This window comes from Lutra lutra, chromosome 8 (assembly GCF_902655055.1).
Source record: "Lutra lutra chromosome 8, mLutLut1.2, whole genome shotgun sequence".
NCBI lineage: Eukaryota > Metazoa > Chordata > Mammalia > Carnivora > Mustelidae > Lutra > Lutra lutra.
The window spans coordinates 3,492,184-3,564,272 of record NC_062285.1 but is presented as its reverse complement, the minus strand read 5'-3'; the positions used below and the strand labels follow the sequence as shown (position 1 = coordinate 3,564,272).

The 72,089-nt window shown below is 44.1% G+C and overlaps 1 long non-coding RNA gene across 1 annotated transcript; it reads right to left on the bottom strand.

The window, feature by feature from the left end:
• Positions 1–49,969: 49,969 nt before the first annotated feature.
• On the bottom strand, positions 49,970–54,979 carry LOC125107954 (uncharacterized). The gene is made up of 3 exons (XR_007129712.1): positions 54,924–54,979; positions 54,763–54,829; positions 49,970–51,160 (listed from the first exon to the last, which is right to left on the bottom strand). It is a non-coding gene; the product is annotated as an uncharacterized LOC125107954 (long non-coding RNA).
• Positions 54,980–72,089: the final 17,110 nt, after the last annotated feature.

Here is a 72,089-nt window from a genome sequence, read left to right as displayed (position 1 = left end):
AATGTGTATAGGAAAGCAGGAGGCCCAGCGAACCGCCAGGTTAGGGAGGCCATCGCACCTGCTGGCCCGGTGACATAGCCATGCGGTTTTTCCAGCTAAGTTTCCTTCTCAGCCACCATCATTGTTACAAGTGAGATCTGGGACACCTGGGTGGCTCAGTGGGTTAAAGGCTCTGCCTTCAGCTCAGGTCTTGATCTCAGGGTCCTGGGATCAAGTCCTGCATCGGGCTCTCTGCTCAGTAGGGAGCCTGCTTCTCCCTCAGCCTCTACCTCTCCCTGCTGTTTGTTCTCTCTTTCACTCTCTCAAATAAATAAATGGAATCTTTAAAATAAAATAAAAGTGAGTTCTGGGGGCTCCCCTGAGTGGCTTAGTCAGTTAGGCATGATCTCAGGATCCTGGGATCGAGCCCCGCATCGGGCTCCCTGCTCAGTGGGGAGTCTGCTTGTCCCTCTCCCTCTGCCCCTCCCCTCTACTTGTGCTCTCTCTCTCTCTCTCTCAAATAATAAATAAATATTTAAAAAAATAAAAATAAAAAGTGAACTCTGGGAAACACATAAGGAGAAATGTTGTTGATGTGTTTGGGGGTGTTTAATGAGGAATTCATCGTGTGAATCACCTGCTCACTGGACGTCGTATCAAGGCTCCCTGGGATTCCCATAAGCCTTGAAGAACCTGGAGAGTCTTCTTCTGTGCTCAATCCCCAAAACATGTCCTATGACATCACGTCCTTCCTCAAAATGAAGGTCCATATGTGGGAATAATTTAAGATGATGCACTGGGAGGATGTTGGGAGTTCGGCTGCTTGGGTAATATGATATTTCTTAGAAAAAAATAAGATGATACTTGAAGCAACTATGGGGACATCTGACAACTGCAGTTTGCTAATGGCTCTTCTGCTGTTGTGTGAGTGGAGCCCACCGGGATTGTACCTTCTAGAAAACCTTCCTGTTTCTCTGTGTGAGCTCCACACCACTCCACACCCAGATATTTATAACTCCTTTTGCTACAGAGTTTTCTGTGACCCTGTTTATGCTGGGTACCTCGAGGGGGCCAGATAGATTTCCCTACCAGCCCCTGAAGCTGAGGGTCCTTCACATGCATCACACAAAGGCTCTGACACGGCCTGCACCAGTGAAAGGCGAGTTCACCAGAGGGAAGGAGTCCCAGAGAGGAGGCTTTGCTCCATCTGAGGTAACATCGAATGAAACATATCACATCCTTGTACGTAGTCTTTAAATCACACCCCAGAAGAAATACCGTTTATTCACAACAATATTCACAACAATATTCAACACGGTGGATGATAATTCAATCACAAACAGTGGCCTAGGGACCTACACACCATTTATAACTTTGGAATGTGGGAAGCAGCTTTTTCCACAGGAACATAAATGTGTTTCTAAATAAACCTCTAGCGCACCAGTGATTTGTGCACTGGGAATTGTCCCTACATCATTGCTGCACTCTGACCCACTAGTCAGAAGGGACAGTGCTACCTCCCAAAGGCAGGCTGCTGGGTGACAAGTTTGGCCCAGTCAGAGGAGCTGAGCTGCCGCTTCTGCAGAAAGCCAGCCAGTGTCGCTGGTGTGGGAGACAAGCGTGCGCCTTAAATCCCATCTGCTCTTACCGCTCCCCACGTTCGTCCTGCCAGCCTTTGCCATGTCTGACTCGTGTTCTGGTAGTGGCTCGGTCCAAGATCTAGACAGAACTCAGTCATCTCTCTCTGCTTGTCAGCCTCACGAGGAGGAGGAACAATGACACTGGATCATTAAGAGAAAGGATGTGACTAGAGGCAGGTGACAGAAGATTTTGAATCTTTGGCCGGAAGAGACCAAGATGCCTATATGGGGCAAAGGCTCTTCCCTTCCCTTCCTTATGGGACTTCCTGATGTCAGGTTTTTACACCCAGGGACTGAGAATGGAATACGGGTCTCGGGGAATGTGCCAAGGAGTCTACTCTTTACCTTCCACTTGAGTCCCAGGGGAGCACGTCAAGAGCGCTTCCATCCAAAGCTGCAACCAGCAGTAAAAAGAGCTCATTTCTGGAGGGTCCTCTTTCCTTATATCCCTCAGGAACCTACCCGATGATTGAGAAGTTGTGTATTCTGGGCCCTGGCCAATTCAATCAGTTTCTCTCTTTCTGCTTTAGGTAAGACCAGAAGATCTTAAGGCAGCAGCACTCACCATAAAATCCTTAGTAGACATAAACACAGCAAGGTCACAGGCCAGGGTCTGTCGCTGCCGTGCACACTGTACATACTGTACTGAGTCTGCCCTGTCCATGCTATGACATGTTTGACAGCGTCAAACTTTCTCATAGATAAAGAAGAGTACTAAAATGGACACCAAGTACCATGATTCCAAAGTGCCAGGCAAGTGCGGTACAGCTGGCAACCCTATGTGCTCCTCGGTCCTAACTGCCTCATCAGCAAAAGCAAGGGCCAGCGTGTGTGCTACGGCTTCTCCCCTGTTTGCTGCAATCCAAAGAGGGACAACTTTCCTTAGTCATAAGGATAAGCCTGTGATCCAGGCTGGACATTCAAATCACACTCATTCGTCCCCAAATCAACATCCAACCCTCACTGGGACAACATGAGCTCTAAGACGGGGTGGGTGGTGGGGATCAGTTAGGAAGCAGAAAGCAGCTTTTTCTGAGATCCCGAAATCCTAGGGAGAACTTCCCTTCCACCCAATGGAGAAAACCTGTCTCAAACGAGGCCAGTATTATATGAAGCAGAAATGCAAGAAACAAAGTTCCAGTAATATTATTGAGCTCCTGGGTCTGACTGTGCCTAAAACCAGTGAAACCCAGAGCTTCCAGTGCCCTGGGCCCACATTTTTCCCCTTTGTTTCATCTATCCTGAACTGCATTCCTGTCATGTGCAACTTGAAAATTCCTGACGAGTCCCCTATGATTTTTTCGAACAATATCTTGTAGAAATCACATGAAAACAAGAAGCATGGGCTACTTTCACGGTCATTATCAACCATGCAAATGGCTTACTACCCGTTTATCACCTCTTCAATTCATCATGTAGAAAATTAATGCCCTATTTTTGGAATAACTTTGAGTTTTTGTAGGGGTCTTCTAATTAAATCATTATTCAGTTTAATTGAAGCGCCAGAAGCACACTGATTTGTCAAGAAGCCAATGTGCATTATTATAGCATTGATATTTTTGAAGATTTATTTATTTATTTATTTATTTTAGAGAAGGGGGAGGAACAGGGGGAGGGAGAGAGAGAATTTTAAGCAGACTCCTCTCTGAGCACAGACCCCAACGTGGAGATGGATCTCCTGTCCCCGAGATCATGACCTGAGCAAAACCAAGAGTCAGACTCTCAACCAACTGTGCCACCCAGGTGTCCCTATAGTATTAATTTTTTAACCACACTGATAATCTTAGCAGTTTGCTCTTGGACAGCAGAATAGCAGAGGAGATCCCTGCATTTCTAGAGTGAAGCTACTACATTGACTTAACTGCAGGTGCCATCAATGTACCTGGACCCCAGCTTCCAGAACTCCAGGTGCCTAGTCCCAGCGGTAACCTCATCTGAACATGGCGATGGCTGGGTTTGCTCCACAGAGATGGGGACCTTTTCTACCTAGCCCCAGTGTATCCCGTCTAGAGCAATACCAGAAGATGCTACCAATTGGGAGCCTGCTAGGAAACCTCCTTTGGGCAGGAGCAAGTTGTAGACAAAGGCAGAAGGGCTCTCAGAAGGCAGCAAAAGTGGGCTCCAAAGCAGAGTATTATGTTTGTAGAGAAAAGGCAGATCCTTCGTGAAAAAGGAAAGACAGAAGGAAGAAATCTCTGGTAATGTTGGTTGAAAAATAAAATTTAAAGGATTAGAGGTAGATTTCCTCTTTGGTACTTCCTTGAATATCAAGGCACCGGCAGCCCAACAAATAATTCACACGCATTGCTACAGATGTGACCCAGATGCCAAGGGGTGGGGAGGTGGTGAGTTGCAGGAGGAGGATGTGTTCTTGTTCAAAATCCAGCTGAGTGGGCTGTTTCATAGAGGGAATAGGGAAGGGGATGCATAATGATCTCATTATTTTTGTTGTGTACATAGTCTCAGATAACACTTTTGAAAACGTTTTAGTAATTTAGCTATTAAGATAAGGAAAAACACTGCTCAATGCAATCCCATTTCAAGGGGAGTCAGTTTCATTTTATAAACACAGTTTATTAGACCAAAGCCCACACTCGGAAATTCTTTGAGATGAGAACCCATCGATCGGTGCGAGTTGCTTGCAGCTAACCGGGAGCTGAATTTCTCTCTCCTGGTAATGCCAGTTAGCCTCCTGTGATGCAGTATTTCTTTTTAACTTCGCGTGGAACAGCTACACTCTTACAGACATAGGCCTTAAAAGTCGGAGAGCCACATGACTCAGACTCGGTGTTTTAAAAGAGAAACTTAGTTGTACTTGTGGTTAATAAATGTTTCCGTATTCCTAACACGTTAGCAGTGGAAGGATTGGGTTATGGATCAATCCACAGACCTTTTTTTCCCATTTCTTTACACCCATGCAGGGAACCACAGCTACTTAGAACAGCCCCGCTTGCATGGACAGAGAGCGGCTAGAACAGCCACTGGAAATGCTCTTTGCAACCCTAAAAATAGCCCAGTCCGGAAGCTTAGGTATATTCTTGGAGTGACCCAATTCACTCAATCACCCTCAGACACAACGCCAGGCTATGGAAGGGTCCGGGACCCTGGTGGATTGGAAGGCTTTGTCCTTGTCTCAGGAGGTCTTTGTTCCGGGAACAATAGGTGACATCCCACACAAAGCCGTGTCATTTGTAGGACCGCCTGCCGAAGCTTCATGTTCAGAGTGAAGCAGAGCGATTTCTGAAAAGCCTGCATCAGTTGGTGAGAAAAGGGGCCAAACAATGCTGGATTTCTAGGATTTTCTCCTGTTGAAGATGAAACCCAATGTGTGCAGGTTGAGGGGAATGAGAGCATTCCAAGGGGCCGCCAACGGGGCCTGGACTGCGTTCGCGTGTCCATGAACTCTCCCCAGAACGTCTCAGAAGAGAGACCTCCAAACCTGCCCCCGAGGCCGGGGTGGCTCCTGTAGCTGCTGGGACACCTGCTTGCTTCCTGGAGGCCTGAAGGATGACCTCCAACCCGCGCGTTCCTGAAGACTGACGTTGATAAAAAGGTTTCCTCGAATTCTCCAGACTGTCTCTGTGTAGTTAAAGCCACCACAGGTATTCGAGACCTGCCAAGTAAAGAAGAGAAAGCAACACATCTTCTCAACAAAGTGTCACTAAAGAAGAACGCACATTCCTGGAGGCTGCCAGCCAGGTTGACAGAGACCTAACCTCTATGCACGCAGATCCCGCCTGCCACCTACAAGCGTGTGGCCAAGAGGGGGGCATTGCAGAAGGACTCTGGGCTGTGAGCCTGGGTTGGGAGTTGTCTCAAGTCCAGCCCTTCCGTGGCCTGGTCGTGGGTCGTCCTAAGTGTGTTCACCTCACTGAGAGGTGAACTGCTCACTGGGGAACAGTGTCCTGCATTGTGGCTGCCCAAGGGACCCTCTGTGCACAGCACATCATGGTCCGTCCCACTGGACCTGGATGCAAGAGACATTTCTCCACACTTGGAGCTGGTTCTCGTTAGACTCTTGGACAAGGATTACACGACAGACCTGTTAGCATCGGATTATTTCCAGCCTAGCTTTCCAGAGGAGCTTTCAGATGGATCTAAATCCTTCGGAATGGTGGTCTGGATGCTCTGGCCGTATTTGCCTCTGAGGCGGGTCTTAATCTTAAGGCTCGGAAGCCAATGGGCCTTACGGCGGTTTGTTGATGTAACACAACGTAGTGAAAATGCATTTGGCAACTTTTCTCTAAGAATGTAATACAGTTAGACGAGAGCCCAAGAACACACTAACGGTACAGAATGCACTTGCTTATTGGCCACGGGTAATAACAGCTGACATGTATCGAGCAGAGAGTATGAGAGAGGCGCGGCTCTTCACTCGACAGGCCCATCAGTCTCGGAGGGAGACGCCATCGCAGTTGCAACGTAACAAATGAGAAAACTGAATGAAACGAGCTACCAGACACTGGATCTCCGACAAGGCAGAAGTCTAGAGCCTGCTACCAGCAGACGTGCTGATGAAATATTTTGATTGTAAAATAATACTATCTAATACTTACTCTTCTGGTTCAACCAGGAAGGAGCGGGTCACGGCCTACATTTAGCTGCCACCCTTAGGCAGACGGGTCAGTGCACAGCCGGCCGCACCGAGTGATTCACGTCCAGCTTCGTTTCCTTCTCTGCTCTGTGTCTTTGCGCTTGGTTTCAGAGCCCCATACCATTCCTACAATAACCTACCGGTAGCGCCACCTTAGACGGGTGATTTGATCTTGCTGTTCCTCAAGGAGCCCATCTCTAAAATGGGGTTAATAACAAGAGCTGACCCCGGAGTGGAGTGGGTGTCACGAGGGCTGGATTAACCAAGCGGATGCCAGGCACAGAACAGATACTCAATAAATGTTAGTTAGCACAGAGACTATTAATTACCACTCTTCCATCTATTCTGGATGGAGCTCTTATCTAGGACACCCAAGCACAGAACTCATGTGCATGAGTGAACTGGGAATTACAGTCCGGTGCAAGCTTCCACCCTTCAGGAACTCACTGGCTGATGTCCTGGGCACACACCACTCCCTACGAGATTCTTCCTTATGTCCCACTCCTGCCTTATGTTCTTCCCTTTCCTCCCACTTAGCTCCCGGGTGCAGGAGGGAGGAGTGAACAAGTGTCCCTCCGCGGCCTCTGGCTGCCTGGCCCTCCTCACTCTCTGGGCCTCCTTTTCAGTTGTGTTTTGTTGTTTTCTCTAGAAAAATGGGTGTCTCTTCTCTTCTCTTCCAGTATTTGCACCTAACAAATTCCTTCTTTCCTTGGATTTTGATGGTTTGCCTTTTATTCAGAGTAGATTTGTGTTTATTCTACAGTAAAAATTATGTTTTATCATGTACCAATTCTTTTTTCCTCCGAGAATGTGTGTCCTCTAACTACTTAGTGGCAGGCAGGGTGCTAGGGCTGGTGATGCAAAGGTAAATAATGCAAATTCATTAAGTTGGCAGTTGTGCCTGTCTGGTAGGGGACACGGACGTTTTCACAGATGATGGAAATGAAGTCAGTCCTGTGAGTGCAGAAAAATGTCCAGGAAGTATGGAGAGGGAAGGCAGCGGTGACCCCACAAGATGCCCCCTTACCTTGCTGGGGCTGCTGCTGGTATGGGTGAATAGAGAGACACATCCTTTCTCCCCACCATCTTGAGAACTCTGTGCTATAGGCTGGTAAGCTGGGCTTTGGTTTAGGAGGAGGAGGAGGAGAGAATGAACCAGTGATCTCGTTTTCCTGTCCCAAAAGAACTCAAATGATAATCTGCCTGGGGATGAGACCAGTGGCAGGGGGTAAGAGCACCTACCTTCCTGCAGCTGATAGCAGCTTGACACAAGTTCCAGTGGCAGTTTTGAGTCAGGGAAATAAGGAGGAAGCATGGAAAACTGCTGACTGAGAGGAACCCACCGTCAGGTCCTCTGTGTCCATCATCCACCACATCATACCCCCTACTTCTGAAAATCCCACTCCACATCTCATCTCTAGCTAATTGGAAGCCGTACAGAGTCCATAGGGAGAACAGAGACAGTAACAGAGGTCCCTGCCTCTGTTTGTCCTCTCCCTCAAGGAAAGAAGGATGTGCCTTCTCAGGGACTAGGACAGGTAACGACTTGTTGTATCTTGTCTCCTAAAATTGCAGATTGTTCTCATAGTTGTCCAAGAGACAGGAGGCACCAAGAAGCCTTTATATCATCTATAAAACCTGCCCCTCCTCCCTTCAGCATCCCTCCCTGTAGTTCCACCAGATAAACAGAGGAGAAGACAGGAAGGAGCTATGATCTGGAGGTGTTGGGGTCAGTGAGGAACGCCTGTTCCCCGAATGACAAAAGCTTAGACCTTCAAAGTCGAGAGCTCATTTCGAACATCAGTATACAGGTATAAGCCCATAACCCACAAAAAAAATATTAAGTCCTGATTTTGAAACTGAGCCAGGAGGGATGTGTGGTGGATGCCCCCAAGGTCTTTCGAGCCAAGTCAGTATGAACTTCCATTGCCGGAGGTTTGAAACAACTTGTTTTGGATCCCAAAAGACACACAGGCTCCTTATCAATTAAGTGTGCCCTCCCTTCCTGAGCAGATAAAGAGCCTGCCTTGGACCGTATGTGTGAGATTCCATCAGCAACTGGAGGGTGTGTGGTATACAGTGGGTCCACAAGGGAAGAATCATCTTTCACCAGCCATCTGCGAGTACTACTGAAAAATGTTCTTCTGTGATCAAATTATTAATGCTTGCACATCGAACAAAAATGTCTTGTCTAGGCCCTGGGTGAATATCAGATGCCATTTTTTCTCTGCTCGGCATTTTGATGTAACTACACACTAATGGCCAAAATAATTCCGTGTCTACGCATGCCAGGTGACAAGTTGTGTATGTGGAATTATGGCATTTAGTAAGGGATATTAGCAGTATCTAAGACATAATGAAAACTGTATATTGAAGCATAATTTTTCTTCTACAGTTTTATATACAGTTGACCAAAAGCACGCAGGAAAAAATTATCCCAATAGTGAAACTACCCCCCATGCATTCTCCTACAACCATTTTCCTACATTTGATGAAGTCAATGATGAAAGAAGAAATCACTGCAGAATTCTCTAAGAGAAAGCATAATTACACAACTATTGTAGTTAATGCTGTGGAAATTAGTTCTCTGAGTGTGAAAAATTAATATTAACACTTCTATATGAAGACTACAATCTTAAGTCAAGCTGGTCTTTCAAAGACAAACTAAATAACATTTTGAACAAAAAGATAGAATATGGCAAACAGCCTTAGTGTGTGTTTAGCCTTGTTTAAGGAGGCAAAATGGACTTGAGCAGCATTTAATTGACTCTACTCAGCGCAGCTCATTTAGACCTAAAGGAATGATTTCCTAAATAGCAGGTTACCAGACTTAAAATTATCTAGATAATTGCCTCAGATCTCCAATTTTTTTTTTTACTGTTAATATTCAGCTAAAGAAATGTATCTAATTAACAACAATATTAAAAAATGCAGACTTGGTTGATTCATTCTCTTCCTCAACAAGCTTAATTTAAGTATTTATTGAGTATCTATCTTACGCTGGCCACCAGAGAAGCCTCCTAGATAATGAGGCTTTCTGGATAAAAACTAAGATTTTTGAAGAGGAATGCCAAGCGTTCTGCAGCCTGAATCCGTGTTGATCTCCAGTTACCTCTTTTGCCCAGTAAAACCCAGACAAAGCCCTCTTGCCCTTACTCGGCTCATTATAGCTTGGACTGCCATTTCTGCTCTATACAGAGCAACATGTAATAAAATCCTTCCAGTCTCAGAAGAAGTGCCACCCCCTTCATGAGGTCCTCTCTGGTAAGGCTCATCTATGCTTAATGTCTTAGAGCCATTTATAAGAATGAGGTATATTCACATGTTCTGATGAGGAAAACCATCCAAGACAGATTTCAAGGAAGTCACTAGAAACATGTGAAGGTTCTTTTCTACACGTGGCTGCCTAGATCCATCCTCTGTCCAGCCTGCTCTCATAGCCCTGGACGGTGCCAGCTGGTTTGGTCTGGCCACAGGGGAGCACCAGTGATGGCTGAGCATCAGCAGGGATGCCCCAAGTGTCTCTCCCCTCCTTTGACATGATGCCCATGACAACAGCGAGGCTCTTCCTGCATTCACTGATTCCAGTGGCCTTTTCTCCATGGTTTTGCCTTTCACTGGGCTCCTTCTCTACACCGAGCTCTTTCCTTGGCCCCTTCTGTCACAGGGTGGAAATGAGAAGCGAGACACTTCTGGTCTCAGGTCTCACCCTGCCTCATCCACATTCAGTACCAGCCATCATTGGATCCAGCGTTAGCTTTTGAGGTTTTAAAAGGGTTTAATTGGTATTTCATGACTTTTATCCTCTCTTAGAGGTCTTCCAAAAACCAAAGATAAACTACACTTATTTTTAAAAATAGAATAAGATATTTAATCTTATAATTACCATACAGGTCCATTGGATTCTCCCATAAGTTCATCACCGTAAGGCACATTATGAGTCTCAGTGATCTTATTTTTCCTGTATCTTGAAATGTTTTGCTACTTATAATCCCAGAAATTATATTATCATCTCTCATCCTCACTCATCAATCATTCCTAGCAATGCTATAAAAGGCCAGATAATGAGACCCAGAGGAATGATGGAAGAGCCTGGAAGATTGAAGCAGTTTTGCAACACTTCCTCAGCCTTCTGTGTTCTTCTTGCCTGGCCTGAAGGACTACACAATCTTCAACAAAGGTTTAGAGACTGGGGGATGACCATGAGAGTTCAGAACTTTTCACTCCGTGTCCCTAATGGTACAGAAAAGAACTGGCAGAGGAAAACCTTTCACACTCATTAATTAAAAGTCAAATGAAAGAGATGTAGACCAGCATCTACACTATAATCATGATAGAAAAATTAATGCATCAGCATTATCTTAGATTATAAATCTAAATCAATATCCTTAAACTCAACAATCATTGAGTGATAGTTATCGGGGCCTTGGGAAAGGGGCAGGGGGAAACTTTAGGGGATCATGGATGTCTTAAAAGTTGATGGTACATATAAGTAGACCCCCAAGAGGCACCTGGGTAGCTCAGTCAGTGAAGCATCTGACTCTTGATTTTGGCTCAGGTTGTGATCCCAGGGTCATGAGATTGATCCCCAAATCGGGCTCCATGCTCAGCATAGAGTCTGCTTAAGATTTTCTCTCTCCTTCTCCCTCCTCCCCTCCCCTCTAAAATAAATAAATAAATAAATCTTTTTTTTTTTTAAGGTATGCTCCGATAAACCTGAAATTATTAGTGATATATTGCTGCATAATAAATTATACCAAGACTTAGTGGCTTGGGACAGCACACATTTATTATCTCGCAGCTTCTTTGGGTCAGGGGTCCAGGTGCAGCTTACCTGGACCCTCTAGAATGGAGTCTCATCAGGCTGCAGCCCAGAGGAGGCCAGGCTATGGTTACCAGGAAGCCCAGCCAGGGAAAGGACCACGACCCAGTGGTTGTTGGTATAGCTCTATTCCTTGAAGTCTGGCAATGGGAGGCTGTCCTCGTGTCCTTCCCAAGTGGATGTCTCCATCACAGGGGCTTACTTCATCAAGGCATCAATGCAAGAAGGCAAGGGTTATAACAGCGAGACAGAAGCCACATCTTTTGTGACCTAATCATGTAAATGAGACCTCAACACCTTCACTGTGTCCTATTGGTTGGAAGCCATTCACTAAATGCGGCCCACTGAACAGGGGAAAGGATTACAGAGGGGTATTTGTTTTTGTGGCTGTTTAGAAATCTGCCTCCCGTGATTATATTCTTTCTTCCCCCAGCTTTATTGAGATATTATTTACCTATAACACATGTAAGTTTAAGAAATACAACGTGAGTTGTTTCTTCACTAAGATCTCTTCATCTGAATCATCTAGGTTGAGTTCTGTGTCCTTTCTGAACCACGATTGATATAAGAATACCTGGTTTGGACACATTTGTGTTACACACACACACACATGCCAGCCTTCCTTTTCGGGAGATACTGAGAGACTCAAGCCTTGGAGTGGATTGTGTGACCAGAGCAGTCACCCCAGGACGCCTGAAACAGATGAGGTTCAGAGAACAGACACCTGCTGCAGGCTCACTGTACCTGGGAGTCCACACCCTAAGAGAATCACTTAGGAGCTTTACAAGTACATCCCTTATAACTTTGTTTTTCTTGCTAACCACTCAGTTCTTTCCTAGGAAAAATCAGGTGAACTGAATTCACATTCTGGTGATGAAAGCTGTGATCCACACTCTCCCTGGAAATGGGCGGTGCTGGGTTCGCTTGTTGTCTTGCGCTGTCCCCTCAGCTACGACGGGAGGAGTTTTTCCTTACGTGAAATCCTGCCTTCACCCAGTACCTCCTGAAGGTGCTCTTCTGGGGCCCACACTTGCTCATGCTGCATGTGGGGCCAGACCTTTCCACTCTGTCTCTCTTGGACTTGGTCTGAACACCATTGCAGGGCATGACTCATACATTCCTTAGGAACTTGTTTTTCATGATGACACAGATTCTAGGCAGGTAGAGAGAAAGGCAGCTGGACGTGGAAGAATAATTGACCTTTAGCTCCAGTACTCATGAGTCACTGTGGAACTCCCAGTAAGGACATCCTGGTAGATCTCTGAATATTTAGGTAAATGACATCTTTCTTCAAATATGGAAGAAATTGCTAAATTAAGACCACATTCCATACAGTGACCCAAGGGACTGTTTTCACCTGTGCCTCTCCCAGGCTGACTTGCAGAACTGCCTGGTTGATTCCCATGGTGCCTAAGATGACGTTCTGCTTAGGGCAGGAAACGAATGCACATTCCTCAACAATCCTTTAATCTGATGGTGCTGAACAGATCTCTTCTAACTTCAGTTTTGGGTCTGAGGGCCAGTCCATTTGCCATATGCATCTTATTTTCACCCAACACTCACCATGTTTTTTTTTTTAAAGATTTTATTTATTTATTTGGCAGACAGAGATCACAAGTAGGCAGAGAGGCAGGCAGAGAGAGAGAGGAGGAAGCAGGCTCCCCGCTGAGCAGAGAGCCTGATGTGGGGCTTGATCCCAGGACACTGGGATCATGACCTGAGCTGAAGGCAGAGGCTTTAACCCACTGAGCCACCCAGACACCCCTCACCAGGTTTTATTTACTTGTCATCTTTGCTCAGGGATCTGATGGGGAGTTAAAAGATCCTGGGTCTGTAACCTGAACTTTCCATACCTGCAAAACAGTGCCACTTCTCAATCTTCTCATCTCGGCAAGTAACACACCTGCACCTACCTGTTCAAGGCAGAAAAACAGTCAGTTTGATAGCGGCCACGTCTCAGACTCCACACTCATTGGTGAGAACCATCAAGACAGTCTTCTACATGTTTGTGGATTGGAAACGTCTCTCACTGCCTGGGGCCACCATTCAGGGACAAGCCCATACCATCTCTTACCTAACTTCTGCAGGGGTGGCCCTGAGCTAGAATTCCTGCTTCCTTCTGGGCCCGCAAATCCCTACACCCCCTGGCAGCCATAGAGCCCCATAAAATACAAACAGAGAGGTTGCCCCTCAGAGATTCCCCCTACCTCTCCTCAGGCTTGCTCACCTCCCTCCCTCCACACCGTATTATTTACTGGTCGGGCCGTGTGGGTTTCAATGACACTCGTTTTGTATGTTTTGTATGAAGGCAGGGACTTCATCTGACTTGACGGCCACCACACCCCCAGGAGCTGCCACATGGCCACCACTTAACAAATATTTATTGAATTAATAAATGATGTCACTCCTTCTAAACTGGGTTCATCTTCGTGACCCACCAGTCTCGGCCCCACAGCGGTCACACAAATCCTGCCGCGTGGACCACCGTGCTGTCTGCACATGGCAGCCGCTGGAGCTATTCGGTGGCTCTGCACAAATGTGTACTTCCGGATAATGGTTTTCTCTTCTCTCTAGAAATCCATCTCCTCTGCCCTCCATCCAGACCTGAGTCTAATTCCGCTTCTATGAGAAAATCTGTCCCCAATCACACTGGGCCACGAAGACTCTGTCCTTCTCTGACATCTTCCCCTCTATTAAAATCCCCTATTTCTGCTCATGAGTCACATGATATCTTAATTCAGTGTTCTTTAAAAACTTATTTCCTACTAAGCTTGAATCATCAGTAAAAGCTGAATCAGAGGCTGGAGCCATTCATCCACTGCTAAGAAATCCAGGAGAAAAGTATTTACCGTGAAGAGTTATTAATTATTTTGAACTAGCAGAAATCCATCCCTGTCTTTTAAATACTCAAAAGTTAACTGGAGACCAGGGAGCTGTCATTATAAAGGTCTCTGAAGCAGCATGATATTGCTGTCATTTAAGAATTTCTTTTTATTTCTGTTTTGCTATGAGCTACAGAGAAGGATCAGGGGAAATAATAAGAGAAGGGACTTTCCACGGAGAGGGTTTTTAGAAAAGGATCAGGCCCTCCCTCTTCTTACCCAGTGACCCATAATGGCCTCTGCCCTTCGCCAACATTGACTGGAAAGGGCATTTCCACTTCAGAAAGTCACTGAAGGCACTCATGGCTTTTACATAGATCTTACTCATGGATTTTACAATATACAGATTCCTAAACCCAGAGAAGGGCTCCACTATTCTCGAGATATGCTTGGAGTATCTGAATAAATTCGTAAATTAAAAAAAGAAGAAGAAGAAACAGCACAGCAAAACAGCAATGAAAATAAAGCTACTACGCATTGCTGTAAATTAATTCCAAAGCAGTTTGACCATCTGTTCAAGGTTTTGATGTCCATCCAACTCAAGAGTACCCAATAAGCCATGATAGTCCAGGACATCCAACCAGCAGGATGCGGGATGGTAAAATAAAATCCAGAGTTTGGTTTTGACACATGAAGTTGAAGATCCCCAAGTAGTGGAAAGGCCAGGTAGGTAGCTGGATATACCAAGGTGGAGTACAGGGCACACTTGGGCACTGACAAAAAATGGAGGGATTGTAAGTCTTACATGGTATTTAAGACCGTAGGGAGTAAGTCAGGGTAGGTGGGAAAGGCTTGATAAACACAAGACAGGGGAAGAAAGCAATTCCGGAGGAGGGAAAAACGATCTGATTCCATGTTGCAGGAGGTGAAGGAAAGTTGGAGGTGAAGGAGAAGACATTGTGCAAGAATCTAGCTCAACTGACTTTCTGAACGTAAGTGATGTTTACATTCACTAATGTGAGTAAGCCATTTTTTCTCCAGAAGATGCTTGAGCAAATGGTTTAACACAGGTCCCATCTTTCAAGACAAACAAGTTTCAGTGTTAAAACACTGTTGACCATACAGACACCCGTTGGTTGGTTTCCTTCCAAAATGGGAACCGGGTTCACCAGCAACAACCACCACGTTCTTCAGGAATTTGTACCTTGACCCAACGAAGAGATGAGTGCCTACAAAATCACTTCAAATATCACCACTTTTTCCTACCAAAGTTAAAACCCCTTTCCTGAGGAAAACTGTTCTTTACAAAAATCTTCAAGGCTCCCCAAATACAGGACTCATTTCTTCAAGTGTACCAAGCTGCTGACTGTTAAGCAGGCTGACAGGGAAAACAGTAGCACATTCTGTAGCTTGAATTTTTTTGTTAACCTATTGGCCATCTAGTTAAGTCAATATTCAAGTTACCATTGTATTTGCATCCTTCTAAATACATTGCAACCCAATTTCCATATGTTACATTTTCTTCTTTTCTTCCTCAATCACTGCTATCTTCCAAAGGAAATTTACTCAACACTCATAAAAATGGAAATCTCCTTTGGTAAGGAGATGAAAGGTTTTTCACAGGGGTTTAAATTAAAATTAACAATCAATTAACTACAGACTCTGTAGTGATGTGAAGTCTTTCAAGTTTGTAGATATGGGACAATGCACAAAAACTGCAGAACTCAGAAGGGTAAAATAGGGCATACAGGTACAATAGTTAGATGGGGACATGTGTGGGGTTTGTGGACCCTGATGTCCATACAGTTTAGGAATCCATCTTACGGACAAGAACACAAAATATGGATATCAAAGTCAGGGTGTTCTAGGAAAAAGAAAATGAAATAAATGATAGATGTTATAACACTGACAAATACCATGGTCATCACAATTCCAGGAGAACCCACAATTTTGGATTAATTAGCTGCCCAACACACGGAACACACTTTCATACATTTTCCCTTCCCTACTCTTTGACTGCTTCATCACTGGCGATGGCTTTGTGACATCATCTTCCAGAAGTAGAAGGATAATTGAGTCTTCCCTTCAGCAAAACAAAACCAATTCGTTGTTGTTGTTGTTTGTTTTTTTTTTAGTTTTTTTATCCCTTCCAGCTTTACAACTTTTTGTTGATGTTATCGTAAATGTTTTAGATTTCTTGTCAAACTTGAGAAATCTCTATTGACTTCTTTCATCTATAAACTCTAAACCTGGCATCTTGTGTTTTCCTGTAGAGTAACTAATTATAAATCACTACCTGATACTTCTGTTAGAAACTTATTTCCTCCTTTTAGTACATTTCTGTTTCAATGTGATGAAAAAATGTTATACAACCTACTTCTCAGCATGAGAATCATCTCCACTGATGTCACTGCTCATATTTACTGTTTTTGTTTCATGTTCTATAGGTTTTTATCTCAATCCCCCTCCTCAGCCCTTTTGACTCAATGACTAGAAAAGGTATCTTTTAGGTTCATGAAACCAGAAGTCGGGAATTTCTTGTTTCATTGAAACATTCTAAAATGGCTTTCCAAATTGCTATAAAAATGGCATATCCAAACTTAACTTCCTCTTAGCCCAGTCTCAAATATTCCTGTAGCTTCCCACCACCAGCGGACACCACAAGGCTACAGCAGGAGACACTGGAGGTAGAAGACACAGTGGTCTTCACCAGTATGATTACTTCCCTTTAGAAAAATATTCATAAGACATGACAACATGGTCATTGAGGAGGTCTGGAGTTTCTCTAGCTGCTTGGAAAATGCACAAATTCCCTTTCACAAAACACAGAAAATTTATATTACCAAATTTCTTCTACCTAGAGACAAGGAAGGCTCAAAAGATGTCACAGAACTTCATTGAAATTCTGGATCCTTTCCACTTCTTTTTTAGACCTACAGTAAATCAAGCCAACTGCCACATTACTCGTCAGAAAAGGATCATTTACATGACACACAGTTTTAGAAGCACCTTTCTTCCAACACTTTCCAAATTTTCATTATTTGTGGTTTAAAGCAAATGCATAATTCACTCATATACTGATTCATCCATTTTTTCCCCTTCTCTATGATTTATTTGCACTAGATTCTGGCAGATGGATGCAAAGACAAGACATGCTTTCTCCCCGATGGTCAGACTTTAGCCAGGGTGACAGGAGCATCAACCATGGATAACACATCAGAATAAGTGCATAGAAGATTCAGCACAGCACAAGCCACGTACAAGCGAGGTCTCTGTTGTGGCGGGGTCCACCCTAGGCCTGTTGCCCAAAGTAAGATGTCCAAGCCATGCACTAGCAGACAAATAAGACAACGAATGTCCAAGAATAGGATGTAAGGGCCGGGGGGATGGGGTGGATAATTGCTGAAAACATTATAGGAGAAGCAGTATTAATAGTGGGTGTTTATCATATAACAGATTTATGGGGTAATTTGCCCATAATCACATGCTAGTAAACCACACAGCCGGGACAAAAAGCCAGACAGGCTGGCTGGAGAGACATTTCACTGCTCCCTGGAAGTAATGGTAATGCTAATAATAACAGTAGTAATGACGGAAGAGCTGTAGGTAAACAGCATTGTAAACAGGGTGTTCACGTAGAATGCTTCTTCCTGTCTCACATACCCACAGACCTGTTTTCATTCAGTTTTCTTCTGGAATCATCTACCTAAATACTTCTGTCTCACTCCGTTCTTTCTTCTGTAGACATTTAGAATACCACCATATTCAACATGGACAGAGCTAGACGGTGTTATGCTAATCAAAATAAGTCAGTCAGAGAAAGAAAAATACCATATGATTTCAGTCATATATGGAATTTAAGAAGCAAAACAAATGAACATCGGGCAGGGGGGAAGGAAAAGAAAAAAGAGAGAGGGAAACAAAGTGTAAGAGACTCTTAAACATAGAGAACAAACTGAAACTTGATGGAGGAAGTGAGTGGGGGATGCACTAGATGTTGACGGCCATGATGGAGGGAACTTTTTGTGATGAGCACTGGGTGCAACTTGTAAGTGATGAATCACTAAATTCTATACCTGAAACCAATTTTCCCATAGACGTTAACTAGAATTTAAATAAAAAACTCAAATGAAAAAAAGTGCTAAATAATAATAATAATAATAATACCTTTGTGTTACCTAACCATTTTTACTTTTCTCAAAGGTACTTTATCTCCTTTGAAGTAAATGATAACAATCTTATAAGAAGATATCACAAAAAATTTTCTTGATCTGCTTCTAGACAAGAAATAAAACTCTTGGCAAGAACAGTATCCCACACCAAGTGGTATCAGAAAAACCACACCCAGGTCCCCAGGCTTCTCAGCCATTCATCAAACCCATTTTTCTGGATATCCATTTCAGTGTAGCATGTTACCCCAATACTTAGGGGCTGAAAGTGAGCATTTCACCTTGCTCACTTATTTTTCAGGTCAAAAATTTGGAAAAGTCTTGGTTGGGCATTTCCAGCTCAAGGTCTCTCCTGTAGCAGCAGTCAGAATGAGGATGGAGCGGGAAGAGCTGGTGGGATATGAGGGCTGGCCGGACCCCGCACTTGTCTGTCTCTGCCTCTGTATCTGCCCCTTTCCTCCACTCTTCTTGTAGATCAAGGTCTTCCCATGTCGTCTCTCAATGCAAATATTCCAGAGATCAGGTGGAATCTTCCTTCCCTTACTCTGCTAGCCCCGGTTGCCATCACTTCGGCATCTTCTGTTGGTCACAAGTGAGACGTCAACCCTTTCAGATTCAACGGGAGGGGATGTGGTGCCACCTGCCTACTTCCTCACCCCAGTCCAACCCTTTTTCTGGATTCCAGCTGGGGTGGTTTCCTCAATCCTAAGGGTTTAAAGAGAAGAAGGGAATGATAAGAAGATAAGAAATGAGATAAAACACAAGGAGAAAGCAGGAATGGAGAGATGGGCCAACTGTCCAAAGGAAGTGAAAGAAGGTGAAACAGCTGTTGATGGACAATCCCAGTGGACACCATCTGCAGGCAACTTGATTTCATTTTCACTTGTCTTTATGATGTCAGATTGTAGCAGCAAAGTATGTAATTTTTATTTCTCTTGTAGAAATTTCTGTTCAGGGGATGCCTGTGTGGCTCAGTCAGTTGAGCATCTGCCTTTGGCTTAGATCATGATCTCAGGGTCCTGGGATTGGGCCTTGCATCATGCTCCCTGCTTGGTGGGAAGTCTGCTTCTTCCTCTCTATGCTCATACTCTCTTCCTTTCTGTCTCTCTCAAATAAATTAGTAAAATCTCAAAAAACAACAAACAAACAAAAATTTCTGTTCCTAAATGTCATTCCAATAGTGAACAAAAGTCAACAAACTTTTTTTTTTTTACAAATTTGTCTACTATTCTCTTTTTCTAATTAATACAATTGTAGAAAGCTCCTGAAAGCAAAACTAGAACCAATAATCCTAAAATTTGTATGGAACTGCAAAAGACCTTAAATAAACAAAGCAATGAAAAAAGAATAGAAAATCTCAAATCATCACAGTTCTAGACTTCAAGTTATATTACATAGCTGTAGTGATCAAAACAGTATTGGACTGTTTGGAGATAAAAATGGACACATAGATCAATACAACAGAATAGAAAACCCAGAAATAAACCCACAATTACATGTCCAATTAATCTTCAACAAAGCAGGAAAGAATATGCAATGGGAAAAAGATTGTCTCTTCAACAGTGTGGGGAACACTTGACAACCACAGGAAAAGGAATGACACTGGATTGTTCTCACCATACACAAAAATGAATCCAAAATGGATTGAACACTTAAATGTGAGACCTGGAACCATCAAAATCTTCAAAAAGAACACAGGCAGTAAGTCCTCTGACCTTGGCCCCATCAACTTCTGCCCTGAGGCAGGGGAAGCAAAAGCAAAAATAACTATTGGGCCAATGCAAGAATAAAAAGCTTCTGTACAGTGAAGGAAACAGTCAACAAAACTAAAAGACAAATTTCCATATGGGAGAAGATACTTGCAAATGACATATCTGATAAAGGTTAGTATCCAAAACAAAAAAGAATTTACACAACTCAACACCCAAACAATGAATAATGTCATTAATGAATGGGCAGAAGACATGAACAGACATTTCTCTAAAGAGGATATACAGATGGGCACCAGATATAGGAAAAGATGCTCAATATCATTCACCATCAGGGAAATGCAAATCAAAACCACAATGAGATACCACCTCGCACCTGTCAGAATAGCTAAAACCAACAACACAAGAAACAAGACATGTTGGAGAAGATCTGGAGAAAGGGGAACCCTTTGCACCATGGGTGAGAATGCAAACTGGGCAACCATTCTGGAAAACAGTATGGAGGTTCCTCAAGAAGTTAAAAATAGAGCTACCTTATGATCCAGCAATCACACTACTGGGTACTTGCATAAAGAAAATGAAAACACTAGTTAGGAGGGATATGTTCACCCCTATGTTTATAACAGCATTACCAACAATGCCCAAATTATGGAAGCAGCCCCAGTGTCCATCAACTGCTGAATGGATAACGATATGCTCTATGTACAATGGAATATGACTCAGCCACAGAAAAGAATAAGCGCTTGCCGTTTGCAATGATATGGATGGAGCCAGAGAGTAATACACTAAGTGAAATAAGTCAGTCAGAGAAAGGCACATACCACGTGATTTCACTCTAAATACTGTATGTGGAATTTAAGAAACAAAACAAATGAACAAAGGAAACAAAAACAGAGAGAGACACACACCAAGAAACAGACTTTTAACTATAGAGAACTCACTGATGGTCACTAGAGGTGAGGTGTATGGGGGATGGAGGAGATAGCTGATGGGGATTAAAGAGCATGCCTAGGATGAGGAATGAATGAATGAATGAATGAATGAATGAATGAATACATACATAGTTTTTTTGAAGACCCTTTAAGTGAGTCACTTCACCTTCAGCCCAGATTTGAAATTCAGTGACTGTGACTTACTTACAACCAACTCTTCCCCGTATTTTCACAGTAATTCCTTGCAAATTTTTAATTTTAGGTTCAGCAGTATCTCAACAGAAAGCCAGCTGGTGGGGGCTGCACAATGGGCTTCGCCCGTGCAAAGGAGTGGGACAAGCAACCCCAACATGCTGATTTCTGAGGTAGAAATGCTCGATGACCAGAATGCACCCTTAGATTGGGTGAGTCCGTGTTTCAGGCAAGAAAGGAGTCTCACAAAAATGTCATTTCTCTTTGAAATACTAAGATAGGAATCAAAAATGCAGCTCAAATAGATGACTTGTTCTCTTCTGTAGGATAATAGGTTGGCATCAATTCAGTTCGCAGGAAGGAATATGCAAGCATTAATTAAGCTACCCCATTTTGATGATTCTACCCAAAACCATCATCCAAAAATGAATCAGCTCACAAATTAGGAAGGGAATCACATGAATCACATTTCCCCCCACCCTTGTTATAAATGAATTTTGCAAACTATTTATTTTAAATATTTGAAACTCATCAATACATGTATGTATCCTATTCTACAGAAATACTTTTGAAGCCCTGAAAGCATCGCTGTTCTTATTTACATTATATTACAGACAGCAGTCTACATGTGAGGAGGGAAAGCCCTCCAATGGGTAAGTGATCATCTCTGGAGAAAGCAGGAACTGAAAAGGAGCACACCTTGTGCAAATTGCTTTAGCAAAAATGACAATGTCAGTTAACATATCAAATGGTATTTCTGAAATGTCAGAAGAAAGGGGAAATGTCTTTGTAGATGCAGTTGAGAAATAACATAGCAGATCCAAGGGTCTTGGCAGGAAAGATCCATGAGAAAGCCCCTGAGCCATCCTGAAGACACAAGGGCCTAGACGTTGCTGGAAGATTTTAGCGGTTCATACCTGCTCCATACCTGCTCGAGTCCCCTCGAGGGAGGTGGTGCTGGAAGGCAGTTCTGAGAGTTCCCTTGGGGTCCCTGATGGAGCCCTGGAGCACAGGGAGAGACAGGCGGTCAAAAGCCCATGAAGAGGACACACCTCCCAAAACACTTATGCAGATGTAGAGGCAGGAGGCAACCAAACAGGCGTCAAGTATATCCATGTGGGGACTCAGCACTCCAGCAACTAACACCTCATTGGTACTTCATGTGACCTGAAGAAAGCAGTGACATTGGAATCAGCTTGTTTTCACCACCTGTTAGCAACGGAGTCTAGAGCTTACCAGAAAAAGATGCTTAAATGACAACATCTATTTCTCATTCCAAACCTGAAAACCGGCAAATAACCTTTATCTCACACCATCAAAGAATGATTTGCCTGTCAAAATACATGGGACAACACATGGAAGATGGTGGAACAAATATGGTAGAGGTTATATAAAAATCCAGTCAGTCCTTTGAAAATTAGAAACGTCTCCAAACCCAGAAACCACTCACTAGTGATTTCTCTCCCTGCCTTGTCTTTAAATATTCAGTCTTTGTCTTCAAAGACATGTCAGCTGGAAAATTCCAGTGGGCAGGACAGATCTGTCCATATGTTTATTGGAATCGATAGTAATGGAAGAGATTTCGATATGTTTAGCCCAGAACTCATCAAGAAGGGAGATTGGAAGCCTGGAGTCCTGGACTGCATTTGGGCTGTATCAGTTACTAACCATGTGGTCTTGGGGCAAGTTACCCCATTGAGTTTCCCATCTATAAACTAGAGATGATAAATCCCCCTTTCAGAGTTGCCCTGAGATTTCACTAAGTTCACACCGGGGGGGGGGGGGGGGCGGGGAGGGTCCATTGTAAAATGCAAAGTCCCATGTAAATATCCTCTCCTTGGCATGGACATAATGACTTTCAGCAAAAGAGTTTCTCTGTCACGTGTGAAAGGCAATGCCAACAATCCCAGCTTACTGCTAGGAGAAGACAGGGGAAGGAATCACATTTAACTGTGACAGGGTTAAGGGAAATCAATGTTATTAATAAAATACTATTTGCCATTTAATTGGATTATGTCTACCCAAACTCCCACAGCTAAGATTTGATGAATAAAATGCTATGCAGAGTAGAAGTTGCAAATAAAAATGCCTCCATGGCCACATAAGAAGAAATGTGGGCTGGGAGTAAGAAACACAGACACCAAAGCGCAATAATGATTGGTGAGAAGCACTTTGCCTCCGCAGGGGCAGCTGTAGGATGTGCTGGAGACCTTGGGGAAACAGGTGCAGGTATCCCTTAATGAAGACAGTGCTGTGTCAGGGAAATTTGCATTTAGTCTTCCTGGATTTCCCTCATTTGGGGGGAGAAGATGGAAATCTAGATGTGTCACATAATCTTCCAGGTTTTTAAAGTTGGCTCATATTTCCCTCCAAAAAACACCACGTACATCAAAATGGGAGCCCAGGAAACACAAATGCCATTGGATCTGTTTGCCAATAGCACCCTCCAAAGTGAGAAGACAAGAGGCAGAAAGTGGAGGGCTTGGGGTTGAGCAGATACCTGATTGGGGTTCAAATTCACTGAAATTGTTTATTTGCTAATGTGGAATGTGGACACTCTCAAAGAAGACAGTCATAAGAAAAGTGAAAGCTGAAGTCATGGCCAGGTCATTTGTGGGAAATGACCACTGAGATCATCTGGCCTCATGTGAAACTGACCTTTTCATTTTTTCCCCTCATGCTGAACATTCCTGAGGTCAACACACTGGAGAAGAAACAAAAACATCTCCCTCTGGCCCGAGAGTCCCAGATACAAGTAGGTACACATGACGGGTGGCCAGGGACAAGGTGGGCTGGTGTAAAAGCTTGTCCTGAGTCAATCCGCTGAGCCCAGGAATCAGCACTTCACCCTTCAGAACACAGACTACTAGAGAAACATGAAGCCTGGAATTCAACTCAGTCCTGCAGCTTTTATAGCAATATTTTTCTGACATCTTAGATAATACACAAAAAGAACAATATGTACAAAAACAAGCACCACCATTTAAAAAAAAAAAAAAAAAAGGCAGCCTCCTGGAAACAAAGAGTAATTTTGATCTTGAAAAGAAATTCTCATTAGTTTATTCACTAGGTGAGAATCTTAATTTTTCAAGCCTTTTATTTCCAAACAACCTGAGCATCAATAGCTGAGTAACATTATAGAAAATTGAATTTATCAACCAGTTTTAATTTAAAATTGGATATAGGGGGCGCCTGGGTGGCTCAGTGGATTAAGCCGCTGCCTTCGGCTCAGGTCATGATCTCAGGGTCCTGGGATCGAGTCCCGCATCGGGCTCTCTGCTCAGCAGGGTGCCTGCTTCCCTCTCTCTCTCTCTCTCTGCCTGCCTCTCCGTCTACTTGTGATCTCTCTCTGTCAAATAAATAAATAAAATCTTTTAAAAATAAATAAATAAATAAATAAAATTGGATATAGAACTGGGTTGTATATATTGAGAGGCAGGGGGCTAACAAGCAATTAGAAGCTCTCAGTCCAGACTTTTTTATTAGTTGTAGACTTACTGGTATTTTGTTTCATGATAATATACGTATATATGTATGTTTTGGTTGGTCCAAAATAACTGATTCAATCCGTAAAGTCACAGAATACAAAATCAATGCATACAAATTTGTTGCATGTCTGTCCACCAATAATGAAGCAGCACAAATAGAAATTTTTAAAAATCCATTTATAACTGCACCCAAAATGATAAAATACCTAGGAATAAACCTAACCAAATAGGTGAAAGACCTGTATTCTGAAAAGTATAAAACACTGATGAAAAAAGTTGAAGAGGACACACGCACACACACACAGGAAAGGTATTTCACGCTCATGGATTGGAAGACAAATATCATTAAAATACTACCCAAAGCAGTCTACACATTTAATACAATCTCTATCAAAACACCAACAACATTTTTCAGAGAACTAGAACAAACAATCCTAAAATTTTATGGAGCCACAAAAGATCTCAAATAGCCAAAACAATCTTGAAAAACAAACAAAAAAAAAAAAAAAAAGAAAGAAAAGCTCAAATCAACATAGTTCTGGACTTCAAGTTATATTACAAAACTGTAGTGATCAAAACAGTATTGGACTGTTCGGGCATAAACATGGACACATAGATCAATAGGACAGAACTGAAAACCCAGAAATAAATCCACAACTACATGGTCAATTAATCTTCAACAAAGCAGGAAAGAATATGCAATGGGAAAAAGACTGTCTCTTCAACAGTGTGGCCAGCCACATGCAGAGGAATGAAACCAGATCGTACTCACCATACACAAAAATGAATCGAAAGTGGATTAAGACTTAAATGTGAGATCTGAAACATCAGAATCTTAGAAGAAAACTCAGGCAGTAACTTCTGTGACCTTGGCTATAGCGACTTCTTTCTAGCTATGTCTCCTGGGGCAAGGGAAACAAAAGCAAAATTAAAGTCCTGGGACGACACCAAAATAAAAAGCTCCTTCACAGTGATGGAAACAGTCAGCAAAACTAAAAGACAACTTACCAAATGGGGGAAGATATTTGAAAGTGACATATCAGATAACAGTTAGTATCCAAAATATATGAAGAAAGTATACCAGTCAAAACCAAAAACCCAAATAATCTCATTTAAAAAATGGGCAGAGGACATGAACGGACATTTCTCTGAAGAAGGCATCCAGATGGCCAACAGACACATGAAAAGATGCTCAACATCACTGATCATCATGGAAAGTTAAATCCAAACCACAAAGAACACGTGTGGCGAGGATGTGGAGAAAGGGGAACCCTCCTGCACTGTTGGGGGGAATGCAAACTGGTGTAGCTGCTCTGGAAAGCAGTGTGGAGCCTCCTCAAGAAGTTAAAAATAGAACTACCCTGTGATCCAGAAATTACAATCCTAGGTATTTACCCAAAGAATACAAGAACATTAATTCAAAAGGATGTGTGCGCTCTCGTGTTTATAGCAGCATTGTTTACCACAGCCAAAGTAGGGAAGCAGCCCAAGTGCCCATCTTCTGATGAATGGATAGAGAAGACGTGGTGTACATATCCAGTAAAATATTACTGGGCTGTAAAAAAGAATGAAATCCTGCCATTTGCAAGGACAGGGATGGAGCTGGATAGTCTGACCCTGAGTGAAGTCAGTCAGTCAGGGGAAGACAAACACCGTATGATTTCACTCATATGCGGAATGTAAGAAACAAAGCAAACAAGCAAAGGGGGAAAAATGAGAGATGAAAGACACAAACCAAGAAACAGACTCTTATCTACAGAGAGCACACGGAGGGTCACCAGAGGGTGGAGGTAGGAGGACAGGGGACGTGGGTGATGACAGTTAAGGAGGGCACTTACTATGAGCCCTAGGCCATTTATAGAAGTGTTGAATTACTATATTATACACCCGAAACTAATACACACACTGCATGTTAACTAACTGGAGTTTAAATAAAAACTTAATTTTTTAAAAAAAATGAAAAAACCTGATTCGATTGACCATACTCGTAAACTAGTCATTTTCTTATGCAGCTTCGGTGAGATCAGCTAGAGATCCAGCAATAAAAAATGAACTGGGGTCCTTATTCAGAAATCCAGTACCATACATTTACAATATGTACATGTTTTCGCACCCATACAGGCTAGACTCCATCCCTCTGTCCACCGAGAAACTCACTCACCACCGTGCTGCTAGGCTCACCACTGTGCTGCTGGGCTCACCACTGTGCTGCTGGGCTCACAGTATCACAGCACACACTGGAGCATTGTAGCCCCTTTGGTCTCATAGCAGAGTAACTATGCCAGGAAAGAAGTACCTGGAGACAGCTCCCTATCCTTTTGCTCCAATTTGCTCACTTACTTAAGTCACACACACTTACAGACCAGTCAGTGCGCCAAGCTCAATGATAAGCTCAGAGCCTGCAGAGCAGGCCGCCTGTGACCTTGCCCACAGGGACCTGTGCACTCTGCCTGGCTCTCTGTCTGTAAGTAGCTGCTTAACTTGCTTAATTCCTAGAGGATTGAATAAAAATGTGGCTGGATCCTTAGTGACTAACCAAGGTATATGTCATCCATTTGATGGATGAATGAATTAGTAGCATCGGGAACAGAATGGGATGGCCTGAGAACGTTTCCAAGAGTTTGTAGAGACAGGTATGTGTCTGGGGCAACCCCAGGCCTTGGAGGTTCATCCAACCCAATCCCAGAACTGCCATGACAATCACTGACCCCAGACAGGGACCCGTGAGGCTCAGATCAGCCAGGAAATTCTCCTTTCTGGGAAGGATGGATTTGTTTCAATTATCACTTGACCCACCTGCCTTGAGTTCCTACAAGTCTCAGGAAATGTCTGGAAATTTGAGACAATGGAGAACATAAAATAGGAAACGGCCATAAGGGCTCCACAACGGATAACATGAGGTGTTCCGCTGAGTGTCCGGGTCCCCCAGGTAGGGCTGAAGAAGGGAGCGCCCCCATAATAAAGGAATGCATCCTGGCATTCACAGATAAGCGGAAGGGAGCTGTGTCCCCTCTGGCCCCATACAGTTCATGGTACATTAACTAGTAAAAATGAGTCATTTCATTCCCCAATTATGTACTCAAGGAGGAACTGTGTTCTGATTCCTCATCTGTTGCTGGACTGTGTTATTAAAATGAGGTAACCTTGCTTACATTATTAGTCACACTGCTGTCTATCTTGCCTTTCAAATGCCGTTGCATAGTTCAGCAGGTCCCTGTGACGTCAGTAATAACTGACCTATTTATCTGTACTCTGGGCTGCCCATCTGAAAGTTGAGGCTTAAAGAAAGGACCAGAAATCATTACACAATTAGTAATCAATAGGAAAAACCCAGAGAGAGAGAGAGAGAGATGCGGGGGGAAAATCCCTCTGTGAACCGTACGAGAGGGAGAAATCCCTTGGAAAGTTAGAAAATGCCAGTGGGTATCTCTGCCTGTCATCAGAAAGGGCCTGTGGTCAGGAGCGTCCGCGGGGAAGTTACTTAAGGACCAAGTTGGGCTCCACCATCAGTCAACCAGAACAGGAGCTCCTCTGCAACCAGCTCCCCTTAACCATGCAGACCCCAAGGTCACATTCTTCTTCTGGGTCTCTGGAAGTTCCTCACTTCCAAGCAATTACAGATGGGACCCCTGTGTCTCCCGATGGCAGGCAGTTCTGGGCACCGACATGATCAATAAGAGAAAGGAATCCCGGGCCACTGACATCTCTGAAAAACAAAAGCAACTCTAATTTTTGGAAAATGCTCGTACCGATGTACATAGAGACAATATGACAGAAAAAAAAATCAGTAGGTATTTCAAGAAAAGCAAAAAGAGTCTAAGACCCTTTTCAGCAAGGAATTGCAGAGGACGCAGACCACTGAGCTTCCTGGTCTCCTAGGAGCGGCCAAAGTGGTCCTAGGGCAGGAGGTGTGGGGCTTCCAGGTAGCCTAACCAGCGGGTCCTGCGCTGGGGCACAGGGTCTTCAGGCTCTGCTCCTGCTAAGGGGTGACAGCCCCAAGCAGTCCTCCTGAGCCTGAAGAGGGGTCAGTTCCTGTAGGTCCCCAGCCAAGCCCCCAGCCCCGAGGCAGGACGCTGTGTTAGCTTCCTTCCACACTCCCTTGTTCCATTCTGTACCTGGTTCTTCCTTCTCTGCTCCTTCCCGAACCCAATCATTTGGACTTTTCCCGTTACTGAGGTCTCTGATCTTTCCCTGATTTGCATGCATATTAGAACCACATTCCAACACTGCAGCCATTTTTAGTAGAGAATATCAGGGATTCCTTTACAAGACAATCACCTTAGAAAATCAAAGACCCGCTGTGAATTGAAGAGAATCCATCTAAAACCATCTTTCGCATCCTCAAAGCTAACCCCCTTGTCAGTCCTTCCAAACCACAGACCAGTGCTACACCCCTCAGTCCAAACGGTGTTAATAACCTGCCATTCATGTGAAAAGACTCTTCTATTTCTTATTTAACATCAGGGACATCTCACAGACCATCAGTCATTTTGTCAGAAAGCAGCCACATGATTCAAAGTGGGAGCAGGGCCGGGCCCTTGTGATTTTTATTAAGGGAAAACAGATCAGTGTGTCTGCTGATGTTGCGCTGCAGGAAAACATTCCCAGTCGTCATGGACGTCGTGCAAGATGTTCAACTCCTCTCCCGCCACCCCGGGCTCTGTGATGCCCAGCTGGCCGGAGCCCGCGGGCTTGGAGAAGAAAGAGACCCCTGAGCCCCAGGCTTCCTGTGGGCTGCCTCTGGGTTTCCTGTGACTCCTGTCTCTACAGCTGCGGTACCGGAGATGATGCTTCTGGAGCAGCCGCTGGCCCAGCGTGGAGTCTCCCCGCCCTTGGAACCATGACGCCAGCCCTGGCCCTGCAGACGCCCTTCCAGCGACCTGGGTCCTGGCTCCAGGAGCCCTGACTCGGACCTCTTCTCCTTGCTCCCTCCCTTTTGCCAGCCAATCGTGCTGCGTGCTCACTGTCCAAACAACTGGAATGTTCTCTGCCCTCAGGTCGACCATTTAAAGTTACCTTAAAAACGATGATTACCGTTCCGGAAAGCCCTTGTTTGAGAACTGGGATCTCAGGCTTCATGCGCAGAATTTTCTCTCAAAATTGTCCTTAACCAACAGCTTCACGATGTACATGGCCAAAAGATGGACTGACCACTAAAATTCACAGCAGAGTGTTCCTGACGGACCCGTCAAACTCCCAGTGAGCGGGTGTCAGATGCACAGCCCGCAGGCCACCAAGCTGTGGGTCCTTAGTTTGTCTGGGAATATCTCAGAGTACTGTCCCTGCTTCAGAGCAAACTGTGGGATCCGCTGAGCTCCCCCACCCCCCAGGGCAGCAACTGCTTCGTGGTTCTCCTCTCCCCTGCCTTACTCACCCCTACTAGGCGCTGCTCATCTGTTCACAAGCCTGCCTCCTAGTGACTAGCCGCTCGTGATTAACATCCCCAAGGCTTGGCACTTCTTGGCCTAACGACCTCAAGGAGGCTCTGTGGTAAGGGTTAGGGTTAGGGTTAGGGTTAGACAAAGGCTAATGCCAAACTTATATGCTGCTTCTCAGACTGGGGTTCCCTCTCCAGGAGAAAGAGAATGACTGGGGTCATCAAAGACAAACCAAGAAAGCACAGGAAACACTGAGGGACTGGAGCCTCATGCTTGTCAGCCATCGAGAAGACTCACACAAGCAAAATGTGACTACAGAGCAGACGATCTAGAAGACATCGAATAAAAATACGGATGTTTGACGTTAAAAGTTATCAGACAGAAGTCCCTGAGGGCATCCCACAGTCTCCACCTGCTGCACAGCATGACCACGGACTGGGAGAAAGTCCAGGTGGGGACACGGAAGGACCCAGGACAGGAAGGTGGGACCAGAGGAGGAGGGCTGGACGGAAATGCTGCCGTTATTCTAGATTTATGAGATGTCTGCAGAAGAATCGGCCTTACGGACTGATGCTCGGGACTGAGTGCTTGTGTTTCCCCAAAATTACTTTGGTAAAGCCCCGACCTGCACTGTGCTTAAGTTTGGGATAGGCTTTTTATGGAAGCAAAGTGAAATGAGGTTAGACAGACAGGGCCCAGTCCGAGAAGGGGAACGTAGAGCCACACTCATGCTCTCCGAGCGCACATGGAAGAAAGGCCAGCTGAGGACGCAGAAGACCTCCGCCTGTGAACCAGACCCTGAATCTGCCATCCCTGATATCGCCGCCTCCAGGCCTATGAGAAAATAAATCTGCTGTTCAGGCCAGTCCATCTGTGGGATTTTATGGCAGCCAAGGGGGCTAAAACCACCGTTTGAATGGTCACTACTGGAATTCTGCTGATAGAGTGAAACTCAGAGAGCTTAAGAACTATTTGATGCCCGAGCCGTCTGTATTTTATCTCAAAATTCCTGATCTTCATAGCCCTTTCTGAACAACGAGCACCTGACGGATGCCTCCGTTCTCGCTGGGATCGGAGATCCTCACTGAGGAGCTTCAGGCCGGCCGCGCGTTTGCCGGCATCCCAAGATCAGACTGTAGCAAGCCGCAGTCAGCTTTGGCAAAGTAGGAAGCAGCTCATAAAACTGCTGTAAGTGACTAATGGCCTCAATGGCATTTAGAGGAAACATGATTCATGTTCCGATAATCACTAACACATATTGATTCCTGTGTACAAGGCACAGCACTAATCAGTTGGTGTGCACGGTTGTGCCTACTCCTACAACAGCCTTTGGGGCAGGTCCTATTACATCCTGATTACGAAGATGAGTCAGTCATCTGAGGCACAGAAAAGCCAGGGAACTTTCTCCAAACCAAACAGCCCATGAAGGGCTGAGCCAGGATTTGAACCCAGACATCTGACAGCTGAGTTAGTGTCCCTAATCATTTCCTGGGGTGTCTTCAGCCGCTGTTCCTTCCAACGAGTCTTCCTCTGCTGCTGTGCATTTTTAGCAAACCTGGAAACTATCATGATGCATTTTATACAGGGAAAACACTCTGAGTATCACCTTGCATAAATAAACTATAGAAAATCCCCACAGAACAATGGAGAATTTCTTCATGTGTGCCCCTTCGTGGTTACCCAGAACAGGCAGAGGAAAGCGGCTCACCAACCTCGCTGAGTGAAAACCGTCCCACCAGCGGAAGGTTTGGTGTCGGTGATTTAGAGTGGTAGACTGGCTTCACCTCCAACCTTGCCTCAAGTTTGCCTTCCTTGTTCTGTGGAAACAATACTTCCGTATGAGTACCATATAGCACACGCCGTCATACAACTGGATACGACTGGTTTTTGATCAGTACCCTCAGAGGAAAAATACACATGCCTTTCACACAGAAGTATACACACTCCTTTGTATGTGTGTGTTATGAGCATGGATTGCTTTTTCTCCTTTGAGATACTCTGCTCCTTTATTTGAAAATGTTTCCTAGGACACCTGGGTGGTTCAGTTGGTTAAGCATCTGCCTTGAGCTCAGGTCCTGTTCCCAGGGTCCTGGGATGGAGCCCCACATTGGTCTCCCTGCTCAGCAGGGAGACCGCTTCTCCCTCTCCCTCCGCCCCTCTGCCCCCACTCCTGCTCACTCTCTCTTTCTCTCACTTTGCTCTCTCCTTCTCAAATAAATAAAACCTTAAGAAAAAAGAAAAGAAAAATTTTCCTTATAAGTCCTATTCTTACCTATGACAGTCTATGATCAGACAACTCTCGAAGGGTAATCTATTTGAATTGGACATTCAAATTATAGTAATTATAGGCTCTCAGAGAATATTTGCATTACTTGCTTCTACTGTACTGTGTCAGGTTTTCCCCACAATTATCTGAAATCATCATCTATGAAAGGGCTCTCCTTCAAAGAAAAAAATTATGTATGTGTATAGGTACCTTCCTGTGCTAACATATACTTAGAGAAATGGGGACAGTGTTTGCTACTGTTGTCCTTCTTGTTATAAACAATGAAATGAGATTATAAATAATGAGATAAGAGCCGGGAACAATAGCAATATGTAATATTTATTGAACACTTGGTATGTGCCAGGTAGTAAGTGCTTAACTTTCATGAACTCTTACGCACCTCACTGTGTGAGTATGATACTGTTTTCATCCACATTTTTTTATATGTTTATGTGATTTTTCATTGACACTTAGGACATTTTCCAGGGCAGGCAAGCCACTGTGAGAAAACCAGCTGCTTTCTTTTCCAAAGAGAATTGATTTTGTTACAATTGTATTGTTATTTTTGAGAAGGGCAAATAGATTTGTCATGTTTTATTATGAGGTCAGCGTCAGTTGGGTGAATATATTTAGCATAGGAATAAAAGTGAAAATAATTCTGTTTGCATATATTTATTAGAAACCACAGTCCACTGATTCTTAGAAGCTTCTACAGTCCTCGACAATGAGATCATAAGCAGCAAAAACACGAGTGACAAAATCCCCTAGAAAGCCCTGGTGGGTTTTTTTTAGACCTTTCAGATATAATTTCCTTTTAAAATATAATCTCAGAGAAGAGTGAAATGCCATTAAAAGGTTCCTTTTCAAGGAACATTGCTATTAACATATAATAAATAAAATGCCAAAAGAGTTCTGATGTACAAGAGAACAGAAACCAAACATGATGGTGTCTGAGAAAATTTCACTGGATATGTTACCTTGTCAGCCTAACCAAAAGAAATAGAGAACATACTTTCTCAGAGAACTGAGACGTTAATTAAATTGCAATTTTTGATGGTTACATAAAGCAGCCAACTTCTAAACTCATTCATAAATAAGTTCCTGGGTCTCTGACCAGGGTATTAAACTATTTCTGGTAACCAGTTCTGATAAATGTTACACACTTTTCCTGATAGAACTGAATCATGTTGATCCTTGGGCTCCTAGGAGATGCAAAGCCATTGAACAGAATTTGGTTGAGGACTATTTGAACTGATGTAAATTTGTGTCTTCCCAGATTTGTCCCACTTCTGAAAGACAGAAGTGTGTCACATTTGATCGCTAAAAGGGACCCAGGACATTCCAGGCAAACAGCCTCTCATCTTACAAAGAAGCCAAGTTCAGAGAAAATAGATGGTTTGGATCCTGCACAAGAATAAGAACCCCAAATATGTCCGGGCCAAAGGAGTCTGAGGACCCAATGTTATGGGAACTGGGCCCTGACTAAGGTCTTAACAAATGTGAAGAAAAGCTACAGTTTGGGGAGTTTAGATCCTTCTCATTCAAGATGAGTCCCCGGACCAGCCGGTTGGGTGTCACCTGACAACCTGTCAGCCAGGCAGGAAACTCGAGCCCCACCCAGACCAGCCAAACTCAAATCTGCATTTCCCCAAGGTCCCCAGATGCCTGCTGTGCCTTGGGGGCTGAGGGACACTGGGGTACGGTTGTTTGCAGGGATGGAGGGCAGGAGGGACCCCTTCTCTGGGGCTTCCCACAGTGCAAGTCTGCTGCCCCATAAGGGGACCCACACTGACAAGGCAGCTCCGGGAAGTCTGAAAGTTGACCTTCTCTAAGTTGAAAACCTAAAGCTGCCTGCTGCAGAGAGGCTGGGACAGGACACTGGTGGCGAACAGCTGACAAAGCCCCATAGCCGGTGCTGAACCCACATGGCTAACTCCCCTCGGAGCTAAGAGGCATCAGGTTCTCTCTGACCCCACACTTCAGATTATGCAAAGGAAGAAGGGGAAATCAGTAACGTGTAACAGAGTTACGCTTATCGAGTGTTACAGTGCTTTTTTCTTTTTTCTTTTTTTTTTTTTTTATTTTGTAGTATCACTAATCTCCCCACAGTGCTGTGGAGTAGGTGGCATTCTCCTGATTTTACAGCTGAGGAAGGTAGGGGCTCAGAGAAGCCTGGTAATGGGGACCACAGATCAGGCAGCGAGGAGATGCCTGAACCGGGATCCACTCACCCAGAGGCCCGACTGTTCCCAGGCCGGCGGCACGCCCGGGCGCAGTGGGTCCAAACTGTGACATCAACTTCGGTTCATCACCGACTCCCCAAAGCAGAACAAACTATTTCCCATTTGTAAATTATTATAGGCCGCCCATATAGATTCCTTCTCGTGCGAGCATGGGGAAGGGAAAGTCATTAAAGAGGTTCTTGAAGACAGAATCAAACAGAAAGTGAGAGGCAGGTTTCTGTACCGCCTGGTTAAGTGGGGCAGAGCGCTGGGCGCAGGGACCCAGATCTGCTCGCCAGCAGCCCTCTTCCAGACACTGGACAGGAAATGGCAATGCTGTGGGATTGTCATTGAGCCCCTCTTCCTTCTGGAGATGAAAGAAAGAGCCCCACGTTGGTGATCATCTCCTTCTGTGCTCCTGGGAGGCTGGGGAGCTGGGGTGAAGGCGTAGTCCCATATCGGAAAGAGTCCAAAAGATCCGCTCCCAAGAAAAGAAACGGAGGGTAAGTGTAAGCAAATGTAAAGACAAAAAGCACAAAAACCTACTCGTTTTTCTCTCTCTCTTTTTTCAGTCGGAGAAAAAGGAAGTCGTAAAATTCCCTTGAAGTCTATTTTGCAGCTGTTCCTGGGAGGTACAAAATAAAAGGCAGACTACATAGAAATTACTTAAAATGCAAAAATGGCAAAGGGAACTATTGCTGCGGGTAGATTATAAATGACTTTAGAGATTTGGGGAAGCTAAATCACCCAGGCCAACTGAAAAACCGTCACTTTAATCTGAAGATGGTAAACTCTCCCTGTAATTTGTTCATGTATTGGGACACCCTCTTATTAAATTACAGTGTTTTATAACTAGTGAATAAAATTGGTATCATGTTTACTATGCAAAATCCCCACTATTTTTCAAATGGATGTGTATTTTAATATGAAATTGAAATTTAATATCAAAAGCACCAGGCAATAAAACCAACCCACCTAGTTTCAAACCCTGCTTAAATTATTTTTTGAATTTTGTATCTAATAACATAGTACAATAACACTGAAACAAGATTAACACTGTGATACTATTTGTTTAGGAAACCAAGAGTGTTGCTATAGAAACAGACATTCTGCATAACTATGGAAACAGTGACAGTGTTGTAAATAAACATACTGGAAGGGGAACCATGTAAACTTAACATAAGAATTCTAAGAAGAATGGAGAGCCAGGAGGTGGAGAGACGAGGAATTCTATTTTTTTAATGTATATATATAAAGCAAACATACTTATATATTTTTTATCTCTTGGTAGGACTCTTAAGCTAAATTTTCAAAACCTTGATTGTGGTTTCTGTAATCTTCTGTTAGTTCCTCTTTTCTCATTAACTGTGCAAATCGTAACCTGTTTTTTTTTTTAAATATATTTTTGTTACCTATTTATACTTAATGATAAAATTCACTGAAACTTATGTTTGACTCAACTTTACTTCAGTAACATTTTAGAAGCCAAATGACTTTTCCTAAAAATGTTAGAACGGAAAAAAAAAAAATGCAGAGCTAATATGTTTAACTTACTGCATTCTGAGGTCCTAAAATAATGCTTTTAAAGCATTATATTGTACATATTTAAACCCCCCCCATTTTTTTTTACTTTGGTTATTAAGAGAAAATTAGGGTGTTTTTTTTTTTTAATGCTATGACCATTTGAAACCATAGTTGGAATACACATTATTTTTCCTTCTTTTGTGACCGAGTCCCAGGCTACCTTGTATCCCAGTGGAAGGTTATGACTGTGTCTTACTGACCTTTGCAATTGTCCTGAAATCAAGACCGTGGCACACCCAGGAAGTACTCACACACTGTGGCATGAATGGATCCATAAAGTTATAAAAGCAATGAGCTATCGCATGACAATATAACACCTGAAAAACAACAGAATGCCTCATGAAGCCAACTCCCTGGGAGTGATTTGGAAAGTTTGCTGGGCGGTGAACAGAAACTGACCTGATCTCATCCAATAGGCAAGTGCTGTTGATAACAGGAGCCCCATAAAGCCAAGGGGGGCAGCATGGAGACAGGGAAGGAAGTCGGGGAGGAGCCACGAACCCGTGAACGCAGGTGGAAGGCACAGCCCTTGTTCACTGAGACCGACAGGTCTCCCTGAACTGTCCCTACTCGTGTGTTTCCCACCACTGTCACCACTGGGAGGTCAAACGGTGTCGAATGTAACCGTCCTTCTGGAGCCCAGGATCACATTCACGCCTACACGGTTAGTTCCCGAGTCTTGAAACTTGGCCAGATGAATACCGCATGTACAAACACCTACTACATATCTTCCCATGTTTTTAAAACCCTAGGACAATGCTTTTTTTGTTTTAATTTGGAATTGTCATTTCTGATGATCCCTAAGAGGGCAGCAAATTAAAATTCTAGATAAACGTTTTTGGACCAGATCACTGGCTTTCAAATTATGTTTCAGGGAAGGGGAGGGCTGGGATGGGGTCTCTGCATCACCCTTACACTGTGCCTCAATGGACCATCTCCGTGGCTCACAGAAAATACCCAACAGAAACACGCTTGACAACTGTCAGACAGAAAATGCCTTCCAACTTTAGACTTCTGTGATTCTCTGGTTCCTTCTCAATCTAGAATTACAGAACAGCCACTGAAAAAGTGTTTTTAATCCAAGGAGCTCTTCAGAGTACAGCTAAGAGTCCGTTACCTGGGACAGCATAGTTAACACCGTCGGACATCTGCTGCATGTCTACCAGAGGCCAGGAGCACTTGGCGGCGGGGACAAATAACAGTGAGCAAGGCCCCCGCGTTGGCGCTGGAACCCCCACGAGATGCCGAGAGTCAGGGCAGGGTCCGTGGCCAAGGCCCTGTGAAGTCACAGGGGGCGGACGCTCAGGAAAGCCCCCACCTGTTTCAGGCTCTGCTGTTGCCATCCTGAGTTTTCAATTATTTTATCTTCGAACTTCTGCTTTTAAGTGAGGTCTGATGGGATATTGAAGCACAGACATGAGCCGACACAGGCTGGGAGACACACTGGGGCCTTGTGCATAAAGGTATGACTGTAGAGAGCTCAGGCCAGAGTAATAGAATACCACAGACGGGAGGTTTATAAGCAGCAGACATGCATCCGTCACAGCTCTGGAAGCTGGAGGACCCCAGTCGAGGTGCCAGCAGATTGCGCAGATCAGGTGTCTGTCCAGAGCCCACTTTCTGGCTTGCTGACAGCTGCCTTCTCACTGAGCGTGGGGACGAAGCTGTCCACAGCCTCCTCCCGTCCTATCAGGGCACCACTTTATGTCCTCACTGAAACCTGACTTCACTTGTTTACTCCAGAGACAGACGCGCTGTTGGTTACGACTTCAACATAGAAATTTGAAGGGGACATAATTTGCCCATAATAGTTGATTCTCCTTGCTTTGTTTTTTTATGGTTAAAAAAAAAAAAAATGGAATCAACCACAAAAAGCAATTGTTGGTTAAACTAGTACAAGCACTAATTGGAAGGTGGCATGCTCATTCAATATTACATTTTTCAAGGTTCTTTCATAACATAGAAAAGGTCTGGTTCGTGGGATAAGTGGAGAAGTCAAATAAAACAGTGTGTGTGTACACAGTGTATACATACACTGGTGAAGAGAGAGAACTCTGCCCAGAAAAAGGTAGTTGGCAGATGTGACTATGTTTTGGGAGCGATTGTGTACACCGAGAGATAACTAATACAGATGCCAGACAACGAAACGCTGAAAGAGAGCCAGTCTCCTAGAGGATCTTCAGATGTAATTGTCATAAGCCCATTGCTGCCTGCACCCCAGAAACAGGGGAATAAATCTCATTCATTTTAAAGCAGCTTTCGGTTGTTCAGATGGAATTATAATGCCCACCTTGTGATGACACCCCCCAGAACAACAAAGCGTGCATGCACTGCTCTGGAGTCTGGTCATGAGAATGACATCCACCATCATTGTCCGTGTGATAGGACCGAAAGCTTGCGAGGCCCATCACAGTTAACGAGTGACAGAAGAGAAGAAAACAAACACAAAAGCGCCGGGAAAGGAGCTATGGAATCAGAAAGGCCCCTTCTGCCTCTTCCTGGGTGTGACCATAGCCAAGTTGTTAAACATCTCTTATCCTGAGGTGACCCACTTGTACACAACCAGGATACTGATGCCTAATTGCGTGGTTTTGACGTTTCCATGAGAAAGACAGCAATTGCACCTGCTGTAGACCAGACATCTTAGGTAAAAGCTGTATGGCCATATCTCGTTCCACATATTTGAGCTGTCTGGAATCATGCCTGCCACATGGTAGGTAATCAGTAAACTCTGGTCCCCATCTTCTCCCAACATAGGAGATGTATTCATGCTCATGTGTCGGTGATCTCATTTATGAGCCCTGATACAACAATCCATTACTTCCCCTTTGTGATTATGGCAGACATCTTCTTGTAGCTGTGCTCTAACTAGAAGAAAATAATTCATCCGTTGTGATTTCAAAGTAATAAACATTACAATGAATCATGCTAATGAATATTTAAAAGTTACTGTTACCCAGGGTGGCTTTACTTCTGAAGCATCCTCACTCAGGCAGGGTCATAAAGAGGGGAAGGACCACTTCATTTTCCCCCTGAGGATCTCCCAGAAGCCCCCAGGTCTCAGATTAGCTCAGGGGTCTCTAACGCGGCGGGGGGGGGCACATGCCCCGAAGCCCGAAGGAAGTGAAGAATTGCGGTGCAAGGACGGCTGTCAGAACCTCCACTTCCTACTTGCTTGTCAGATTCAGAGTTTCACTTGTTTCTGTGTATCTTTTTTAAAGCTCAAAATATGTTAGAGGACTTCCACATCTCTAAGCTACAAATTAAAAAATTAGTAACTTTGGATATTTATGATTGAAAACTTTTTGCTGATGGGTGTGTCCCCCCAAAATATTTAGGAACCTCTGCTTAGAGTGTTGTAAAATTAGAGCTGTAGAGCGCCTGGGGGGCTCAGTGGGTTAAGCCTCTGCCTTCAGCTCAGGTCATGATCTCAGGGTCCTGGGATCCAGCCCCAGCACTGGGCTCTCTGCTCAGCGGGGAGCCTGCTTCTCCCTCTCCCTCTGCTGCTCCCCCTGCTTGTGCTCTCTTTCTCTCTCTCTGTCAAATACATAAGTAGAGTCTTTAAAAAATAAAATAAAATAACAAAGTAAAATAAAATTAGAGCTGCGGCTGAAACTTAGCATTTATATGGACTGACACTGATTATGTCACCCGACTCACAACAAGCTTGTTTCACAAAAATATAAGAAAAGAAAGCAGCTGGATTTTTAAAAAATATTTTATTTATTTATTTATTTATTTATTTGAGAGAAAAGAAGAGCATCCAAGGGTGGGGAGGAGTGGCAGAGGGAAAGGGAGAAGCAGGCTCCCTGACGAGCAGAGAGCCCAGTGTAGGACTTGATCCCAGGACCCCCAGATCATGACCTGAGCTGAAGGCAGACACCTAACCAACTGAGCCACCCAGGCGCCCCAGAAAGTGGCTGGATTTAAAGGCAATTTCCTAACTACTGGTAAGACTGCTGCTTGCTTTTTCAGATAAGATATTCCTAGATAAATGACCATGAGGTGAAAACACTTCCAGAGATGACTATCAGAACATGATTTGCACTATGCTTTGCAATGGTTCCCATCTTTGTTGTTGATGGAGGAGAGTTTCCTGACAGAGCTCCAGAACAGCCAAGAGTCGCTCGTCCTCAGTGTCTAAAATATCAACGACATGACATCAAAAGGACAGGCACCAAAAGCAGAAATAAACACGTGGGACTACATCACACTAAAAGGTTTCTTCTGTGGAGCAGAAGAATCAGCAGAACGAGAAGGCAACCTACAGAACGGAAGAAAATATTTGCAAATTACATGTGCGAGAAGGCATCAATATTCCAAGCACATGAAGAACTCCAATTGAGTTATAAGCTATTGAATTAGAGCTAACTAACTAACTAAATGAATGCCCCCATTAAAAAGTAGTCAAGGGACTGGAATAGACATTTTTTTCTTTCCCAGCAAAGACAGACCAGTGTCAGTAGGTAAATGGAAAGGTGGTCAGCATCGCCGGTCATCAGGGAAATGCAAACCAGAACCACAGTGAGAGATCACCTGACACCTGCTGCAGAGCCTATTACCAAAAAGACATGCATAACTGTTGTGGAGGGTGTAGGAAAAGGGGAATGTTCTGCTGGTGAAAATGTAGGTTGGTACGGACATTATGCAAAACACTATAGAAGTTCCTCAAAAAGTTAAAAATAGAACTACTGTATGATCTAGCTATCCCACTTCTGGATGTACATGCAAAGGAAATAAAACCATGATCTCTGAAGAGTTATCGGTACCTATGTCTGTTGGAGTATCATTGGTAATAGCTAAGGCAATGGGAGAAACCTAATTTTCTCCAGTGGATGAATAGATAAAATGTGGCATTTACATGCAATGAAATACCAATTCAGCCATAAAAACCGAAATTTTGCGACAAAATGGATGAACCTGGAGGGCAACCTGCTAAGTGAAATAAGCCAGACACAGGAAGGTAGGTATTGAATGACCTCGCTTATGTGTAGAGTCTAAGCATGTCACAGTCCCAGAAGCAGAGAGTGGAGTGGTGGTTATTAGGGACTGGGTGTGGGGAAAAGGGTACAAATGTTCATTTACAAGATGAGTGAATTCTGGGGATCTGATGTACAACATGGCTGTTGGAGTTAGTAATACTGGTTTGTATACTTGAAATTTGCCAAAAGGGTAAATTTTAAGTGTCCTTATCACACACAGACACATACAAGGTAGCTATGTAAGGTGTCGGATACCTTATTCAGTTAATTCATGATCAGTTAATTGATTGTGGCAATCATTCTTCAATATGTCAAACCATCATGTCATACATCTTAAATAGATACTTTTTTCATTTTTCCTGCTTTTTAAAAAAATTGCACTCCAGTATCATTAACATACAACATACAACAGTGTATTAGCTTCAAGTGCACAATATAGTGACTCAACAATTCTGCACACCACTCCGTGCTCATCAGGATAAGTGTGCTCTTAATTCCCATCCCCTACTTCACCCCTACGCCCTACCTGCCTCCCCTCCGGTGACCAGCCGTGCGGTCTCTAGAGTGAAGAGTCTGGTTTTTTGTTTCTCTCTTTTCTTTGTTTGTTTGTTTTCTTTCTGAAATTCCACATGTGAGTGGAGTCATATAAACATACACACTTTTATGTGTTGATAGCTCTTCAATAAAACCAGGGTGGAAACGAGGTAAACTCTGTTGTGCGTTTCTGAGACAATGGTGAGCTGATGTGTGGCGGTCATCATGAGAAACACTGCCCCCCCTTTTATTTGGATCAGGACCCTTATTCCTACTGAACGACAAATACTTCTATTAAAACAGGACAAATATTGATAGACTGGGTGGATATTGCCAAAATGGTGAACTACGCAGTGGGGAAAACCAGTTCTGAACAAGCGACCATTACTGTACAGGGCATCTCCTACAGTCATACGTTGGTTCCATTAGTTTGAGGATCTACGTGCAGATGAAGCAGATTTTTATTCTATCAGATCTTTATCCAGTTACTCCAATGCCCATTTCAAAATGTGACATCAACCTTTCTGTCTATATATTTAATTCCTGCAATCACAATAGAACTCCTTGCTTTCAACTTTTAACCCAATAAGTGACGGTATAAAATGGATACCCTTAATCGGCACAGCTGACCTAGAGGAAACGCTTCTTTTCTTACTGGGGCAGACCGGGATGGAGAAGATAGGCGTGCAAGTGTGTTCCTCGCACGGAATGCCATCTCGGGGGTCCAGCGGTCACAGCAAACAAGAAGTTTAAGGGGGGGTGAATCACTTGCAGTGTGTTGCACAATTACAGAATATCTAAGCAGAAATCTTGCCAAGGATTCGGGGTAACTAATGACTTTTTTGGCCTGTTACAACTTTTGAAGTTTCACGTTGAGTCACATTTCCATTGTGGTTTTACCCAATGGCCTGGTGTCTCTACCTTTGATATTTAGACTTACCTATTGGGAATTTCCTCAGAGGAAAGTAAAACTCTAGTGATGTTGTATTCTGTGCAGTAAAAGTAGATTTGAATGAGCTTTTCGGAAGGGTGGCATGGACTGTAATCAGTCATAGCCGATATGAGCCAGCGGATATGCCCATTGATAGAAGACCGGCTGATAGAACTAGCTCTCAAAACCAGGTCAAAGCTATATTTAAAGAAAACCCACGTCAATTATTGAATAAATGTTTTCACATGACTTGTGATCAAGTATTGAAAATGTGTTTGAATTTAAGTAAGATCTACACATACCAATAAGTGTTGTCATCTTTATGAATAAAATCCGCTTTTCTTTCCTGATTTTTTTTTTTCATGATTGTAAATGATAAATCCATCCTCATGCAGTAAGGGCTTTCCCCTGGGTAATTCCTGCTTGATACTTTAACATTTTTACATTCATTATAGAGTCACATGGAAATAAAATGAAATTTTGCATTTTTGCTTCTCTGTAGATGTTTAAATTAGGATATAATGTAGAGTAAATACACACCCTCTTGGACAGTTTAAGTGTGAAAAATGGCCTTCTAGTCCACACAAAAGCACCTTGCCTATGTGTGGGTACCTTTCTACCCCACTTAAGTCTCTTCCCCTTGCCGGTGAGGACACACAACGGACTTCGCCGATGCAGAGGTGGGGCCTTAGCTTTTGTCCCCAGTGTTCATGTCCAAAGCCATGGGTTCTGCTTCCTTGCTCTGGACCACACACACCCTTGCCTTGCTCGTTCACACAGCATGGTGCTCTTTGGGGGTGTCAGTCTCTATTTCTCCCCCTTCATCTGAATTCTAACCACATTTATTTTGTGAATTGCTCCTGTGGTCTGCAGACCGTGATTTGCTTTCTGTCATTGCTAAGTGTTTCATAGGGACCACTCCCTCAGGTCCCTGGAAGCTCTGATGGGATGGGATCATCTCACATATGACTTTGGCTCTGTGTCTGCCCAGTGAATGAGTTTTCTGGGGCCACTGGGATAAAGACCCACACCCTGGGTGGCAGAAACAACAGACATGTGTTGTCTCATAGTTCTGGAGCCCAGAAGTCTGGGACTCAGGGCTGGGTCCTACTGAGGCTCTTGAGGGAGGATCTGGTCCCTGCCCCTCGTCCACTTCTGGTGGTTTCCTGGCAACCTTTGGCACTCTTTCCCCCACCCTGCATGTCAGACTTTGTCTCCACTTGGCCTACTTCCTCTGTGCTAGCCCCCTTCTTACGAGGGCACCACTCAGATTGGATTAGGGATCATCCTGATGGCACCTTTTAACTGAGTTCCCTCAAAAAGGCCCTATCTCCCAAAGAAGGGCACATTTCAGGCGATGGGATTAGGACTGCAACCTATGAGTTTAACCCAATTTAACCCATTACACCTAGTTAAGTGTGTGCCTAGATGTCCCCAGTTCCTGCAGATCCCGGAATTCACACCCATAGAGACCTTGCTGATGGAAATGCCAACATTTTGAAGGCAAAGCAGATCAGGAAACGTATCTCAGCAGGGCTCCAGGTTTGAGAATGTAGCTTGTTGGCATATTTTTGTTTGTAATTTGGGGGTTCATCTATCCCACTTTCTTGTTCCTCTCCTTCCACGTCCATCAGGACAAAAGAAGCAGAAAGCTCAGTCTTCCCTTCACCATCACCAGTTTGACTCTGAGCCAATGGGGCCCTCTTGGTTTGCTTCTATTTTTTTTTAATTTAATTTTATTTATTCATTTGACACAGAAAGAGAGAGAGCAAGAGCAGGAACACAAGCAGGGGGAGTAGAAGATGGAGGAGCAGGTTTTCCGTGGAGCAGAGAGCCCGATGCGGGGCTCGATCCCAAGACCCTGGTCCCACGACCAGAGCTACAAGCAGATGCTTAACGACTGAGGCACCCAGGCACCCCAACTTTGCTTCCATTTTTAAATCTCAAACTGTTTTAACCGCTGAGTCTAGCAAATCTCACCCTGGAGTTGACACTTCTACTCCTAGTTCTTCCTCAAAGTCATCATATCAGGCAGAATAAAATCAAGTCTTTGTTTTTTTAATTCCATTTTTTTTCATCTGAGAGTTAATGAGTTCACCTGGGTTTAAGGAGATTTGTAATGGATTTTCAAATCCTTGCTATTATTATTTTTATTATAATGTTGGATTATTAATACCAAGCTAAAAATGTCACTCAATATGCAAAACGAGGTGATAAGTGCCACTTGGCTTTTAAGAAGTACATTATATAAGCAGTCCATTATAGGAATAATCTGAGGTTATAGGCAGCTCTCGAAAGACTGGGCAAATAAGGTTTTAAAATGAAGGCACTCGCAGGCCATTATAACAACTAAATTGGTAAAACATACTAGAATCCCAGCGTAATAACTGTCCCTTAGAGAATAGTGACAAATTGTATTAATGTTATATTTTTTTTAATGTAAGAAAACAAAACCCGGTTGAGGTTGAAAGTGTTACCGTCCAGCGATATCCATACAGAAGAACAGAGGATCTGTGCATGTTCCCCAGGTGTCAGGCTGGAGGGGACCCCGGATCCCTAACGCACGGGTCATCACCTAGTGGCCTCCCCCCGACATTCCCAACAGGTGGCAAAGCGCCAATCATCTCTCAGGGCTGTCCTTGCAGCACCAGAAATGACAGCAGTCACTCTCCCATCTGCAAAGAAGCAGCAGTTCTGATCACCAGGATGAGTCAGTGGGAAATCCGGAAGGGCCAAAAAGGAACCTGTAGGATGAACAGAAGCCCGGTGACCACGAGGCACTGAGGGTGGACGGTGTGGAGCGATGCACAGGTGCAGGCTCGGCGTGCAGCCCTGATGTTCACACAGGGCGTTGACGGCTGATGGATGAGCTGCTTGGGAAGGCAAAAAAAAAACAACCTCTGGTCTCACAGACTTACTGTAAGTCCCCTGACCCTGCCATTTGCCTCAATTAGCTCCAATCACGAGCACACAATGAAAGGGATAGAAGGTGACTTCTGACCTACACCATGTCCCAAAGCGCTCATGCCCCGTGAACCATGGGGGCAATTTCCCTGCCTGCAGATGTGGGAGGATGCTAGCTAATGCATCGTATGGACAAGAAAGTAACAAGAGCAGTGTAAAAATAAAATAAAATAAGAAAAACTAAAACAATAAGATAAAGTAAAGTAAAATAAAACAAACTATGTGTGACTTTGTGCACTAAAAAGCATGTTTCCTCCCGCAAGAATATGAAGTCTTGTGTGTACGTGTGTGTGAGAATCATCGATATGTAATCCAAAAGTGTGCTCATTTCATTTTAACCTTAATTTTTCATTATCTAAGATAGTCACACAGTTTAAAATTCAAAAGATATCATGAGGGGCACCTGGGTGGCTCAGTGGGTTAAGCCGCTGCCTTCGGCTCAGGTCATGATCCCAGGTCCTGGGTTCGAGCCCCACATCGGGCTTTCTGCTCAGCAGGGAGCCTGCTTCCTCCTCTCTCTCTGCCTGCCTCTCTGCTTACTTGTGATTTCTCTCTGTCAAATAAATAAATAAAATCTTTAAAAAAAAAAAAGATATCATGAGAGGGAATCAGGAAATTCTTCTTTCGGAAATGTTTTCGGATGGAGTTCATTACACGAGATGGTCAGGCTCGTGACTTTGGAATCACACTTTCAATTTTTTGCTTGTTTGTTTTTACGAGAAGCGACATTCCCCCAGATTAATCAGCAGCTACCACTAAGAGTCACCCAAACACTGTGCCTCAAACAAAGGCAATTAATTTGCAGACCCTAGGGCTGGAAGGACTTTGAATGACATCCACAAGGAGAACTCCAAACTCTTTGGACCAAGAGGCACATCCCTGGTCCAGGATTCAAATTTTCTGGAGTTTTCTGCACAAGTTTAAAGATTCAGACAAAATCTGTCATGGGACATACAAACTTAGCCTTTGGAAAAAAATCAATCATGTCATTAATTCAATTAACTGTCACTGGCATTGCATTATTCACTGAATTACTGATTTTTTGGATGACCATTTTAATTGCTGAAATAAAAGTAAAAAATACTCCTTGGCTTTTTATATGCTCCAGAGAAATTAAGGGCCAAGATAGTTATTCAGACAATTCATGTCAAAATAGGTTTCTGACCTAAATTGTTGGCTTTATCGTGGCTTACAACAGCAGAAAATTGTGGCAGATAACCACCTGAATTAATTTAGAAAATGTCGTTCCTATCTGTGTAATGTGCGAGCATAGTGGTCCCTGTGGTTATACACTTATTCTGTGTTTCCTCTTCTCTGTGTTCAGTGAAATCCCACAAAGGAAAAAGACTCATTCCTAATGGTCATTTAGGAATGTGTTTTTGCTGAAGATCAAGGGAACTGGGTGGTCTGGCGGGGGAGGACGTGTATTATGTATCTACAGAAATGCTTCTAAAAACAAAATTCATCGTAACTGACATCTAGAAAGGCTAAATGCAAATTGTACGAGTTTTTAATGCCTTAAAAGACTCCATTGCAAGCACTTAAATACCATTATTTTTAATAAATGTAATTTTATTTCTGCTATAAAACTGGGAGAGAATTTTGCAGAGGAAATTTTGTCCCTGTTATCTGGACAAATCATATGGTGAAAACTTTTCTAAGACTGGAAGGCTCAGCAACTTTAAAGGCCACCTTGATTGATACAACTTTCTGCTCCAGGGACTTTGGCATCAGACAGAACTGAGTTCAAGTCCAGACTTGGAGGCTTTCAGTAGAACACTGAAAAGATTTCTGAACCTCTCTTAGCTCCATTTTACTCATCAGTAAAATGAAATGAATAGAAGGTACTGTAGTGCCAAGACTTGGTTCAGTTAGGAATAGCATGACATGGGATAAGGGGATTACATGAAAATGAGAACAACTCCTTTCACGGAAAAACTAAATTACATAAGGGGATTCTGATGAATCATGGCATAAGAGGGTTGGAGATATGATGACTTCTGCTCAACCACTTGAATCAGCCAGGATGAGCTGGGTTATGCTGCAGTAACAAAGGAACGCCCAGTCTCTGGGGCTGGGCACACAAGCCTTTGCTTTTTCCCTTTTTGGTTCCACGGATGTTTGAGTTCCGGGCTGGAAGGGCTCACACCCCCCACAGAGCAGCCCTTCGGCTGAGGGGACAGAACACAGCCTTCCGAACTTGACTGTCTGGGTTTCCACCCCAACCCACTATCTTTCTGTTCTGTGACCTTGGAAGTTGACTTAACTTGCTCTGAATCTGGTTATATCATCTATAAAGTGGGGAAAATAAAAGAATCTACCCTTGCATGTTGTTGGGAGGAATAAAATAAGTACTGAATGCATAAAGCATTGGGATCTATGCCTGGCATGGAGTAAACGCTATGTGCACGCTAGCAATGTTTATTCTTTTGTTTTACAACAAGGCAGCATATGTCTTCTAATGACGTTCTGTTAATGCATTTACGCAGGACCTTCTGACTACACATCAGGGTAGACGTGTGACAGTGAGAACCATCGACTCTCCTCTCAATTTCAAAGTGAGTTTTCTGAAGACTATGAATACATTTAATTTCTCTGCCAGCCTCCATGCAAAGAGAAAGAGGATTGGCTCTGGAATCAGCTACTGGGGCGTCCAATCTCAGCTCTGGAACTGACCTGGGTTGGGGGCAGCACCAGGCAGATCAGGAAACTCCTCTCTCATTCTGCGTCCTCCTCCGTAAACAAGGGTAGGATAACACTGCTTCATAAAGCTATGGTAAGGAATAAACCTGGACTTGCATAGAAAGTGTTTAGTGTCACACCTGGAGCCCAGTAAGTCCACAAATGTACACAGTAACAGTATTAGTAGCATCCATGTTACTGCAGTAGATCCCTAACTGTCAGGTCCCTGATAGGGAGATGCGTTTTACAGAGCATTCTCCAAAAACTGGTATCAATTCCTGATTCTCCGACTGCTCGCTTACTTGACGGGTGTCCTAGAGTTGGGTCCCTGATTATTTATTGATAGCCTGTGGTAATAAGTGCACTGTTTCCTTATCTTAAATGGATTAGGCAGGATATAACCATCTTAAAGAGAAGTCCAACAGCACACATGGTAAACAGACTGTAGGTATTAAGACACTAGCTGCAGGGTTTTTGTGTTTTTTTCTAATTGACAAGCCCTTTCTGAGGATCTACATTGTGCAATCAAAAATAACAATGTCAACAACAGTAATGATAGCTAGTATCCTTGAGAGCTGGCTTTGTGCCTGGGATCTCACAGTCCTTGCAAATCATCCCCGCAGCAACACCGGAAACCTGGTATATAATTATCTTTTTCTGTGCGAACTTAGTGACTTAAGCCCACAATGCCTGGGTCTTTAAGCACATCTGTAGGTTTGTCGCCTAGACCTTCTGCAGGTCTATCCCGCGCTTACCCACGCAGCTGCCCTTAGCTTGCAGGTTGGCAAGACGTTGGGTTCCGCTGGAACAGCTAGGCTCTGTGCCTGTCTTTCCAGAATGGCATTCTTGCCAAGCCTCTTCTCAGAATGGAAGCCCCAGTGCATCTCCCTCACCCCTGCACAAGCTCACACGGTGCTTCCGGTGTCCTGTATCCTGCTTTCCCGTGTTTTAATGTCTGGTTGGCCAAAAAAGGTCTGGGCAAAGCCTGGATTCGATGCGGAAGAGGAGTTCCTGCAGAAGGAGTGATGAACATCTACCAAGTGCACGATCTCATTTTTACCAACACAGAATCCGAGGAAATGGGCATTAAGTATCTTGCCTACACTGTACAGCCAGCGAGTGATGGCACAGAATTTGAGCCCAATGCAGCTCATGTCATTTTATTCTTAGTTCCAGTAAACTAGTAATCAATTGGCATTTTTTTTTCTATTGGAATTTTGTTCAGATGAAGTCAACAAACTAATGAGACAAACCCACAACTTGACTTTCCACTATGCCTCTCATACTACATCATGAAAGACATTACGGCAGGGAGCTGGATTTGCTACCCAAAATCCATTCAAGTCACTGTCCTTTGCTTCCTCCTCTTTGGAGATCAGAAAACTGATTCCAAGCCCCCTTTGTGCTGGGATGCAGACATGTGGCAAAGTTCTGGATTATGAGAGGTAGGTAGATTTTCCTGGGAGGCCTATACTTTCTAAATATGTTTTAAAAATAAAGAAAAGAAAAAGGAATAAAAGATAAAAAAGAAAGTTTCTTTCAGGAGAAAGTTTTGAACTCTTCTCCTTTTCTTTTTAACAGCTTTATTGAGTTATGATTGATAACTCAATTATAGAATTGATTACCATAGGGGTAATGGACATAATTATCCCCTCCAAAGTTGTTTCCTGGTGTCCTAGCTCATTATTTCCTCCCTTCTTTCCTTCCTTCCTTCCTTCCTTCCTTCCTTCCTTCCTTCCTTCCTTCCTTCCTTCCTTCTTGTTGTTAGAAGAACACCTAATGGAGATCTTCCTCTGACCTTCTTCTGTGCACAGTGTGGTCTTGCTAACTACGTGTGACGTTGTGTAACAGATCTCTGGAGCTCACTTATCTTACATAACTGAAATGTTATGCCCATTGAACAACAATCTCCCCCCTTTCTCTAAACCTGAATGTGGAGCTGCCTGCATCAGCAGCAAGCGTCCTAGAACATTGAGAAGAAATACAATGCAGAGATGATGAATCGCAAACCAAAGGACAATACTAGGTCTTTGAAGATGTTCCCAAGCATTGGCCCCAATCTTCCTCGCTGACACTTATTTTTATGCGAACTAAGCACAGTGTCAATCCTGTCTCTATGAACTGTGCTCTCTGTAACTTGCACCTAAGTATAATCCCACCTCCAGGAAGATGTGTAGAGTCATTTCAAGACTGCAAAGTTGACAATGCAGAAGTTTTTCAAGCAATTAACTAAAGAAACAATCCTAGCAAAACTTTTATAATGTCGAAAAACTTGATCATTTTACAAGTGCCGATCTCACCTTGCTGAGGAAGGACACAGTTGCCAAAATTAAAGCCACAATTAAGTCAATGCTTTCCTCTCCTTTGCTTCTGGAGCCCGAGATGCAGGCCTCAGTGAGGTGGGGCTCAGGCACATGGCATTGCCCAGGGAGCTTGCCATGTGGCCTTGAAACCGACATGTTGCAATTTAATGAAATAACATGGAATGGTTTTAAAAAATGTATTTGCCAAGTTCGGATAGAAACCCACTAACATCATGGATAATAAATTTCTGAACATGACTGTTGAATAAGCAATATACATCCCTAATATATCGTCCAAACGAGAAATCATTTTTATAATTTAACAGAAAGGTAACTCTTGATTCAATGACCTACATCAAGCAGGTCAAATTAAGCACAGGATCATGTTGGGTCAGAAATACAAATGAAAGCACTTTCAGATTCTTTACGTCATACACACTCTCTCTAGGAGAATAATTAAGACATGTTAATCCCTGGTCACTTCAGCAAGAATGGCTTTATTTTCTAATCAAGTCCAGGTTATCGCTGTTAATTAAATATCTTGCTTTTGCACTAAATTGTGCAGCAGCAACTGAAGAGTTCAGCTCCTTTCTTCAAAATTAATTTCATGCAGAATGAAGAAAGGAGCACCAGGAGAGCAGAAAGAAATCATTTTTGCTTCAACCAGTATCTCCCCTTTTTTCCTAAGAAGAGATTAAATTGTTTTGAACAAAGGGTACAGGGTAAAGCACCCTGGTCCAGTACCAGAGAATTTAATGAGATTTTCATTTTATTGATAAAACACCTGCTGTTCAAAGATGATCGAAGTGTGCCCCTTGTAGGATGTGGCTGCCACTCTGTCATGTCCACGTGCCAGGTGAAGGGTGGAAGTCACCCTCTGGATCCTTCCAGGAGAAAAGAAACATCTCTTAGGCCTCAAAATAGCCAGAACTGTGTGCAGAGTAGTCTCCATATTTCTTTGCCAATCCTGAAACAAAAGTCAAAACAAACAATTTCAGAATACCAGGCACAACTTGGGTCATCATCCAGCAGACCAGTTGATCAATCAATAAATATTCCTTTTCACAGTGTAAGGGATGTACCTGAAGGGGGCAAATACATCCACAACCCCTTACCGGAGTCCTAACAGCATCCTTCTAAGCCGGGTGGGTGGGTAGGAGCACACACACCATGGGAGATCCCAGAGCGCCAGGGAGCAGAGCCAGAGAGGCAGACCATGGCCAGTGCCCTCCTTGTACCGCCGGTTGGAGACGCCTTGTCTTTGTCTGCTTGGGCCACCTCCCACCTCTGGAGGCCAGGAGTCCACGATCAAGCTGCTGGCATGGCCAGGTTCCCAGCAGAGCTGTCTTCCTGACTTGCAGACCACTGCCTTTCTCGCTGTGTCTTCACATGGAGGAGGGAGAGAGAACTCACGGCTGTCTCCTCCTCTTCTTACAAGGACACCAATCCTATGGGATCAGGGCGGCATCCCAATGACCTTGTTTAACCTTAGTTACCTCCTGAGAGAGCCCATCTCCAACTACAGTCACACTGGGAGTCAGGGTTAGACCATATACATTTTGGAGGGACATAATTCAGTACACAGCAGTCCCTGGGCTGGAGGAGGCCAGAGCCGGGCTGCTTGATTATGAGGCTGGAATATCTTCATGGGGATGAGGCCCAGGGCTTTCAGAGACCATGACCGCTGCATGGCGAGGCATGAAACCATCAGAGTCTGACTTCCATTGGCTCCAGTCCCAGAATTTGTTCTCATGCCCTCGACAGGCCTTTGCTTTCCATCCAAATAATTAAAAATTACCCCAAACGTGAATAAATAGATGGGACTTAGAATCTCTGTCTTCACACACATGTGACTTCCAAAGATGGCACGGTTAGTGAAAAGCTCCTAGAAATGACGTTTGTGTTGTTCTTTATTACTGGACGGCTCCGTGCAAAATATCTACAGAGGCTGACAGACACACCTAAGACAGAAGGGCTTCTTCCCTTCAGCTCCCGGAGCAGTAACACACTCCTAGGACCAGGGCTTCCGGCATGTTTGCTCGTGGGGTACCCCAAGTGCTTAGATACAGCCCCTGGCACCCAGTTCCAGCGTTCCGGGTATCAGGATGGACGACAGGCCGTTCCGCAGTGGTGTTCTCCTGAGCCCCTTCTGATTCTCGCCTTCTAGGAAGAGAGCGTCTGCCCTTACCCGTAAAACGGCTTTGCCTGTTGACTTACCATGGATGTGTTCAGGCTGCTCCTGGCCCACCGTGGTCAACAGGAAAACACCAGTGCTCTGGTATTCATTGAGTGGAATGAGAAAGGAGTGAGTCAGTGGGGTTTGAATGCCCGGAGACACGTGGGAGAGGTTTTTCTGAGAAAAGTGACATTTTCGAAGCAGGAGAAGACCCATCTGGCTGTCATGGGAAGCATTCACGAGAACTGGAGGGAGGTGTGTGGCCCAAGGAAGAAGTTAGAAGGACAGATGGGCCTGACATAAGGAGGACCAAAAATAGGACAGCGGCCGTGGGGACGGACAGATCTGAGGGTCGCTGGGAAGGCAAAGGCTCTTTAGGTCTTTGCAAGGGGAAAGTGGTGGGGTCGGGAAGAGAAGAGAACATGCTCTGGGGACCTCAGTCTTACGGGCTTGGGAGAAAGAGGTCACCATTCACTGGAGGAGAGGAGTGAGGGCTTCCCGCTGCCCTGGTGGTCCCCGTCGTGGAAAGTCTGATTCCTACAGATTTCTACCCCTTGCTAAGACCACATAGTCCAGAGAGGCTCAAGAGGGAGGGATGGGGGAAGAAGGCTGAGGAGGAAGAAGAGGAAGTCTGGTCTCCACCTGGGTGGGCCAGGCCCCAGGACATGACCCATCCTGTGCTGCGTTATAGATCAGATCAGCCGCTGAGGAGGACAGACCTGGACCGGCAGGCACGGTCCCTGAGCCCTGCCCTGACTTCTGTTCCAAGCCCCGGCTGAGGCTGCCCCAGCCTCTCTGTGGCTGTGAATCGACGTTCTCTTAGAAACAACTTTCAAGCCCATTTGTTTACCCAGTTGGATTAAAAGGAGCTCTTGTATGAAGGCAGATCAAAGTAGAGTTGCCCAGTTTATAAAACAGATCAGTGAGGGTGGGGCAGGTGGGACATGCAGCCTCCCACCTGCCTGGGGAGGCTGTTACCGGCCCCGCAGACCGGCTCCATGCCTTTGCAGCTTCTCAGATTCCAAATGCAGAACCATGCCATGGTCTTTTTGCAAGGAATGACAGAAACACAACACGGCAGATCTCTTCTGAGATGACCCCCCACACCAACCCTGCAACCCAATATTTAGATCGAGTTCATTGGGATAATTAATTGCAAAACATAGCAAGTCACTTTGAAAAAACCGTTGATTTCCAGGGACTAAAAATTCCAATAGCCTTTTATTAGGAAGCCAAGAAGAGGAAGGAACCACTAATAAAAATGCTTGTTAGGAGAGCCCATGTGGACATCCTACAACAAGATCTCTGGGCCCCGTGCAGACATTTGGGGCTGCTTTTCCAGGAGTGGCTCTGGGCTTTGCTGTGACCCAACAGCTCGCTTTTGCAAAGCGGTTGGCCGACATTCTGGAATGTAGTCTATGGCTGTTCAATGAATTCTTTCCTCTGACCAAACAAGCTCGCTCTAGAGGTACTGTACACACGGCCACTTATTCCCGTTAGCAACCCCAAACAAGCAAAAGGCCTTACCCAAACAGTAGAAAAGGCTAGGTTATTTTTAAATGTGCTCAATTTAATGTGTTTCACAATTTGTGATTTCTCAACCACAAAAATAAAGGAATTGTACAACTGTTAAAATTACACGAGAATGCAAAAGAATGCATACCAAGTAGGGGAAAAGGCACAGAGGGCAATTCACATGTTATAAATGAATGAAAATAAGAAAATCCTATTTGGAGAGCCTATTCCCATTTTTGTGAAGTCCTAGTAAAATCTAGTCAAGGGAGAAAGAGTTATGAGTTTTGGTGAGGAAGGCACTCATCTAATGTTTTTCTCCCAACAGGCTTCTTGTGTTTTTAAAAATAAGTGTGCTGCACACTCACTTTGAGGAATGTGTTTATAAAGGCAGCCTTGATTACAAAGCCCAGGAGATTACAGCAAGGTAGAGAGGAGGAGGGTTCTTGGTTTCCCAGGGTGGCAGTGACTGCTGAGTGGGTTTAAGTCAACAGAACAGGGCTGCAAATCCCACAGTCCCCAGTCCCACTACAGCCGAGGTGTCCCTAGATACAGAGGGAGGCATCCAGAATGCTTGCCCGCAGGTGTCCCACACAGCTGCCCAGCATCACCAGCACAGATACATCTGGTGGTAAATAAAAAGAAACTTCGCTTTAAGTCCACATTTTTATTTTCAATGTTCAATCATCTTCACACCTGATTTCCACAAGGTTTCCACGCTCTTTTTCTTATGAATGTTGTCCAAAATCGGCAGTTCTCACGTAGTCAAGGGTAGAAACAGACCTGGCTTTTAACACAATTCCATAGTCAAATTTCCCTTTCAATAGACTTGGTAACCAACTAGCCAATGCCACGGTCAGCCTCGCTTTAAAACGACTCACCTCGGGTTACCTGCAGGAAACATCGCTTTACCTGGGAGATAGTCATTTCTCAAAGAGTCCCTTTCATCTGTAAATGAGGAAATGAGTCAGCTCCACTAAGTGTTACCTCATCATTGGTGTTGTGTTATTCAGCAGGAGTAGGAACACATTGGGTTACTCACACCAGCCTGGTATCACCAAGCCTCCAGGTCCTGTCGTTACCTCCTCTTCAAACAACTCCAGGTTCTGTTAGAGATTGGAGCTGCCTCTCTGATTGGAAGAGGGCCCGGCCGGTCACAAGATTGCATGACTCATGGCAACCACTCAACTCTAGCTAAGCACAGAGCTAAAAGAACAAAATGAGCTCTGTGAGGTCATCCCTTTTCTATGTATCTTTAACATAGTTGAGATACAAAGGTTGTTGAGTAAGACACAGAGCTTTCAAACGAGAAGAATGTGTCTCAAATGCTTAGGAAAGCAAACATTCTGGGGTTAGGTTTGATTACAAACACGAGACCTGCTCCAGGAATCTGGGTGTGTGGTCTCGGCTGATACAAAGTATTCCACACGGTTTTAAGATCTGCTAACTGGTCACTTGGGTTGGTCAAAATTTAACCCAGCCGAAATGTGTGGGATTTGATAGCGGTTCTGCCTTCAGAACAGACTGAGAAGCGTCCTTACAAAGGACTGTTGGAAACCTTCAAAAATAATGAGAGCTCCTAAACTTTTTTTTAGGTTTTTTAGTTTGTTTGTTTTTTTTTTATTTTGCCTCGAAATCAAGCAAAATGGGAAGTGTTTGAAAGTGTGGGGATTATCCGTAACTTCTCTCTCTCTCTTCTTTTTTTTTCTGTTCGTTTATAATTACTTAATGAGCAGGCATTGCTTTTATGGTGACAAAAATTCAGTGGAAAGAAATATTTCCAGCTTCCTCTGAGTTCGCTCCGTAAGATGAAAAAAAAAAACCCAAAGCCAAAACAAACGGAGCTAAGTAAATTGACCGCTACCTCCTATCTTGTTGATACCTTTCATGATGATGTTAGTAAAACGGCCTGACCTCAGATGAGATCACTGTTTACCTAACTACACTGCCGGTCCCAGAAGAGCCCACGGGAAGGGCGCTGCTCCAGCTCTCAGCTACTGTAACACCGGCGGCAATCTTTTCTACGAACTTGAATCACTCCTTCTGGTACAAGCCAGCCAAGACGAAGGAAGTATCTTTAATTAAGCTGATGATACCACTTCCTTGGGGTGACTTCAGTAGAAAATTGTAGAACAAAGCAGGGTACAGAACGTTGCATTTGGGAAAGGTTTGGTATCATGTGAAAAGTTATGTTTCTTTCAAATTTAGCAAATCATTGTTTAGCTTCCTTTATCCTCCCTCCCCCACCCCCGGCATTGTCTGTCTGCTTGGGGGAGGTCCTATGAAAATACAGAAGCTTTGTCAGACTCTAAAGAGGAAGTCAACTATTGTGATAAGATGGCATGTCGTGCTCCCTGACCCCCAACACATGCAGCTCGTTTTTGAAGAAACTCGCTTCCCTGCCCCTGTCCTGCTGGTTTCATGAAGGCTGTAGGGTTAAAATCGTGGATGTCTGCCACTGAATTTTTCTTGAGAATATCACTCATGTGAGAACATTACAATGCTCAATTCTGCAGTCAGAAGGAGTCCTATGAAATCTTACAGCAAGGCTGGTCTCCAAACTCTGGATGTCTGTGCCCGCATCTGGGGTTCTCCTCGCCGTACCCCTTCCTGCTGCTGGGGCCGATACAGTACCTCACCTCACTGTCCTCTGTCGTCCTGTGTTCACGGCCTCGTACTGATCATTTTACCTCAAGGGATCACTAGGAGCTATATCCCATCAGAACCAGACTGGGATCTTTAAAGACCAGAACCATATTTATAGACAGTAACAAAAATAAATACACGGATCCCAAAACGGGAATCTTAAATAGCTTGCTTCCCCTGGACGTCCTTCCAGATGGGTTCCGATAGTCAGTAATGACCAGATACATTTGTTCCTCAATGATGTGGATTCCTCTGAAAAACTACAAAAACGGTGGCCTCGGCTCTCTTATCGAGACTTCTCTTACCCCTGGAAAAACTTCATTTTAAGGGTGAAGCTGACAATGTGACTTTATTTTTTTCTTGCTTCTTATTTAAAATTTCTCTCTTATGCTAGGCTCACATACCAAGATTTTCCCACTATGTCACGATTTCAGTCTTATTTCAGCCAGGGGATGAAAGGACTGCATCGGTCAAAAGTGCTTCTCTCCTTTAGCTGCTGAGAAGTCCTGGACACCCCAGCCTCTCGGGGCTGCCCCTATTCCCTCACACTCCGAAGCCACACATGTACACAGAGTACCCTTATCTTCACTGAGACAGGTAACAGATGCACACGTTGGAACCAGAGAGGCTTCCAAGTGCATTACCGTTTCAACCAGGAGATGCCGAGGAAAAGTGAGGGACCCTCACACGTGGGAGTAGGAAGCCTTCCCACAGCTTCCTCTGCCCCTTGAACAAACACATATGCACTTTCTGAATCAAAATAAAATTAGGAGTCTGACCCAAGATTTCTCCAGATTAGTCATTTTACCTATATGTGAAATGGTTTACACAGTTATAAAGTTTAAATGACATGTACTATGCTTTCAATAATTTGATTCCAAGCCAATGTGAAACCCGTTCCACTGGAGTAAACCCGTTGAAAGACAGGAATCTTGTAGAAAACATAAAATTCCTCATGGTCTTGGTATCCAGCAAAGCTGGCTCGCTAAGAAGAGGGAATGTGATTGTGGTCATGGTGACATTCCTTGGGCTTTATTGCCCCTCAGTAAAACCAAACCTATGACACAATCCCAAATGATACTTTCTCCCTGTTCCCTCCCACCAGCATCTTTTCCTTGACAAGAGCTGGTATTTTTAGTTGTTCAATAAAAGTAGGTGCAAGATACTGAATGTCTTGCTCAATTTTTGTTTATTACATAAATAAGAGCAAGATATTGAAGATTTATGTATACAGATTTATATTCACGTGTTTAGTTGACATTTTGGGTCACATTCTCAAAACATTTGGTATGCCAACTATATGAATGAGTGAGAATTTTTTTAAAAATCAGAGAAAGAAAAAAAGAGACTCACACCCCAAACAAGTAAAAAGAGAAGTTAAAGGCTACCAGAATTCCGGTTAACAAATTCTCAAAAAATCACTATTTCATAAAAACTACTGATATAGTTCATTTCTACTCAGTAAGAAAATGTTTGACTCAGTAACTTGAAGTGAAATTACCTAGAATCTCTATGGCAACGTTTCTAGATTCAGGCCACCTTATATTTTTTAATGTCGTTGTTTCAGTTAGTATGGCACAGAGAAAAGTTATATATGTAAATATATGTAGTTATAGTAATACTGTATTAATATTATATCTAAAATATGTTATTTAATGTGTAAATATATATATTTACTACATATATTGTACTATATATAAAGCACATGTGAAATTGTATTTACCTTGTGTATAATATACTTAAATATTATACCTTGTATATAATATACTTATATATTTTACATAGTTATAGTTATACCCAGTTACACACTCACACACACACATACACATAAAGAGAGAGAGGTCAGGTTCTTCTCCCAGTCTTGACTTAAAGATAATTGCATAACTATCATTCTGTATTTCAAGAAACACCATTCTGTCATGCTATAACCCCAGTTAGATACGGTATGATTATTTTCTTCAGTAGACTTGAGACATCTGATGATTTTTGCTCTCTTTCCAAATATCTTAACATCAAGATCAAACAAAAGTGTGGAGAAGCAATGATCCAATTTTGGTCTGAAATAGGGCTGACTCTAATCTAGTTATTTTGATGTTACATCAGAAAGTTGACCCCAAGCAACACTGTATAATTTTGGTTTTTGGAGCGTGGGAGCTCATATAATAAGGACTCGGCATTTCTATAAATTAGAACCTGGGTGAGGAGATAACCAGGGCAGGGAATAATCAGTGTCTTCAAGTAGTTACTCCAAGCAACGAGTGTGTGTAGTATCGTACCCGGGAGGAGATGGCCCAAGTTTATGTATCAATTAGAAGTTATAAAAAGTTAAGTGGCAGAACGCATACTTTTCTCCACCTTACCTTCTTATAAAGTTTCTTAGCAGGATTAAAAAATATTGATATTAGGGACTCCTGGTGGTGCAGTCAGTTAAGCCTCTGATGCTTGGTTTCGGCTCAGGTCATGATCTCAGGGTCCTGGGATCGAGCCCCATATTGGGCTCCACACTTAGCATGGAGTCTGCTCAAGACTCTCTCCCTCTGTCCCTCCCACTCCTGCTTGCTCTCTCTCTCACAAATAAAGAAAACTTTTTAAAAAATTGATATGAATAAATGCAGTACGTGAGGTAGATTTGTCCTAGGACCGACAACATCCAGGAAACAGACTTATCCAGTCACATGGCTGGCTTCACCATCACTAATTTGTGTTGGAAATAACACTCACCATGTTCCATTTCTATTTTTTTTAAAAAGAGACTATTTTTAATATTTGATCCTATCCAGTGACTAATCTGGCGAGGATATCATGACACTGCTGAAGAGTTTTAGAGCCATCTAGTACTTTGTGACAGAAGTAGAGGCTACTAAGTCTTGGTTATGTGAAGAACCAGCTTCATTCATGAGTTTATCAAGAGAGACACCCTTAAGTGACTTAGAACCCCCAGGACTTCAGTGTCCTCCATACACAAATCCTCCACTGGAAGGGTTAATTGAATCTGATTTGACACAATCAGACTGTGTATGCGGCTTCCAATGGGAAATCCAGGTCACATAGTGGAGGCCATTCCCCTCCATAGGGACGTATAAAAATGAAATACCTGGTTCGTTCAAATGTTGGCCATATTTGATCTGAATTAAGTTAAAATCTTACCATGTTACAAAAAGTTAGATGAGCAGATAAAGGAATCTATCTCAGAAACACCACTCTATGAGAATGTGAACAGAAGAGTTAACACTGACCAGTAGATCCTGGGTTACACAGTTTAAAAGTCCTGCTGATTAGTCCAGGCCCATCACATCCAACAAGAAAATAAGTGACCTGGAGGGAAGAAGAAATTCAATGATAATGAAAATATTATTTAATTTTTTTCTGATTGCTAATGTCTGTAAGGATAACTAGTCTCTATTGAAATGTTTGCAAGGGGAGGTTGATGGGGGAGAAAAACACATTTAAAAATCATATACAATGGGGTGCCTGGGTGGCTCAGTGGGTTAAAGCCGCTGCCTTCGGCTCAGGTCATGATCCCAGGGTCCTGGGATCGAGCCCCGCATCGGGCTCTCTGCTCAGCAGGGAGGCTGCTTCCCTTCCTCTCTCTCTGCCTGCCTCTCTGCCTACTTGTGATCTCTGTCTGTCAAATAAATAAATAAAATCTTTAAAAAAAATCATATACAAAAATAAATGAAAAATAATAAAAATAAAAAATCATAGGCAGTGTCTGAGACATTATCTCAAACGTGTTTCTGCATCAAGACTTGGGAGTCCCTACGAATTTCCAATGAAGAATAAGATCTGTCAATTCAATGTTTTTGTAAACTGGAAATCACAGTAATCAGTTACTCGGCATATCTAAAATACCCCCCCAAAACCCAGCTCAATCTGATTTCAACAGTGATGGCTAGCCCAGTACCAGAGCTGATTATTCTGAGTGTTTCATTAACCCAGATATGTCTCAAGAAATGAAGGAGAAGGAAGAAAAACATGTCTACGACTCAGTAACCCTCCGAGGACTGATTAGACAATAATGTGTTAAGATTACAGAGTAACATAGTCCTTACACTGTTGAAAACAATAAGTCTGCCTTTTGTACTGAACATGCCACTTTAAAAAACACACGTGCAAAGAAGCAATAAGAAGAAAGGTATTTTGTAAAGGACATCTGAACTGTTTTCCATCCTTGGGCATCATGCAGCTTAAAATCCAGGGACCACTATGGATGAAAACATTAGGACAATTCTGTATCCAAAGTCATTCTAAGGAAAAAATATTGGCAAACAAAAATTAAAATGTGAGTTCTGTAGTACCGTCAACACCATCAGCTAGAAGCCTTGGAAAAGCAGACAACTGAGCCTTTTCCCAAAATGTTACCAAGTTATCTCTGTGTGCACCTTACCCTCCCAGGTGACTGGGAGTTTGAACACCACACAGGGGGATTTCCCTGCAACAGCCCCACGGTCCATGTTCACTTGCGTTTCCTCGGAGACAAGTGTGTGTGTGTGTGTGTGTGTGTGTGTGTACTTATTCTCTAAAAATGTTCTGTGTATATATACCAAAAGGTTAATCATTTTATTCCTAATCTTTGTGAACTTTTTTTTTTTAAAGTAGGCTCCATGCCCTGCCTGGAGTCCAATGTGGGGCTTGAACTCAGGACCCTGAGATCAAGATCTGAGCTGAGACTAAGAGTCGGATGTGTAACCAACTGAGCCTCCCACAAGGGCCCCAGTCTTTGTGACCTTTCAAATAACACAGTGTCATTACTATGTATTATTACTTGATTTAACTTAAAGAATACATCATTATTATTATGTTATGGTTATGCACACATACAAAGATGGATCGGTGGATGGGTGAATGGATAGATGATGAATGGACAGGTGGACAGGATACATAAAGATATAGAAAGACACAGAGCTATCGTATGATATGGATATAAGTAATGATGATAATTTTCAGATTATAATCTTCCTGGAGGTGGATGGATATTAATTCTGTCTTGCCATCCTATTCCCAACATCCAGCAAAATGCTTGGCACATGGCCAGTAATCATTAAATATCTTGCAGTGACTAGTAGTATATATTATTACTCCCAAGACCATTTATGTGTATATGTACCTAGCACTGTTACACATCTCAACTCCTCTTACAGTGAGATTCAAGCTGCTCTGGAATCTCCCTAGAACAACATCTAGAAAACCCGCTCTCCAGGGCACTCTTGAGGGACTTCCTGGACCATCAGCCTGTACTCCCGTTCATTCCTCATTGCTGGGGCTACCATGGAGTGTCCTGGGTGGGCCGTGGGTTTGGGAACCATCCTTCCCCGAGGGGTATCTTACATATCAGCTCCCCCGGCAGGAAGCCTGAGACCAGCACCATCCTTCTCCACTCTTCACTTGCTTCTGCACCAAATCAGATCACCGCCACGTCAGCCTCGTGGACCGGTGCCGGTCTGGCCAGGAGGATGGCCAACACCCCCAGATATCTTGGGCTCACCAGCCCCACTCTGCATAGGACAGATTTTCAGACTGTGCTAATATGATCATCAGTACAGGAGAGTCCACAGTAGAGGAAGGAGTGTGAATTCAAGGGTTGGCTCCTGAGGACTAGGATTAGCATTTAGGGCTAGAATCTTGGTATTGGACAGAACGTGTTTTATGGAGCAATAGTACACTGAAATTTATCTTTCTAAAACCAACAGCATTTTGGAATTAAAAACTAATAAAATAAATTAAATAAATAAACCCACAGCATTTTGTCCAGCAACCATCCAATTCATTGGCCCTTTCGCTGAGCAAATACGCATCACCCTTCTGCTCCAGGTACCCCGAGTATCATGGATGGAATCACTCCTGAGACCACAGCCCTCCTTTCCCTGCCTGGCAGCATCCAGGCCCTGGAACTGTAGCCCTCGGAGTAATTCCAGCCTGCTGCCTACTTTTGTAGGACCGTGATCTCAGAATAATGTTTACATTTTTAAACGGCTGAAAAAAATCCCAAGAGGGTTAGTATTTCTAAGAACTTGTTGAGGTATAACTGACATATGACACTGTATCAGTTGTATGTGAACAACATGATGATTCTATATTTGTAGGATTTGTGAAATGATGGCTACAATAGGTCTAGCTGATGTCCATCGGTAGACAGAGTCACAGAATTTTGTATCATAATGAGAACTTGGAAGATTTATTCTCTTACAAATGTTCAGATATATAGCACAGTATTATTAACTCTAACCATCGTGCTGTTTATTCCATCCCTGTGATATGGGGTGCGTGTGTGCGTGTGTGTGTGTGCATGTCTATCTGCTAGTTTGTGCTTTTGCCTACTTCCCATCCCCCATCTCTGGCCACCACCAATCTGTTCTCTGAATCCGCAAGTGTAGGTTTTTAACAATTTATTTTATTTGATTTATTTTATTTAGATTCCTCATATAAGAGAAGGCATGCTATATTTGCCCTCTCTGTCTGACTGACTTCGCTGCGCATGGCATCCTCAAGCTCCATCCTTACTGCCAATGGCGGGCACCCCTTCTCTACGTCTGACTAGTACCCCACTGTGCTCACGCACCCGTCTTCTTTACCTGTTCGCCCGTCAGGAGGCAATAAGGAAGGTTGTTGGTGGACCTCGACCTTTGTAAATAAGGCTGTCCTGACCGCAAGGTGCATGTTGAGTTAGTGTTTTTGTTTTCTTCAGATACACTCAGAAGTGTGATTGCTGGGTCGTAGGGTAGCTCTATTTTTAACTTTCTGCGGACCCTTCACACTGTTCTCCAGCGTGGCCGCCCCAGTTTGCATCCCCCCAACAGTGCACGAGGTTCCCCGTTCTCCATGTCCTCGCCAACACCTGTTGTTTCTTATGCTGCTGATTCTAGCCATTCTGACAGGGGTGAGGTGACATCTCGTTGCGGTTTTGACCTCCCATCCACTCCCGTCTTTTCTTCTGGAGTGGACCCCACTCCCACGTCCTTTGTGTCTTTCCTTCCCCCTCCTTGCCCTCCCCACCTTCAAGGGCACATTGTGTCAGTTTCATTTGGAAACTCTAGGCTTGTTGTCGGACAGATGGGGAAAGGGGGTCCAAGTGGATTCTGCTCCTTGACATAGGGTGGCCTCCTCTGAGCTTAACTCAGCCTAGCTACGCAGTAAGCAACCAGAGTCCCTCTAACCCTTTAAAGTGCTTTTGTTGCTGGTGTTTTTATGATAGCTGTATCTTGCCAGTCTGGTTCGACAGACTCTTTACCTACAATCCTGCAGAGATGCCCCCCCCCACATTGCATCCAAGACACAGCCTGGTCTTTCTTAGCGGGTCAGGCCCACGCCCTCTGTCCAGTCTCCCCCTGGGGTCTCCCCTCCACCCGGCCTTGGGGTAGCACACCTGCCAGCAAGCACAGACCCCAGACCATGTCCCCATCCTCCACCCGCCCCAACAGCTGCAGACACTGACCTTCCCTCTCCAGGGACCCCCAGGACTCCGCCCGGCGCTCCTCCCCCAGCAGCACTGCTCTCGACCCTGCTGGCCTTCAGCGCCTCCCTCAGACTGATCTTACTTTGCTTGGATTTCCTCCACTGGTCCAGCCACTTTAAGCACACTCGTCCATGGTGAGTGAAGGAATGTATTGAAATGTATGTATTTGCAGCACCTTAGTTCTCTCAGTCCATTCGAGTAGATACTGACAAAGTTGTCATAACACGATATAAGCATTCTGAACGTGCTAGAAGCCCATTGTACTCTTATTAGACCAATGTCATCGTTGCCTTCAGGCCCCTGGACCATATCTGCTACTGGCTTCTCTCCCCCTAATAATCAGCATGGGGGATTTATGACACATTGTATTTAGAAGGAGTAATTTTTAAAGCAGAATAAAATGCAGGAATGGCTCTGCTCCAAGAGGACAAAGGAATCATTCTAGAAGGGAATATGTCCCACAATCGGGCCCCTTATGCCATTTGCCCAGCCTAACCCAAGAGGGTGGACAATTTGGTGGGCTTCTAAGGAGACCCATGTGAGTCCACTGTCCGCGAGCCAAAGGTCTACAGAAAACTCCCAGAGAACCGCTGAAGTGTGAGAAAGGTCAAGAAACCGCTCCAGGGTGCTATTAAACTAACCAGGATGCTTGAAACTATTTATGCTGCTGGAAACATCAGTCATAGTGTTTTTGCCATTAAAAAATAAAACAGCTACGTCACAGAAAATCTGCCGGAGGGTTAGGATTTAAATTTAACGTGTAAACTGTTCTGGATCATTCAGACATGGTGAGTTTCATGACCGTTAATATTTGGGGGAAGACAGTTTCACCAGACACAGGAGCGACCGTGTGCCGGCAGCACCCTCACGGTTTTAGACGCGAACACTAGGAGATGGATGCCGTGTCTTGGACAAGTGAACCGAGGCGGAGAGCAAAGACGTAGAAGCTGGTGAAGCAGGAACTGGAAACAAACTTCTTGGCTCGAGACCCTTCCCTTCCCCATGCCAAGTGGCTCTGGGCAAATAGTAGAAATGGCTGGGACTGGCGGCTTAAGACTCCAGGAATGCCGTGTGCTTAACGCGGGACTGGCGATTTGTCATCCTGCCGTGAAACCGCCCGAGGAAGACCCAGTCCGCGCTGTGGGGTCCATTTGAGACAGTTGCATGCACACGGCTGTGCCCGCACTGTTTCCCCTGTCGGGGAGAGAGCACCAGGTTAGGTAGGCTGGCTGGTAAGACATGCAAACAGCTATAGTGAGTAACCGTGAGCCCTTTTGCATTACTAAACTCACATCCCTGCTGACTTTGGGGAAACGGCCTAGCTATTTACAGCAAGCCAGACTTCGTCCCGAAGATAAACGTCCCCCTGCAAGTATGTACCTAAGATAACACTCAAGCGGAAGTTTGATTTGCCACGTCAGTGTGACTCTTGCAGAGCTGATGCGTCATGAAAACCTTACTTGTTGTGGGAAGACTGGCTTCTCCAAGACTGACGTTCTGTGATTTATAAACGTCTATTCCCCATTGTAATCTAGAACTATTATGCCCCATTGTAAGAGCACAGGAAAATTTGACAAGCTGAGTGGTTCCACTTTCCAAGTTCAGACAGTTGGATGGTGTCCAGAAAATGTGGAGATGCCGTGTTCCACAACGCTGAGATGGAAGACATTCCTACATGGACACAACGCTCACACGATGGAAAACACAGGGTAATTTCAGTTCTAATCTCTCCCTGGATATAAATGCTTTACAAAAATAGAGAGAGATGCGCGCAAATAGATGTTTTAGAAACTAACGGTGAGTTTTCTAGGGTACAATGGAAATATAAAGCGAACAATGAATGCCACCTGAGGGCTTACGTAAGCTGGTAAGGAAAAGTTAGTGCCAGTCATAATCTACATACACAGATGAGCTCAGGACTGACACGTGGGAAGTCTGTGATGAAGACGTGAAAGTCTGTAAGTCGCATAACCTTCAAGGACCTTGTGAGTTCCACCATATACACAAAAACCCATTAAGACCCTTCACAAAGCATTGGTAAGGCTCACATGCTTTCTTGCCCCGATGTCTGCCCAGGTACTGTTCTGTTCTAGTCAATATCACCAATTATTTAAGTACCCTAAGGTACAAGCAATAACTCAGTAAAACTGAACCAGACCACAGTGGTTTCGAGCTGGGCAGTCCAGCACAGAACACGGAGTCGGGCCTCTGAGTGTTAGTAGAGCAGCGTATCTCAGTCCTGTTGTCTTCAGTCAATAACCTGCAAACTTGCTTTTGTAAGTAGGAATTGCCGTTGCTGGTATAATCAGTTTCTCCTGCCAATGGTCCATATACCTTCTGTCTGCCTTTGACAGGCAGCTCACTCATGAACTAATTTCATTTTATTTAGAAAGTAGGATTCCATAATTAAACAATCTAAAAAAAATGACTTGAGAAATCAGAAAGCAGTTTGGTTTAAAACAAAACAAAACACAAAACGCTGTACGTGGTATGTACCTGAAGAAGGAAGGAGTCATTTATTTAAATGATTCTCCTCGGAACTTCAACAGTTAGGACTGAGTTGAAGTCATTTTCAAGCCCTCAGAGAGGAAAAACTTGATAAATGGTTTAATATTACTCAGTAAGTCAGTGCATTTAGAGAGCTATTAACATCTGTTAACAGAGTTAATAAAGTAATGTATTTATTAAAAGATTTAATAAATAACTGGAAACTTAGTAATTATTAATTTGAACAAATTTTTAAAAATTCACTTTATAGATGCATGGCTTATGTTAGAATAACCAACAAAGATTTAATTACACACTTGTACATTTTTATACAAGAAAATTTTATTAAGGAGATAAAACACTCACAAGAGGAAAATAGGTAAGAAATGTTATGCCCCATCATGGAAAATTTTCAACTAAATATTATAGATGTTGAAGATAGGCTTAGTTCACTAAAATTTTGTTCATTTGGATTTTTAAAAATGTGTTTAATGATAGATGGCATGATTAATTCAACCAACTCCATACAGAATCAAATCAATTTTTGCTGTTTTGTCCACATAGTAACCAAACTTCTGACTAAATATATCAATTGTTTTGTCATTCTATACCTCATTGGGGTACTCTTAACTTTTGGTTTCATGATTTCTCCTCAAGACCATCAACTCTGGTTCTTTTCAATAGATTAAATTTAAGCTGATAGCAGGAAGATTTTTTTTGAGGGTCCATATGGAAACGCACTGCGTATTTACACACATTTGATGAAACAATGATGAATAAATCTGATCACTTCCCTCCAAGGGATCATAATTCAGTGTGCAGAAGTCACAGCTTGGATGGAAAATAGACGTGATGGTCACCCATGCAGGGTCTCATAGTGTTGCTACTGTAAACCTTCCAGGCTCAACAAATGTTTTTCAGATATGGTCAAGCAATGAGAAGACCCATCTTCAGACCTAACAAAAATTTGTTCATCATCTATGGAACAAGTATGGAAGAGCTTCCACGGGCCAGACGCTGTCCTTGGCATACACCTGTGATGGGAAACAGACCTGGTCCTCCTGTGGGGGGCTGAGTATGGGACAGAGTTGAAGGTGAGGGATTGACCCATATCCCAACACTCCCTTCTCCACCCAAACCAAGAAACAGGGTCCCAGCTTTCGTCCCGGGCATCCCATCCATGTATTGCACACAAAAGAGATCCAGCACTTGGGGGAGGGCATCCTTCAAAAGCATCTGCTGCTGGCGGTTCCCAAATCCTCCCTCTTTGTGTGCTCCCTGTCAAACTCAAGTGTTCCTGGTTCACTTCAAGGGCTATCTGGAAATGACTTCCTCTCCCGGAAACTGCACGGGATCTGTCGCCCTGGGGTCTCAACCACCATGCTGAAGCAGAAGCACGCCCTTCCATTAGACATTTATTTTCTTCGGGTCGAAGGTGCTTTACCACTTCCCTCATCCGATGACAGGGATGATCGATTCACACCACACCGGCAGGAGAAGCAGCTAACAGTGAGCTCCTGCGCATCCCAGGCAGAGACCGGGCATTTGACATGGAGGGTCTCTTGTCCTCACAGCACCCCCGTGAGGAAAGGAGTCCTGTCATTGTAAATGGGAAAGTACAGTTTAGGTGAGTTAAGTCACGTGCCCTCGAGGGCATCACGAGAAAGAGACAGAGGGTCCCATCTGGGCAGTCCATTCCCAGATGTCGGCATGTTCGTGTGACTCGCAGTCAGACACGGGGCTGAGATTCTGGAAGGACACTGAGCCCATAACAGGTGCTCAGGAAAGCCTGATCCCATCCTCTTAGAACTGGGCACCGCTGTGCGGCATTCAGGACGAACAGGAGGCCTCCTAACCGGTGTCGGGTGTGAAGCGGGGCAGGGATACTTGAGGGAACACATACCCACTCACCCGAGACTGTGCTCGACCCGCGGAAGGAGCTACATCTGCCGTGATGGACACAGGGAAGACTTGGGGTCTGCGAGCGTGACGGTCCGGCTCTCCCTTGTCAGGAGGGTACCGCATCGCCTGCCTAGCTGCCCTCCTCTCTGCCCCACTTGCCTACAAATCTTTGTTTTTCTGGCTCTGTAAAGATTCGCCTCTCCCAGCCCGGTTCTCGGGGCGTGTCTCCTCTCTCGCTCAGGACTAGCCGGCCATTGTCTTTAAAACCGTCTTTTTTTTTTCCCTTGGGGCACCTGGGTAGTCCACTTGGTTCGGCATCTGCTTTTGGCTCAGATTGTGATCCCAGGCTCCTGGGATCGAGTCCACATCAGGCTCTCTGCTCCTCCGGGAGTCTGTTTCTCCCTCCGCCTCTACCCCTACTTTTGCTCTCTCTCTCTCTCTCCGACAAATAAAATCTTTTTAAAAAGATATTTTTTCCATTGATTCCAAATGATACTTCACACTTGAATAAACTGGGTTTAAAAAAAAAAAAAAGTCCTAAAGAAGACCTCAGGCTCTGGAATATTTGCCCATGTCAAGGGAAGAAAAGCAGGCATGAAGAGATGGTCAGCAATCCACAGCACGTCTGTAAGCTGTGTTCTTGTCCACGGCACGATCATTTCTGGCAGCCGGTGTGATCATTTCCGTCTCGTTCCCTCCATGGGATGTTAATATTTAATTAAGGGGAAGCAGTAACAAGAAGATATAATACTTGGGTTTTGCCTTCATCATGAAGATTTGGTCCAACCTTACGACACTTTAAAGTTTGCATGTTGTGAACTGGGAGTTATGACGCATGACCCTCCTCACGGTGACTTCTGGAAATGATTAGTTTATATTAAAAGTTACGAAAATGCAAATACTTTCACTCTTACAAATAAAAGTTACAAATAAAACAAATACAAGCTGTCACAAATAAAAGTTCCTTCCTTCTTTTTAGTTTTTGAGGGAATTGGTTTAGGATCAAAAACTCCCTCCCACAATCCCACTGCCTCACATGTTGGCCGTGTGGGTACCCCACGAGACTCTGCCCAACAGAACCAGGGCAGGCTGTGGCGATGGCACGCAGAGTCTCTTCAAATGCACACAAGAAATCTAAGACTGTTCCTACCCCAGTGTCTCCCAAGAATATGTTTGATTCCAGTTACATTGGGTACAAAAGCAAGGAAGGAGCTCAGTTTTTCATATTCAGAGCTCTTTGTGCGGTTCCATAAACTGGGCAGAATCATCGGGCCACCAGAGAGAGGGGCGCACCACTCGCGTTCCGGGAGAGAAGCATGCACCTCTCGGCATGTTGTTGGCAGACTTGCTGGAGTCCAGTGACTCCACGAGTCCAAGGAAATGAGTCTTTTGCAGCCAAGGTAATTCCTCTCCATAAAAACAACCGTTGGAAGGTATTTCCTTAATGTAATGCTGAACGTGATTCAGACAATGTTCATGCAGACGTTATTTCATTAAAAAATGGAAAATCACCTTCTTTCCACCGTCCAAGCCAATGATGCCTTATCCCAGCCTCCCTTTTCCACATGTTTCCATGTTTCCATGTTGCAGCCAACCCATGTCAGTATAAAATTGATTTAACTTCTCAAAAGAAAGCTGATCTGAGACAGAAGGGTCGTGTTGGCAGTCTAGAGTCAATCTTCCCAAATCAAAGGGACGAAACAAGCTGTACATTTTTTTCCTCAATGTTTCCTCCCCCTCTGTCTCCTGCCTCCTGAACCATCACCATCAGTGGGAGTCCCATGCACAGAACATATTAACAGCCAATCTTCACATCTTTAGGATGCAAATAAACTCTCTACAGATACGATTTTAAATAGAAATTGCTTGTAAATGTTGTTTGCATTTTTACAGAAAGAGCTTTCCTTTTGTGGGGAGGGAGTTATTTCGATTGTACAAGTTCAAACACTCAGTCACTTTGAAAACAGATTAAAATCTAATCTCCCTAATGGGAAATTTGATGACCCGACTGGGACACTCTGCCGTCTTTATGTTTGGCTCACCACTGTTATCAGCCTTCTTTTTTGAATTCTGCCGCCAGAACCTTCTAAGCTCCATCCAAAGTTTGGAATTTCAAATGGATGTGTGGTACACTTTTTAAGTGTGTTGGGACCTGTTTTCTGGAACCCTCCATGAGTTGGCTTTCATGCTTACTTGAATCAATTATAGAAAAACAAATGATTGGCATATTAGTATTTTTTAAGTTTGCTTCTATTAGAATCCTAATCTAAACCATGGGGACTTAAACATGCTTGTATAGACAGCCAGTCAGAATGTCATAAAACAATAGTTTAAAAACAAAGGCAGAAAACAAGAAACACCTCTTTGCTTCTTTGATCACATAAATGTTAGCATCTTCCACTGGCCCATTGCACGCCGGCACTCATTGTGCTAAATGGTGGCTGTGTTCTAGGCATTTTCCCGGCTTTGTTTCTAACTTTGGATTTTATCCACGTTTAACAGAGGAAATGCTTGGAGACATGACCCGGCATGCGGCGGGTCACACAGAATGTGACGCGGCACAGACCCAGGTCTCGAAACACGCCTTATCTGAACCCCTCCCAGCGAGTGTGATGTCACCGCCTCCTACCGTTTCCATGGCAGCGAACTCCAGGAGATGCTAAGAGAGGTCACTGTTATTTTTTGAAGTGTCCTTGGTCCACCAGGTCTGGGAAACACACACGGAAACAATGTTCTGCAGACTTTCAGCCGCCGGAAGTCATAGCCCCTGACAGTATGCCAACAGTACTGCGGATGCACAGTCTGGAGTGCCCAAGCATGTGTGTCCCCCACGGGGACAACTCAACGTGAGATGTCCTGAGGGGGACGCTCTCTGGACACGTGCACGTCCTTGCAAGCCGAGCTCATGGAGCATCGAGAGACATCCCCTGCCTCCCAGCCAGGCTCTGAGCCTGATGAAGTTCACCATGAAGCCGCGCTTTATTCACTTGGCTTTGACCCACCCACTGAAGGGTGTGCACTGAGTCGAGCCCTGGGTTAGGTCCTGGGGGGCAGAGCTAGGACAGGAGGCTCTGGTCAGGGAGGAGGGAGCAGGAGCCCGCCCTGCAGGGGGAGGGGCGAGAATCTGTGCCACAGGAGAAGGGAGCACATCTTAAAAAAAAAAAAAAAAATTCTATTTATTTGACACAGAGAGAGAGAGAGAGAGCACAAGCAGGGGAAGCAGGAGAGGGAGAAACAGGATCCCCGCTGAGCAGGGAGCCCGATGTGCGGCTCATCCCAGGACCCTGAGATCACAACCGGAGCTGAAGGCAGACACTTCACCGACTGAGCCCCCCGGGCATCCCTGGAGCACCTCTTCTCGGGGAGTGCAGTCTCCAAGACTTTTTTCACATTTCACATCTTCAGCCGAGCTCATTCTGCAGGGGACCCGGGCGGGGACCCAGAGCACTGATGGCAAGCACTGGGAGCACCACAGAGCAGACCTTCCAGAAGTTTCACCTGTACATCTCCTGCATGGGCAAAGGGCCACAGGGGAGGCTGCCTCTTTGTTTTGTTTTGTTTTGTTTTTTGCTTTGTTTTTTGAGGAGAGATTATTGTTCTGTTTGTGTGCTTAGCTGAATGCAGGAGGATTAGATGACCTTCTCACTGCAAGGTTACGGGAGCCGTGGTGATATGAAGATGGGCTTCTGCCCTACAGTCAAGCCACGGTGGCATCCTTCC